At 43.0% G+C, this 67487-nt stretch overlaps 3 protein-coding genes across 3 annotated transcripts; 2 read left to right on the forward strand and 1 right to left on the reverse strand.

Annotated features, from left to right (window-relative positions):
• The first annotated feature begins 11550 nt into the window (after positions 1-11550).
• Positions 11551-34955, forward strand: tcf7l1a (transcription factor 7 like 1a). The gene is made up of 12 exons (XM_028973191.1): positions 11551-12341; positions 12428-12500; positions 12663-12790; positions 24489-24572; positions 29108-29243; positions 29537-29639; positions 29805-29888; positions 31162-31305; positions 31387-31546; positions 32105-32212; positions 32324-32375; positions 34030-34955. Exons 1-12 carry the CDS (start codon positions 12156-12158, stop codon positions 34518-34520), a joined length of 1749 nt encoding a protein of 582 aa, XP_028829024.1. The 5' UTR covers positions 11551-12155; the 3' UTR covers positions 34521-34955.
• Positions 34956-41385: 6430 nt separating this feature from the next.
• Positions 41386-44610, reverse strand: casp17 (caspase 17, apoptosis-related cysteine peptidase). The gene is made up of 4 exons (XM_028974392.1): positions 44365-44610; positions 42870-43033; positions 42539-42662; positions 41386-42014 (listed from the first exon to the last, which is right to left on the reverse strand). Exons 1-4 carry the CDS (start codon positions 44579-44581, stop codon positions 41698-41700), a joined length of 822 nt encoding a protein of 273 aa, XP_028830225.1. The 5' UTR covers positions 44582-44610; the 3' UTR covers positions 41386-41697.
• Positions 44611-45573: 963 nt separating this feature from the next.
• dusp11 (dual specificity phosphatase 11 (RNA/RNP complex 1-interacting)) lies at positions 45574-49945 on the forward strand. The gene is made up of 11 exons (XM_028974920.1): positions 45574-45618; positions 46092-46138; positions 46245-46320; positions 46619-46750; positions 48272-48395; positions 48488-48548; positions 48639-48685; positions 48773-48848; positions 48936-49058; positions 49730-49852; positions 49930-49945. The coding sequence occupies exons 2-11, from the start codon at positions 46104-46106 to the stop codon at positions 49943-49945; spliced, it is 813 nt and encodes a 270-aa protein (XP_028830753.1). The 5' UTR covers positions 45574-45618; positions 46092-46103.
• Positions 49946-67487: the final 17542 nt, after the last annotated feature.

Below are 67487 nucleotides of genomic sequence, written 5' to 3' on the forward strand. Positions count from 1 at the left end.
CCCCTTGCCCCCTGACACACAGCAGACAAATGAGTGCCGGGTTGTAACTGGTGCTTGGGCCCTGAGGGCCCTCTCAGAGGCAGGGCAGGACGTAGCTCCTATGTCACAACTCTGCTAGTGTCAAGGTTTGAGTTTACAAGTGTCCCCCTTTCAGCAACATATAATTGCTCTTTCCCTTTCATAATAACTCCTCCATGGAGCATGATTATCATGGCTTACTTATTTCAACCTGGAGTATATAGGATTGTACCCGGCTCTCGCCTGCTTAACACCATCCTGGATTTGTAAGAAAACTATATCATAATGTCAAATGTATTTGAAATTTAATTGGCATAATTTGCACACACGCACACACATATGTATTGCAAACATGATGTGATATTTACGTGCCTTGTTACATTCCATTTTGTCCTTGTTGTTTTTAATGGAATAATACCTGCTAATTTAGCTGCTGTAAAAAGTAAATGCTTGTATCGGTTTTCTTGATCAGACTAAATGATTGTGCCAGTCTGCTCCCTTTTGTCATTGGGTTGGAATCCACAGACCATTGCACAGCCCTATACATCTCTCTGGATTTCCTAATTTAAGGACAGGATTATCCTGTGTGCAAATATTATTTCGAGGCCCATTTCCTTCAGTCTGGGTTAAATCTGTGAGTCAATGTTAGCAGTGAACTGGTGGCTCTTTCAGCATGCACCTGTGAGAATACAAACTGTTCAAACACAGTGTAAAAATATTTGAACTTTGCGGCTCTGGAGCCGGTCACTAGGGAATAATTGAATTTGTCTGCTGCCTGAACATGCAAATGTTTTTTTGAGTAACTGCTTTGATCAAACGTGAAATTGCAAAAACACATTTAATGCTGAACCGATGTTGAGCGGCTTCTGTGTGGCTTCTTAATGGCTGTTTCCTTCAGAAATGTTTACAATTAAAGAATTGATCGCCTCCCCCATTACGCACACACACACACACACACACACACACACAAACCCCCTTTCCTACTGGCATCTGACTTACCATAAAAATGTTGTTTGTAAATGTGGCTAAACTGTGAAGGGCTTAGCCCCCACCCCTGACCCCGGCTGAGCTCGTCAATGCAATCCAACTCAAGTGCAAACACCTCCCGGGGGCTGGCCATTAGAGCCGCCCCGCCCCTCCCGCCCGCCGCCCCCCAGTATGTCTCTGCATATGACTGCCAGTCACTGCAGACTCACTTTATCACCTTATCAGCATCACCCTTAATTAGGGCTCATTAACATTCCTCCTCACACCTTCCATTGAGCCGGTCCCGCTCCGCGGGCGCTTGGCCCCTACTGCTCGGCTTGAATGGGCCATCCGCTCTGGCCCCCCCAGCCGTGGGAGGCCGGCCCCCTTGTTTGTACGCACGTGCAAGAGAGTGGAGAGAGAGAGATAGAGAGAGAGAGAGAGAGAGAGAGAGTCCCAGTAATGAGGCAGACAGGACAGCTGTTATCAGCTCCCCACATAATACAGCTGTTCTGGGCTAATTACCTCAGACCCCCTCATCCAGGAAAAATGCGGCCCTTCCACAATACGCTCTCACACCGCGCTTGCGGACGATTTTTGTACGAGCCACGCCATTTCTGCACAACGTCCCCGATGACCCCCTGCATCGCGGTACAGAGGAAAACAAATACTTTTTCAAACGGACATTTCATTTGTCTTTTTAAATGACGCTAATCTGTCTCAACGGTACGATCCCGGCATGCTTTGAGTTGTATGTGCCTGGACAGTGAAAGTATGAGAGATGCTGTTTTTTAATGTGGCCATTTTAAGGGCATCTGCCCACATTTCGTCAGTCTGCGTAATGGGCTGTGACCGTCTGACCACAATCAGTGCGCAGCTCCCTGGGTGTAGCTCTAGTTTTTGAGCAGTGACTTTTATGACTGCGTGGACTTGGTGGGTGAAAAGACATTGTTTGCCTTAACTGTGGTCAGTGCAATCCCCACAGCGTCTAATGGGCTATTTAGTGGGTCGAGAAAGGAGCTGTTTTGCTGGAGCTGCTGTTTCAGAGTTTGTGCTTAATAGTGCCTCGTTTCCTTTCCACACTGTGGTGCGTGTAAGAGTATAAAAGCTGCCAGCCAGCGGAAAATAAACTGCGCTCGAAAACACCCCTGTCATTCCCACCAAAACAGACATCGTTTAAATGGAACCAAACCGGTTTGTGATGCTGGTGGAAGATACACCAATGAAAACACAATGGCATGCGGCAAGGTCTGAGCCACGCTTTTAGCATTATTCATTAAATTAAGCTACTCTTATGAAGAATAGCTTAAGTGTTTTGCTAATAATAAAGCTTTGTGTATTAAATATTCCTAAGAGAACTTTGCTCCCCGGGCTAAATATTAGCTAGCTTGTGTTTACATCATCAACACATCAACAAAGCCAACCAGCACACACATCTATCAGGATCCCGGCAAAAGATTCAGAAGTATTTGTAAAAAAATACATCAGATAGTTGGATTAATTAGCTGTGGCGACCTGTAAACCTTTTGAAGAAGTCTAAAGTCTAGTCTAAAAAAAATTAAAGTGTGGTTCTCCGAGGATGCGCTCACATGGGGAGGCCAAATGAAACAGGTCCCAAATGACGCTGGTGGTCGGGCTGACGGTCAATTGTGAACAACAAGATTACGGCAGCAGGATTCCAGAGGAGCTTGACAAGGTGGCAATTAGACGGGCCTGCCCTCTTTCCCTCCCATAAGGGATAAGTCACGGCTGAGACGTTGACAATGGTTACGTATTCCAAATTACTAAATGCTTCATTACTAAACTACACATAGAATTACGTGTTATGTTACTTTTGGTTTTACTTAGAGGATTATGTCTGATAGCTGAAACACTACAATATTATAACTCTACAATAATATTCAATATGTCCAAATTCTGAAAATTATCCTCATTTATTCAATTCTAGTTTAGGGTTGAACTGAATTAAATGACAAAAAAGTACACTATTATACAAAAGTGCACTATTTGAAGTGCACTATAATACAAAAAAGAAAGAAATGTGGCATAATAGGCATTTTTAAACTTTTCCCAGTGTTGGTCGTGGTGCTTATGCTCTGTTTCTTTATTGTCATTCTGTGTTTTAAAAGAGGGCAAATATTTGACAGCAGCTCACATTGTGCAGTCAGGTTTATCACCGCAGCGCTGGCCGGTGCTCTCCAGCTGTTTGAAATACCACGACACATCCTATCGCCTCTTCCCTCCATTCGGTTTCCTTGAGAAACAAAACAGGGATTTCCTCCTCTCGTGATATATAGCACAGCGCTGCAGTGTCAACATGTGCAACATTAACTTTTTTTTCTGCTTTTGCTTCGACATTCCAAACAGGACAGTAAAGTTTAAGGTATGAGTGTTCAGCATTTGTCTGCTAGGCCTTATGGTGGAGTGATATAACAGACAAAGGGGCCTGAAAAATCCCCTCCCCCCCAGAAAAAAAAAACACGCTACCTTCTCCCCGACATTACGCATGCACGTTTAGTGCTAGTATACATAATCCTTTCTGCTCCCACTTCCTGCAGCCTCTGCTCCCAGTGAGTGCAGGATTATGGGGGTGGGGCCAGACTGGTGGTGTGTGATGGGTCCTGAACAGACATTGATAGATGTGCCCACCAGCTCAGCAAGGAGCACAGACAAGGATGAGGGGAGCTCTGTGTATGAACTGGCCGGGCTCCAACATACCTTATCCCTCCTTGAGACACAGTCAACATTTGTAACACGTACAGCTGGCAGCCGGCCTCCGCTGCGCTCGCCTTCAAATTGATTAGACAGCTGTAGTTCCTAAAAATCTGCTGAGAAAGTCTAAGTGCCCTTTTCTGTTTCATGGATGAAAAAGAGAACAGTTTTGTGCCTGAGAAAAGAACCTCGGCTGTGCAGGCTGCTTCTCCGCACAAATTGCTTGGCACGTTTCTGTAACGAGATGCTCTTTGTCTGTCTGCTGGTTCTGTGCATTTGTAGTGTAATGTGACAGAACATTAACACTGCAAAATGTTTGCTCTGCGTTTTAAAAAAGTTATACATTCAATATTTGATCCCCTATCAATCAGCAGGATTTCTGGCTCTCAGTTGTATTTTATACAGGTAAGGAGCTGACATTGGGAGCTTCTTAACTTTTTACCTGTATAAAAGACACCGGTTCATAGAAGCAATCAATCTATCCAGATTCCAAACTCTGCACCATGGACCACCAAGACCAAGGATGTCAGGCACATGATTGTGGACCTATATAATGCTGGAATGGGCTATAAGACCATAGCCAAGCAGCTGGGTGACAACAGTTGGAGTGATTATTTGCAAATGGAAGAAATACAAATAGCTGCCAATCTTCTTCAATCTGGAGCTCCATGCAAGATCTCACTGCGTAGAGTTTCACTGATAATGGGAACCATGTAAAAGCAGCCAAGAACTACTCAGGAGGAACTTGTCAATGATCACAAGGTAACTGGGACCATAGTCAACAAGAAAACAGCTGGTAACAACTGTTGCCCACAAGGTCCCCCTACTCAAGAAAGCACTTGTGCAGGTTTGCCACTGAACATATAAAGGATTCAGAGGAGGACTGGGTAAAAGTATTGTGGTCAGATGAGACCAGAATCGAGCTCTTTGGCATCAACTTGGCGTGTTTGGAGGAGGAGGAATGCTGCTTATGTCTCCAAGAACACCGTCCCCACTGTGAGACATGAAGGTGGAAACATTATGTTTTGGGGTTGTTTTTCTGCCAAGGGGACAGGACAACTGCACCGCTTCAACAGAGGATGGATGGGGCCATGTACTGTCAAATCCTGCTCCTTCCCTCGGCCAGGGCATTGAAAACAGGTCTAGGGTGGGTATTCCAGCATGACAATGATCCAAAATAAGCAAAGGCTTGGCTCAGGAAGAAGCAAATTAAGGTCATATTAAGGAGGCTAGTCAGTCTGCAGACCTTAATCCCATTAAAAAAATCTGTGGAGGGAACTGAAGGTTCGAGTTGTCAAACATCATGAACAAAACATTAATGAGTTAAAAAAAAAACATAAAGACAAAATGCCTCCTGAGATACCACATGCTTGGACCCTTGACACTCCATAAAGGTACTAACTTCTAGAATGTCCTCCAGCAACAAATATTTTACTTTCCCTATAACTTTATTCCTGAGACTATGGATTGGCTTCGCCAGAGTATGTGCTCTGTTGAAAACATTCATATGCCTATTCCCCAAATCCGCCCATCAATAAAATACACTGGTGTTTAGTCATGTCCTGAATTTTTATTAATTGACACAGTGGTAAAAAAAAACAAAAAAAAACCTTGGGCCATTACTGCGTGGGCTGGTTTTAAACATACTTGTCTGACTACAAAATTAATTTGAGAAGTCATAAATCAGACTGTGTCTTAAATGAATTGAAAAAAAGAGCCTAATTTACTTTAATAGCATGACGTCATATGATCTCAACATCATTTGGTCCACTGCATGTCCCAGAGTGGCTCTCATGCCCTCTTGATGTCGCCCATGTTTTCTAGCAGTTTATAACTACACCCACATTTGACTCTAAAACAGGTCTGTAATTGTACGCCCATCTGTAACATTTATTTCACTTCCTCTAGTGGCCGTTCCATTTCTACATTTTAGTACATCTCCAAACGGCGGGCCATCACACTTCAGCTGAGGGAAAAAATGCAGGATTAACATTCCCCCCTCACACAGCCGGTGACTGGCGGCGTAATCGCGTCTGCACTTGAGAGCCAGCTGCAGCTGTGGGAAGTTCTGCGCCGAGCTGAACTGGAGCTGGACGCATTCCACACGCTCCGTCCACTGAGCCCTCTGTGCAGGTGACTGTGGACGTTTGTTTGTCAGAGGTCCGCAGGTCCACAATGACGCTCGGGTTCTGCTCGCCCATTCTCCTGCAAGATCGGCTGGCGAATGTAATAAATCAGTGCGAATCCATTTCAGAAGGAATGAGCCTTAACTGAACCGTCCTTTGTTGTATGAAAAGACCACGGGACAATGGCATGTTAGAGGAGAGCAGTGTTTCATAATTGTCCCGATAGTGAAGTCATGAGTGAATGATCCTCTGACTTGTGACAGGGGCGATTTATTTTACTCAGACCTGAACACATGACTGTTCATACATTAGTGTCCTGAGGGCAGACGATCCATGGTGACCAACTGTGGCAAAGTGGAATCCTGAAAATGCCTCGGGAGCATTGTTCCATGTTGAAATCCTGCAGACACAAGACGCTAATGTCTATCAACTGGTTCTGCACATTTCTGCAATAGCACGGTTAAACTGTAAATTGTGCATGCACAATGCCTCATTTATATAAACATTTATCATTACATATAATGAAAATGAAAATAAATAATTATTCAAACTGACGCCGCTTTGTAGAAAAAGTTTTTCTTGCTTTTGAGGCCCTGAGAGAATAACATTAAATGACTTTAAGCAATGTTGCCAACCCCAAGGCACCCTTCGGTGCACAGAGGATATGGTGAGCTGCTTTATATAGCTGCTTGTTCAGATTCCGTGGCAATAAAAACAAACCAACAAAGAAAAAGTGAAGTAAAAAACAATCGCTTCTGTCAGCTCTGGGTCTTTCTGTGAAATTGTAGAAAATGCAGCTCTCTTCTGAATGTTCTTTACATTCGAATTAAACAAAAAAAAAACTATGAAGGAAGTAGGAACGCTGAGCCTGAAAAACGTGTCTCTGCTTTTGATGCTCACATTATGATAGGGAGAGGTTGTTGATGTTATGGCTAGACCCGGGCACCTGTACCAAACTCGGCCCTCTCATTTCCCAGGCAACCACCAATGCACATCTGCATACATGGGCGATAGTTACACAGCTGAACATCAGCACGGCATATTTTTATGGGCCCTTAATGAAGACGTCTTGTCTTGAAGACGGCGGATTCACACAGGGCCCACATGGGCCGAGACAAAGGGTGTATTCTTTCCCAGCAAGCCATGGCTAGAGGAAGTAGTGGAGATGCCAGGGTAGATAAGCCAGCATTGGGTCAGATTACCGCCAGCTGGCTGCGCATACTTTTTGCCATGGATGGAATTCATGCATAGTACCAAAATCCAGGATGGGTAATTAGGTAATAGCAGGGGTGCGCTGCAGCACTATCAGGATTCCTTCAGCGCGATATACTGAAGTCTGGGGTTACAGTCTGGCCAGAACTCAACAGGGTTGCACACGTTTTTAAGTGCTCTTAATAATGCTCATCTGCTATTATTAGTCATTTGGTCATTTGCAGTTATTATCTTTTGGACATAAAACAGGTTGCTTTTTCAATGTCTTCGATTTTGTCTTCTGAACACTTGTTCTTGAACCTGCAGTGTTCCATGAATATCTGCATGCAAGGCAAAAGTTTACAAGGCAGGTTTTTCAACTAAAGAAAGGTGCAACCTTGATAACATCCATTCCTTCCAATAAATCATGTCTGGTATCAGATAAAAATGCTTGAATCCTTTTGCAACTAAATAAAAGCAGCTGCATAATTTTATGCAATCTGTAAATACAAGTCTATTACACCGTTATTGGTGGTCTATTAATATTCATCGAATTCATGACAGAGTGAGGGTTTTTGGAAATTCCCCAACCTCCACTCTTGAGAAGTCACACATATTTTTCTTCATCTTATTTCAGGAATACATGTGATCCTGACTTCATTGCTGTTGTTATTGTTGCAGCAAGCATTGTGTTTTTTGGCAGACAAAAACCAATGGGGTACGTTTTAATAAAATCTTTTTTTGCATCATGTCTGTTTTTCATAAATTTTACAGCTTTGGATTTTTAATGTCCTGTTCAGGTGAAACCATGATCCATTATTTATGGCACTCTTATAAAATGCGTCGCTCCCATGTGCTGCTGAAAGTTTTATTGTGTTAATTATACATTGGACTTAGGCTGCAGGCCCGAGTCCTGACTCATGAAAGAAAAGGTAATTATGTCAATTGGGAGGCTGAGCAAGGGAACAAATCCTGTGCATGTGTTCTGAACAGACCAGCGCATCTCGCCGCTGCTGCGTGTACACGCTGTCCCGTTGGATTCATTTCACTCTCACCGTCTCGGTGTTAAATGATTCATGGACGATGTGGTTAGTTTTGACTGATGAACACTGTTCTGTAATTTTTTTGGGTCCATATCCTCAAATCTTACAGGACATGTGAGAGGCGTGGTCGCAGTGTGCCTGAGGTGCAAAAAAGAAAAAACGGCAGGAGAGACTGAGTAAAATCTAAAACTCTCAGAAGCAAGAAAAGGAAACTTGGAGACGTGGCCTGACAAAACAGAAGTGACTTTAAGTGAAGAGGATGAAGCGCATCCTTTGAGCATAGAGTTGTATGTCGAGCAAGAAAAGACAGACACTCATACATACACACACACACTGGTATTGAACTGGTGAGACTTTAATTAGGCCCACGGAGATGTCTGTGGAATGTCAGTCAATTTGTGTCTCACTGCCACTCTATCAACAATCAATAAGACACCAGGCTCCTTTTTTTAACACCCCTGCATTACATTACCTGCGATTTACAGCAGGAAAGGAAGGCGGGCAGATGAGTCCGGCTTTAATAGCGACTGTCAGGTATGTAGGAATTGAGTGAAAGTGCTGCAAAATGAGAAGCGCTGTGAGGGCTGTGGGCTGACCTTTCACACTTTAAGGAAGGAGAAACCCTTCTTTCAAAGTAACTTACAATAGTCTCTAGTTCCTCATTCAGAGTGGCACTGTGAATAGGAATTACGCGGTGTGAGAAAGCTGGCCTTCCTCCAAGCACTGACCCTACACAAAAATGGATTTGCCCAATAAATCCCCTGGAAATGCCACATATCCGACCAGGAATGTAGGTGTTGGACTTTGCATTTACATTTCTCCACCCCCCCCCCCAGCAATGAAAGTAGGGTACAGAAGAGCCAGAAATGGCAGGTGATGCAATATTCATGTGAGCTGTGGCAGATATATCCTCTTAGTTCCAATGATTAGAGGGAAGGCTGCTTTCTCAAGCCGTCCTTGGAACAGGACCAACATATTCGTGGCGAGTTGTTATGGTGTTTTCAGACAATCCCCTCTGAGAATTAACGAAGTGGATCTATTTAGCTTTCTGCCTGACTTTCCGAGACTAATGCACTGTCTCATAAAGGTTGTATTCTTTCCTTAAAGTGGAGATGCAGGTAGCTTTTAAAATTCCAAACCTCTAGAAACTAAATTGTACAAAGACGTTTAAAAAATATTTTTTTTTTACAAATGCCTACAGGTTACAGTTCTGAGCATAGACCTATAGTTTACAGATATTTCAACATTGCAGGTGGTCATTGGTGCTAAGTATATATCAGAACCTGTCACCTGCCCACGGTTCATCTATCTTTATTACAACTGTGCAGAGTGGGGCCGGTTTAACACGCACCTCTTTTATTTATGATCCTCTTTGCTCATGCATTAGTAATTTTGCGGGAAGAGCAGGGAACTGATGTGTGTGAGATATGTTATTTATCTCTGGCCAGCTGGGAAGGAAACTGTGAGTGAAACTCCCATGTTGCGAGTAACCACAAAGTCAACATGTCAATAATTTATCGCTGGTATGATTTAATATATCAACACATAAATAATGTATCCCCCCCTCTACACCTCTCTCTCTCGCTACAAACGTAAAATTTTCATGTTCGTTCGGCCTGTGGAGTGAATATAGCAGAGCTTGTCATGAGCTACATGTGAACCATGTGCCACCTTGTCAGGTACGACACGTTTCTACACAGTCGTGATTATTGCCTCTGCTCAGCAAGCAACCTTTGAACCATAAACGGTTATTCCCTACTGAGAAAGGTGTGCAGAGGAGATGGAAATGCATTGAACATTTCTGAAGATAGCTGTTAACTGTTCACAATATGCCAGAGGAGTGAAAATTATCATGTACAATAAAACTGAACGAGGCCGAACATTTATTTTTTGCATTCGTATTCAAGGTTATCATGACTGTGATGAAAGACCTTTGTACTTTTTTCTGACTTGTGATAAGTCTACGCGTGACAACAAACAATTATGGCAGCGTTAATGTGCTGACAATATTACTTCTTGGATAGTAGTGCATCCACGCCCTTGTTATCTCTTCTGATGAGTTATTTTTTGCTATAATAAACAATTAGCATCATTTCATTTAAACATTCAAGCTTTTTTCACCCGTTTGTTAGTTGCGGTGAGTGAAGGCAGTGAATGGAACTGTGGAGGAGAAGCTCCAGAGGAGGAGAAGACAGAGACAGAACAATTAATTCATGATGACATCTAACAATGGAACAGAGAATGCAAAATATGGGGGTAGGGTTCCAACACGCAAGACGCTCAGATCATTATTCCAACTCGAAGCACCACCACTCTTTCTTCCTTCAGTTAAAATCTTTAAGGTTACCATTTTCCTTTAGGTCTTTTATGATATTTTCAACAATTTCTGCTTCATGGTTTTAAGGTGGCATGGTGTTAAGTATAAATCACAGAACTTGTTACACACAAGGTTGAAAAGAAGGAATAGAACAATGATAGAAATGGCAGGATTTTATGCCCAGCACTACAGCCCCACTGGACTCTCTAATTTGAGTGGTGGGGTCTCTATGGATTTGAGTTTTTTCCCTCCAGCAAATCCTGCATTATGATGTTTGATCGGCTTGAGACCTGGAGAATTTGGAGGTCAAGTCAACACTTTGAACAAGTCCACCTTCATTTTTTTTTTGCCACAGTCTACATGTTGCTGGACAGGATGGTCCAGATTCAAGCACTGGGCACATCAACAAACCTAGACTATCCAAGAACCTGTTACCAGCTCACTCGTTATCTTTTGTCTGTCAACTTTTGCCTCAAACCGCTGCATGCTAAGAGATGCAGTTAAGATGCAGTGGAGATTAGGTCTTGTTCCTGCTTCTAACACGTCGTGGTGGTGTTAGCCAAGACAGTAATATCCTCGCCTATGAACCAAAATACCACATAGTCACAGGTTCAACCCCACTTACTACATAATGTCTCTGAGCAAGACACTTAAACCTGAGTGTCCACAGGGAGACTGTCCCTGTTACTACTGGCCAACTTCCCGGCCAATGCCAGTGATGGCCGCGTAATCAGAAGGTTGCCAATTCGAATCCCGATCCTCCAAGGTGCCACTGAGGTGCAACTGAGAAAAGCACCGTCCCCACACACTGCTCCCCGGGCACCTGTCATGGCTGCCCACTGCTCACCAAGGGTGATGGTTAAAAGCAGAGGACACATGTATCACAATCACTAAGGGTGTCTGATTAATGCTGTAATTATCAACTTCAAGAGCATCCAGGCCACACCCACCTCTTAAACAAATTCTCTGAAGCTCTGAAACAAATGACTGAGTTTTTTTCTTACAATTCACACGTCGATCGGGCAGTGCGTATGGGGCATTTTTTGATTGTTCGTTTTTATAATTCGTGTTGGAGCTCAGCGCGAAAGTGTGCGCTGTGCCTTTAAACCGCGCCGCGCGCGGTGTCGCGTTTCGGCGCAGGCCCCGCCCCCGCATGCTAATGAGGCGCGGTCCTTCCTTCCACCGCACTTCGTCCAACCAGGGCCCGAGTGGCGGAGCCGCGTTTCCCGCTGCGAGCGACACGGGAGCAGACGCGTAACCGGAGAGAATGGACGCGGAGCAGTAGGACGAATCCACAAGTGGTCGGTCGGAGAGCCCCGAAACTCCTGCTGCAGGACCAGCGAAACTTTTTTTTTTTCTTCCTTTCTTTTTCTTCTCACCACGTTTTGTTTTTTGTTTTTTTTTGCTTTGTTCGATAAATCTGCGGCTTGCTGGGGCGTCACGAAGAAGAAGAAGAAAAAAAGATGCACGCGTGGATTTTCACAGGATGAATCGTCTTTCTCCGTTCGCGCCTCCAGCAGAGCTGCTGTCCTGACAGCGCTCACCTAAACCCGAACAGTCTTTTCACCGCGGCCCCGCTGCCCACTCCGGCCATGGAACTGGGAGGGATGGCTGGTCTCTAATGTTCTCGGTGGGGATTTAACCCGGGAGGAGTGTACGCCGTCAGAAGACCGGAAGATATACATTCGCCTTTTAAAAATTGTAGATTTTAGAATAGATAAAGAAGAAAGAGTCGCTTTTTCTGGCGGGGGACCGGGCTGCGACTTGGAGAAGAAAAGAAAAATGCCGCAACTCAACGGTGGCGGAGGCGACGACCTGGGGGCGAACGACGAGCTCATCGCCTTCAAAGACGAAGGCGAGCAGGAGGAGAAAATCTCCGAAAACGTGTCGTCCGAGCGCGACCTGGACGACGTCAAGTCGTCGCTGGTGAACGAGTCCGAGAACAACAGCAGCTCCTCGGACTCCGAGGTAAACCCGCCCTCGTGGTGCCGATTTACCGCCTCGAAAAAAAAACATAATAAAAAAAAAAATTCTTGTTCTTCTCTACTTGTCAGCAAACAGACAGGCGCCCTCAGCCCAGGTCAGAAACGGAAAGTTACGAGAAGCACAGGGAGTACTTTGCCGAAGGTAAAAGCTCACTCTGCAACTTTTTTTTTTTTAAAAGTCCACTTGTTGCGCATTTCTTTTCATTGTTAATGTCGTCTCTCTTTTTTTTTTTTTGTCCTTGTCGTTTTGCTGCGTGCAACATTCTGCTCATTGTCCCCTCCCTCCCATCCCTTCAAAATAAAGCGCTGAGACGACAGCAAGATGGAGGATTTTTCAAGGGCCCCCCTTACCCCGGCTACCCGTTTCTGATGATCCCGGACCTCACCAGTCCCTACATCTCCAACGGCTCCTTATCGCCCAGCGCCAGGACGGTGAGTGTACTGAACGCACACTCGGCTCAGTCACTGACCTGTAACCCACGCTGAGATATTTACAGCCGCTGTCTCACACACACACACACATGCTTCAAGTTGTCAGCAGCGCGCCATGTCCCCTTCGAGTGGCCTCTTAAGGAGCCGCCGGCTTCCTTCTGTTCCTGTGCGGCTTGCGCGTGACACCCACCGGGCCGGCGTGGCGCGCGACACGTCAGCCGACCCTTGCGCTGGAGACGAGCCCGGGCGAACGTGACGCGCACCCGCGCAGCGTCGCGCCGCCCTGTACCTGCACCCGGCCTCTGACGTCCCGAGAGGACGTGGGCCATGTCGCAACCCTCTTCGTGCGCCGGTGGGCGTGAGATGATGTTCGCCCCCTCTTGCCCCCTTTCAGCACTTTGCAGCAATAATGGCCGATTTTTTTTTTTTTGTAGTAACACGGTAGTGACGTCCTTAAGACGGTTTACATGCCTGCAGACAGAGATTTGCGGTGGATAACGGCTCCTGCACAAGTGCACAATGCACCCGCTCTTCCTGGTCCCACAGTGGACGGGCTGTGTGCATTAAACACATTTAATACTTTTTTTGTTTTTTTCCTCGAAGCCTCGCTTAGCTTTTCGGGAAAAGAAACACACAGTGCAGGTGAGCCGTGACCAAAGAATGGAAAAAGTGTGGAAAAGGCGGATTTGGGGGGGTCCGTGTGCGTCCCAAGCGGACGAGATGAGCCGCGTTTGCCCATTAACCCGACAAACATTGCACGCGGCTCGACGCGGTGGAACAAATTGCTCGGGACGAGTGACGGCCGGAGGTGCGACGGCGTAGAAGGCGGCAGCTGGGCCCGAGCAGCCAAAAGAGTCTGTTGTCCCAACTGTGGGCCGAAGTGCGATGGTTTCTGTTGCCCTTTACCCCAGCTCGCGGGCTTCCTGTGGACAGCGGGCTTTTCTCACTTCTCATGCTGTGATAGACCAAACTGCTTCAGACGTTCCACTGCGCGTAAGATGACTGAAGGATCTTTATTCGCAGGCACGCCGGAGCTCGTCATATTCTCGTTAATATTTCAAAATGGCCTCTAAGCGAATAGCATACACGTGGCGTACAGTTCAAGCTGGCTGAGCTCATATTTTGTAAGTTTTTTTTAAAAAAGAATTTCAAACTAAATTCCTTCAATAATTTGCACGCATTCGTAAGCGACGCACCGTACTGCAGCAAGCCAGCCAGACCGTGGCTGTAGCAGGACTTTGTCAGGCTGTTGTTGCAGCATTGAAAAGCTAATGGGCTGTGCAGGTTTACCGAGTCCATTTACCCCAGCTGGCCAGGGAGCGTGGTAACCGTAACCTTAGGTCCGTAGCAATTACTGCTGAAGGAGTCTTTTCACTCCCACAGCCTCCTCATTTAGCTCATGCAAATGTGGCACTTCTTCACTGCTGCACTGCCAGCTTTCGCTCACTTTACTCTGCCGTGGTTTTGTTTTTATATATATATATATATATATATATATATATACACACACACACACACACACACACACACACACACACACACACACACACACTTTTTTGCGCATCTATAAATCGATGCATTGACTCAAGTCATAAATTATTGGTGCCGATGATCCCAGGGACCTGGCATCCTTGGGGTGTGGCCTGTCATATATTTAGCATCAGAAAACTTTATGAAATTTTTTTTTTTATCAACTAATATATTCAAAATGTAGCTGTTTGCTCTGTAGGCATGAGCAGATTAAGTATAAAATGTGTTGGAATGAACAATGCGACTCGCTCTCTCTCTCTCCACCTCTCCGTCTGTCCGTCTCGCCCCACTGCGATGGTATTTTAAGACCTCCGAGACAATATAAAGTAAACAGTGGAATTGTCCTGCGCACAGAGTGCCTCGTTTTACATAAACAAACAGTGCCGAGGAGAGCCGTCCTGTCAACAGGCCGGCCCTTTTCCACACACTCAGCACTCGGAGATAGGTGGGGGTCGGCCCCCCTCCGCCCGCCGCCGTCACCTCAGCCACAGAGGGGACATTGTCCAGGCGGGACGGCAGAGGAAGCCCCAGTGTTGCTGCGTGGATATTTGCACTAATGGCCGAGTCAACACGGCTTTTACATTTATATCCAGGTTTTATGTGTTATGGGAAGGGGAAACTAAACAGGGCTGCATTAGTTTACAGGTCTTTTTTTGGGGGGTCTGGAAGGGGGGGGGGGCAGTTCGCTGTGAATGTGCCGTCTTGTCTGGGGCCCCGGTTTTAAACTTTTGATTTGCACAGATAAAAAGATCTCCACGGTCATCTCCACCTCCTCTTTCGATTCAGTTTTTTTTTTTTTTACGCTGGGCACCCTTAGCCGAGTTTCCAGCTACGGCGTTGGTGTAATTGCAGTAAAGTGCAGGCCTCTCTCCTCCCCAAAAGGCAACAAATCAGACAGCGTTGATTATAGCGAACGTGGTGTTAAGAAGATTACACCCTCTAAAAAGGGGCAGTGGGACGCCTTTCGCGTGAGCCGGAGATTATATTTGCATACGAGATGGATCTTGGAGAGATGTAGAAATGCAACAGGAAGTACGGTAGGGAATGGAGGGGAGGGGTAAGCCTTATCTTGATTGTATGCGGGCCGCATATCAACAGTTTTTTTCATCCGTTTAACTGCTGGGATTAGCGTTCTCCGCAGAATCAGATGTCATGGCCGTAGCCAGAGGGATTTTATTTTATTTTTTTGTTCCTCTCCTGTGCGCGGTTAATACAGCGCTGCCGTTCGATGAATTGCACGCTGACCTCCGATTTGCCTCGGCGTGATTTGCGTCGCCGCATTAGCCTCCAGAGTGGCTTGGCTTGGTCCGGGGCAGTCAGCTGAAAGGGAAAAGTTCGGTGGCGAGAATGAAGTGGTTTTTGTGCCGCGGGTCTGCTGAGGTCTGTGTTTATTCAGGCCCGTGCGTGAATGAAGTCAGAGTCTTGGCCCTGACTCTCCATTGATAAGGCTCCGCTGTTGGCCGGTGATAGGGACGGTTTTTGTGCTCGTCTTTCTGCCAACCCCGAGTGTGGCTGTTTGTGTTGTGCCCCCCCCCCTCTCCAAACACACACACACACTTTCTAAAAGAAAGTGCAACACTTGCTTGCAGCCGCACACTGACTTCATGCATCGCTCCATGCCAATAAAACTTGATTGTGCGGGGGGATAAAGTGAAGGCTTGTGGTGGTTGTGTTTTTTTGGGGGGGGACTTCAGGCTTCATCAGTCTGGTATTTTTAACAGCTGTTTTTGGTTATAGCCTTGCAGTCAGAGCTTCCTGGGGCCTCGGAAGGGGGGTGGGGTGGTGGTGGGGGGAGTTCGGGCGGAGGAGTTGTGGGAAAAAGTGGGGGGAATATATTTGCGCGGTTGGGGGGTGGGGGGTGGGAGATAGCGCCAAGCGGGCATAAAACGGGCATTAGCTTCTAAGCAAACGACTTGTGCCGGTGGTCTTATCGCTGCTGCACCACCGTGCTCACACAAAGATGGGCTCTGTGCCCATGGCACATCAGACAGGAAAGCATGTGATATCGCTGGAATCAAGAGTTTTTCCTATTGTGAGATTTGGAGGTGACCCAAATGCAAATATTTGCTTGCTTGAAATAAAAAAATGGAGATTTTTTCGCAGTGCACTTATTTTTCTTTGTAGTGATTTGGCAGATTAGTACAGATCGTATCAAATCTATAAAAAAGGCCAACTAGACGTATTCATTCAGGCCAGGGTGGCACAACTTAAAATGTGTACCAATTTGTATTAATTGAGATTTTAATTATATTGACCTCACACCTATTTTGTTCAGAAATTTGGATAAATAGTAATGTCATGATGTCATGAAGTATGATCTAGAAGTCATCAATGCCAATATCTGATTGATTAACATTGCAATTGATTGTAAATTGCTAATTAGCCATAGCACTGCATTCAAATTTTATTAACATATGGAAATAATGGACTGATTGGCCAGTCGTACAATTAGTTGTTCACTCTTAAGTCTCTAATCCCTAATTACACTTTCTTTCCAGCAGACAGTGTTCATTTTGACCTGTTGTCCCTTTAATGAGGGTTTCAGTGGGGTAATTTTGCAGGAGATTATGGTTTGTGTGAGGATTTAAGGTACTTTATGACCGCGAAGCATCCAAAAAAACAAAATGTTGATAATGAATGTAAATATTTTTCCACATTGATGCATTTAATGTTCATTCATGCATCTGTGCAGTCATATTCCAAATGTTCCCTCTAATCATTAGAAATCCTGCGCCACATCCATGTCACCTTTTGTTAAATGACAGTAATAGGCTGTGTTTTGTATGGTAATAATGACGGTGTCTGTATTGTTACGATGCCTGTGTGGATCAGGCCCGGGTCCGGACATCAGCAAGCGGTGAGCCCCTTTGTGGGCAGGGTCTGGGGGTGGCCAGGGAGCCCTGGTTCTCGTGTGAAATGAGGGGTGTTCTATAGTGACTCTTGGCCGAGGCAACTGGGAGTGTATGGGAGTGTTTATGAATAGGAGCCTTTTAGGAGTTCAGTATAGCCTGAAAGGCTGAACAAAAGCCTGGAGGGTGGTGACTGAGCGCAACACGGCCAAGCCCGAGAATACTTTTCTTTGCACAGTCAATCTTATAATCCTTGGCCTTCGCCTTGCCTCATGCATTTATTGTAAAACGGCTGTAATGAGTCACACAAATCTTAAAGGAGAAGGAAAACAAAATCTCTGAAGATATTTAGACGAATTAAAATATTTCTGCAAGTTTCTGTCCTGCCGTGAGTAATTTGTAACTTTGGGGGTGGTGTGTGTGTGTGTGTGTGCGTGTGTGTGGTGGGAGGGGGGTGTCACCCATATCCCACTTCACTTGTTCTACAGTGAAGGGCATCTTGAAGCATTGTTTCAGTCGTCGGGGTGAAAGGTCAAGGTTCAGGGCCTGTCGACGTGACTTGCAGAGGAGTGGGCAGCGCGGTGCTCGAGAGGGGAGAGGAGAAGGGGGGTGGGGGTGGGGTGCAGCATCTCTTTCTAGGGCTGGAGGCCTTTCCCATCTCCCTTGTACAAATTCTCCTTAGGGGTTGATTTTAAGCTGTCAGACAGCGCTCACAAAACACTGCGGGGACGACCCCCCTCCCTCACACAGCCTCTGCACACACACACACACACACACACACACACAATCCTTTTCAGGATGGTGGTCTGTGGCGTGATGATTAATTAGAAAAGAAGAACAAAAAAGTGCTCCAGTTCTCTCCTCGCAGACATTCATTCACTGCCACAGTCTCGCACATTCAGATTGCTGAAGTGGAAGTGACATAACTGTTGGCACAAAGGGGCGGCCGAGCGATTGGCGGAGGAGCGTGCATTGTGTGTCATCGGGGGGCCTGCCACAGACGCGGCAGCGGGAGGAAAAACTTATTTTGACCGCCGCTGGTGCGCCCGTGGTCGCATGATGTGCAGCCTTTTCTCTCTTTTTATTTCCACCCCATTCTTGCTCCTCTGGTTAGTGCGAGTTTATTTCTTATCCAGCTGGACCTTGTCGGTCAAGGCATGAGATGCCCCTCCCCTCTCGCAGCTGCAGCTTGGACCCAGAGGCGCAGAGAAGGCCCAGAGAAAACCCCCAGAGCTTTTCTCCCCCATTTCTCCAGATGAGTACTTCATTGTGATGGAGGCAGCAGATTTTTCTCCCTCCTTTCCAAAGTTGAGAACCACGTTCTTCTGTTATATCTTGTATGAAGACACGCTGCAACACTGCTGCAAATGCTCTCGTCCATTATACACTAATGTTGGAAAGTTGAAATTAGTTTTTATTTCTGTAGGTCCAGATCGCCTTTGTGTTGAATGTTGACCCTCGATTCTCTCATGAAGGCCTCCTGAAGAACCAGCCGAAGAAGGGAAGAAAAAAACTTGTGAAAAGCTCACAAACGCAGCACGCGTTCTCCTCCCCGCTCTTAACTACGCGCATGTGCTGCGCCCCCGGGCTGCAGCTGCAAGCAGTCAAATCTGGACTGTGTTATCCCATACGCCGTGATTTATAAATTGTTTCTCAGACCATAAATTCCCCACTGTAATTGCACTCCAGGAACACCCCCCCCCGTCCCACTCCACCTACCCTCCCACCACTCTCTCTCTGTCTTGCACCACCCACCCCACCCCCCCATTACCCCTACCCTTCCCCCCATACGTCTTTCACTCCTCAAACTTCATTACTCACACACACACACACACACACACACACACACGATTCAGCAGTGCATGGCCTGACACTAATTGTTTGCAGGAGGGAACTGGTTTGACAAGGTAGTTTTTCCCCCCCCTTCTTAATCTACTGGGTGGAGGGATATCGGGTGCAGTTTGGTTTTTGCGAAAAATAGACTGTAACCAGGCATTGTTACGTATCGCATAACTCTGCCTGTCCCCGTTGGCTTCTTTTCCCTCTCTCTCTCTCTTTCTCTCTCTCTCGCTCTATGTTTTGTACGAGCAGGACGGGGTTGGTCTCCTATAAACGGGGCAGATTTATGGGAGGCTGATGACACTGCAGAGATTGCTGGGGGTATTTGGAAGACTTATCGGTAGCTTTTCCACTTTCGTTTGTTCGTTTTTTTAATCGTGAGTGCGGTCCCTCCCCTACTCCTTCGTCCTGGCTGCTCTCATGCTGCGCTGGGTTCAGTTTTTTTGTGTCTTAGACACACGCCATGACAGCCTCTTAAAACTACGTCCTGTGACACCTTGAAGTTCTGTCTTGGCATCCAACCATGTACACGTCAGATGCTAACACTATTACTCATTTTGGAAAGGTTAGCCGAAACAAGTTTATAGTCAATTGCTGCCTAGTCCCACCTCACGACATGCATTCGTTTGTTAACATGCACGATACTGTAATGCGGCTCAGTGTGGCTCGCTCGATTTTAAATGACCATCCGCCGTTGTACTAACAGTTCAACGCCATAAAATGAATCGCAATGAAATTTCCCTCAGGGTGCCGATAAGCCTGAAACTCTCTGTTTCAGGTGGAGGATGTGAGATATCTTCTTCTTCTGGCTCAGAAACCAGGGGGTGCGGGGCGTGGTGAGGTCTCTAGCTGTCCCTTTTCCTTTCCTCTTTCCTTTAGTGTGCTTTAAAGATGTATACAAAGTTGTTCAGTTGTTTTATTGATATAAATTGGATGTGGAGGGGGGGGGGTAACTTGAGCAGTGTGTGTGTGTGTGTGTGTGTGGATTGGGGGTGTCCACAGAGCACAATAAGATCTTTGTTGTCATTAGAGGATTCTAGACAAGGAAGGCCTTAAGCCCGTCTGTTTCGCTGGAGTCTTTATTTGTCTGTAAACCATTTTGTCTGTTTAATATTCATTAACGACCACATTAAAACCCACCCGTCGCAGAAAATTCTACCCCATGTTGACTGAAAGTGCAAGTTGTTCCTCGTATAGCCGGAAAGTAGTCGCTTTGTTTTGGCAGTCTGTGACTGGACAAAATGACCCGCAACTACAGCAGTCTCTTGCGTTTTTTTTTTTGATGGACGGTGAAGTTTGTCCTGTCGCTGGTGTAGCCTTTCATTTCAGTGCTGTAACCAGACACCAGAATACTGAAAAGTGCACAACTGACTTGTAATTGAGTGTAAGAGGGGCTGCTGCCCCTCGTGCTGCACAGCACAATTCTTTCCAGGCGTCTTATTACTTTCTTGTGGTCCTAATTATGTGTTCAGTTTTATTTGACCTACCGTTTTGTCTTGCAGCACAATAGCTGGCTTTTTCCTGTGTGTTTGTGAGTATTGTTCTGGACGTACGGATGGATTGTGCATTAAGTATTTTTGGATGGTATTTTGTTACAGTTTTGCATTTGTACTTTTTCCAGAAACTTCCTTATCATTATTTTGTGTCGATGCATCTATGAACAATGTTAAATATTCTATACAAATGTGCCTTAAAAGTGTATTACATTATTAAGTTAATGTGAGTTTTATTAAGCATTTAAATCTGTTCATGCAAAATACTGGGTTTATCAGGTTGTAACACAGCATGTTCTCCTTAATATCCTTCATACTTTTCTCCTCTGTGGTCATGAAATATGTATCAAATTGAACAATCACCATATATTAGGTATTCCACATCAATTTTAGAGCTAAACATATCCAGATTGTGGAGTGTTCAGCGTCGATTTGGGGTCGAACTGCGAATCTCAAAATCACTCTGCTGGTTTGGACGTCGGTGACCCTTGCTGCCGTTTTTTCTGCCTCTTTCTTTCCGATGCTCTTTACATACTTTGCTGGCTTACCAAGGGCCTCTGTGCTGGTCCTAAATGGACCACAATGCCATGGAAACCCTCCGTCTCTGGAGGGCTGACCTTTGAACCAGTTCTTTAAGTAGGCTGTGAATGAAGGAGTGGTGTTATCAGCGAGGGCTCAAAAGTATCCAAGGGAACTTGGGGGAAGCGCCTGTCAGTCATGAGTCTCTCCTTTTGATACTGAAACTGTGACGGCTGTTGGCCGCCTGAAAGTGGCACCGTCGTGCAAAAAAGGTCCCTATTGCACTGATCCGAGTGATACAGGAGTAAAAATCCGGAAAAACAACAGTTCACCTCTGGTCTGTTTAAGGCGATTGTTAGAATGATAATTTTCTATATTATATTCCATTGTCTTGTTATTGGCAGTGCTTGTTGCAACAAAGCCTCACTCAGTACTTGCGTAATATACTCTGCATCATGACATGAATTAAAGTATTAATCCCGCTGTTTTACCGCTTGGATCGCGGATTCTGCAACATTAGGCCTTTTGTCAAATTGGCAGACTATTTTTCTTCATTTTTACGGGCTAATATGATTATGTTTGTCAATAGGGTTGTGTGGAGCTGTTGTGAAAGCTTTTACTTGTTTCCTCATTAAGAACCTGCCCTCATTAATACTCATTGTTGCAAATGACGGGACTTTTCATTTAATTTTTTTTTGTGTGTCCTTCCCGTTGACTGGGTCATGTCACTGCAAACTATTTGGTGGATGTACCTCTTTTTTTTTTTTGGCTAAATAAATACTGCAGTCCACCTCAGGACAGCTCACCGCCCCTCTCCTCTGCCCCACTCCTATCATATTAATTTCTAATTAGCATAATGTGGGGTGTCGTTTGTGCTGGGATTGTTTACCTAATTATTGGGAACTCGCACATCACTAAACAAACAAATGGGCTGAATGGCGGCCTGGTGGGAGGGAGAGATGGCGGCTGTATGGGCCATTGTGTCTCCGCTGCCGCCTGAAAAAAGCAGAGCAGCAAGAGGCGTCACCCGCCTCAATAAACAGCCCAGGTGAGCTGGAACTTTCTGGCTGCTCTCCTGCATGGCCCATAGGCATACATGTAGGTAATCTGAGGCCTTTGTGTGGCTAAACTGCTCATATTGTGAGCAGGTAATGTATTCTTTTATGGCTGGGCCCAACTTGCTCAGACTGTTTTTTTTTTTTTTTTTGGGGAGGGGGGTGTATGGAGAAAGACCACTGCTGCTTGAAAAGGAACAGTGGGGAGTGATTTAGCCTTACAGTGAGTGATTGACGTGTCCTTGTTGGCTTCACCCCATGTCCCCCCCCCTTAGGATTGGCACTCTTTTAGAGGTCAAGTGTGTTACTAGCCAGCGTGCAATCTGCTGATAGGTTTAAATCCTCAGGTTTTTTTTCTTTTTAAGAAAACCTCAGTGTGTGTTTGTTAGGATGGTGGCACTAATAATTATCCCTTGTGTAATTTTATATTAACACATATTAACCTGCCGGGTCAACACGCCGGCTCATTTGTTAGTGTGTGTAAGCAACTGTTGTTGACTGCACCTGTAGCAATGCAGGACGACGCCCAAGTCAAGACGTATGAAGAGGGATTTGTATTTTCTAAAGAACTCTGTCAACTCTTGTGATTTACTGTGGCGAGCTGCACAGGAATGGGGTCAAGTTGTTGTGTGGAAATATTCTCTTCTAATGTCGAGTTTCTTCCCAAATTCCTTCTTCATTTGCAAAAGGGTCACATGGGAATGGAGGAACAGTGTCCCTGACCAGATTACGAGGTCAAGGTCTTTGGGTTTAAATCAACAACTTTAAGCCTGCCCTTTAGAGCTTCTTATTTCGAACTGTTTGATATTCCTTCATACATCGTTTTCCACATCAAATTTGTCGAACTGCACTGTGCTTGAAAGTGTATGTTTGTTTGTTCACCTTTCATCATTCATCACATGTAAGATATTTAATGGGCAAACGTGGGTACATTTTTTGTGACTCTCTTAACTGTCTCGCATTGCTGAAACCGAACTCTTAGAGATTCGGAGTTGGGTTGCAGCCCATTTTGCCAAATCCATGCAACGTCCGTGATCCGTTCCTACAGGCGTTGGAAGGTGTAGGGTTTTAGTGCAGTAAGCTATACAATGGCCAGCGTGTACACCATCCCTCCATTTGCGCTGTAACAATGCCAGGGTTTGCTAGAGAAACATTTCTACCCTCTCAACAGCCCCCCCACCCCCCACGTCTCCACAGTAATCCATGATGTCTTTTCCATTTTTAAACCTCGGGACCCAAGCTTCCTTCCTCGCTACCATCCCGCTCATGTTACATGCAGTCTCGGGGACGCAGGCCTCACTTTCAGGGATTTTGAATCCAATAAACAGTTTGGGGGACCTTCTTGTTTTCTTAAAGTGACGCTTGAGTTTAAAACATTAACATGCAGTTTGCCAATAAGTGCTTGCAACACGTTATTACAACATGTTATTACTGCTCTTATACTGCTGGTCTCTGTGTTATGATTTTTATTCTCAAATTGACCTAAAACTAATAATAAGTTTTTCTGCTGTTAGTTTTTGAGCTAATGTGATATTATAGTTTGTAGTAAGGCTCACTTTGCTCATTTTTACAAATTATGTTTTTTACGAAACTTGGACTCGCAAAGGATCTGGAGTGCCGAAAAACATCACACCCTGACAGATGTGTTGAGAACAATGAGCACTTAAGAATAAGTCGTCCACTCAGTCTCTCCCGCCCCGTCTAGCCACATTTCTCTCCCTCTCTTGTCAAACACTCTGTTATTTCGTGTGCAAGTGAAAACTCACAACTGACCCACAGGGGCCATGATTCGGCCCGTGGGTTCGACTGGCAATCCACCCACCCCCTGCTTTCCTGTTCTCGCAGTACCTTTACTACACTTCCTCCCAGCTGTTCCTATCCTGCCACTTCACGTTTTTCAGCCTTGTCACTGGCTCTAGTGAGCGTGATCTCTTTTTCCTGTATTTATCGGTGGGACTACAGAATCAAGGCCTTCACTAGAGCGAAGGATTAATAATTCCACGACCCCACAGCTAAATGGGGACACATACAGAATAGACTAAATAATAGGATTTAGGATAAAGGGGCCCAGCTTAATGTTCTTTCATGCCGTGGATTGCACAATTAACACCAGGACAGTCTTTTATTCATGGGTGCTAGAACAAACACTCAAGAAAAAAAGAACAAAAGTTTCGCTTGCAATTACAAATCAAGTCAATTCAAGTTCTTAAATTAAATATAAATTATATTGTATTAAAGGGTTTGTAACGGTGCTAATGCAACATGAATGTCCTATGCTCTTCTCCATTGGCCTGACTATCTAATGAAATGGAGAAAATAAAACATTTATTTTCGGAATTGGAACATTCAGTCAGTCGTCACTGAATCGTTACCACTCAAGTTCTCATAGCTTTTCTCTTTATTTTCTCCCCAGTACTTACATATGAAATGGCCTCTCCTCGACGTCCCTGGACCCGCATCGCTCAAAGACTCCAGATCACCCACCCCTGGGCATTTAGTAAGTCTCTTCTGCTATTGGTTCTCTATGTCAAGCTGTTGTGAAAGAACTTTTCTGCTCGTCCTTCACAGCGCGGTACAGACACCTTTTTTATCTTTCTAAACAGCATTTATTCAGAAATGTGAAATAAATTGTGCCTTGCTGGATTCCAGACGTTTCAGCTCGAACTGAGTCGGAGGAAATAGACGCCATCAAGGCTGTGAATCTGTGAAATCTGACAGAAAGAGGGCAAGAGAGAGAGAGATGCCACAGAATCTCTGTTTAATTTTGCCCAGTCAGGCATCGGGCTTTTAGCCGTAGCCCTGCTGAGGCAGAGGGCTTAGGCCTGTCGCTCAGATTGTCAACAAGCAGAAGACTTATTTTCACACCCCTCACCACAGCTTCCCCGCCCCTTCTTACAGCTCATGCGACCCAACTCTTGACCTACATCACCCCCTCCAGACACCATGGCGGAGAGCCTCAGGAATGCAAATGGCGACTAATCCATTCCGGAGACACTTTTTTCCCCCTCACTTTCCCTTAAAAAAAATGTGCCTGTGCCGTTGTGACAAAGTGATCATTGACTCTGTTCAGAGTGGGCAGATTACTGCGTTTGCTCAGGAGATTTCTAACTGGCACTGCGGGTCACCAGAGTCTGGATGGCAAATCCAATTTAGAGTTTTGATTACAACAAGAGCTGACCCTTGCAGTAACCCCCGCAACACACACTGGGATTGTGCCAGAACACAGCTCTCACTGTCACAGCTTTCACTTTCCTGCCCTAATATACTGCTGTTGTGAAATGCGCGCTTATTAAATTACGACACTGCGGCCAAACGCTGCGCCGTGGCCTGCGGACATGCCGCCAGGGCTGCAGTTCACAAAGCCGAGGAAGCGGGGACTTCTGCCATCGAGGAGGTTCCTTGCCTCTGGAGCGCCGTGAGCCACCAGGAAATTGAAAAACAAAGCCGCAAGAACGTTAATGCCTTGCGCGAGTGCCACTGCTGCACAAGGGGGCTTATAAGAAGACATGTTTCTAACGGGCGTCCACTCCAAATCACTCCAAAATGTCCAAATCAGACATTTTGGTTCTGCGTGTGCACAGATTGGGTCCAGAAGGCGCACATGCTAATGGGGTGAGCCGGAACGGTCCGAACGGCTCTATTATTCAGGAGACAGGTTTGTTTAGCATTCGGTTGGCATCCTCTGGGCAGCTTGCTTATGATGAGTGGGGAAGGGGGTAGGCGGCGATGGGATGCCCAGCATCCAGAGCGATGCCGGGGCCATGAATAATACATCAAAGAGCGTGCGGGGGCAGGTGATGCGCGGCATTGGGAAAACGCGGCCATGTCAGCGGTGTGATGGGTGCCGGACGTACACCACCTCCAGACTTCAGACGCTCTGCCGGGTCCGCTCAGTGCTGTTGGAAAGGGCTAATTGAGTCTGACGACTTGGGCCAAGGTCTGGTCGTGGCGTGATGTGCAGTCTCTGAATTTAATAGAGGGAATTTTGATGAGAAAGTGTGTTTTCATCCTGTGATGGACTGGTTCCCTGTCCCGGTTGATCCCTCCTTGTATCTGTAGGCTCAGGCACCCCAGTGATCTGGTGCATTACTAGAAAATTAGTTGGCGGATTGCTGGAATTCATTTCGAGATGAATTATCTATTAATGACCACATTAGCTTGGGAAGATGTTTTCTGGAGACATAACTTAAACATTTATTTAACATTTTTATAACTGTGATTAATTATCTGATTATTTTCCCTAGCCTTAAAACCAGACATATGTAGAAATATTTTTTTCTGTATGAGGCTTTGCATATCAGTTATGATATTGGCAGAGGATTTTAGGGACATTCAGATAATTTATTTGCTTTTTCAATGAGACAGTGTAGTTTTGCTAGTGCTTTATTATTCCTTTTACTTGTTAATCAGCTGCTGGCTTCTCTAAAAAGCCATAAATCACTATGAACATTCATCTGTATCTTTGTCAGTATCAGGCCTTCGCACCTCCTGTGTTCGATATTTGGTATTCAGATATCAATTTGAAGTAATGTTTCTTCTAACATGTCATGACTTTCTAATGGCAAAGGAGAGATCGCAGGAGTACAAATCACAATCACAAGGAACATTGTGACGGATTGGAGGTCCACCCAAACGAGCGTGAATGGCATGATTTACTCACTTGATTGTGGTTAAGCGGCGCTCTGAGAAACATAGTGTGCTCTTTGCGGGAAAAAGGGACTTCTCGTTACAGCCAAGCAGATCTTCAGCTCATTTTCAAGAATCTGATTTACAAACAGCCGATTCACTGTTTGTCTAAATTGACAATTGGGAGTTTGTCAGCATGGGAAAGAGAGATTGGAAAATGTGCCTTTTTAAAGTCATTACGTGATGGTTGTCATGTGCTTTTACTTCAACCAATCCTGAGCTTACCATTCAAAGTGGCATGTAGCAGTTTCATTTGTTGATGACACAGCAGTTGAAAACCCAAAGTCCTGTCAGATATCACAGTGATTGCTGATGTGCAGTTGTCCTTTACTGCCATCATGTGATATACTGATTAAATTGGGGTGGCGCTTTTTATCGATGGGAGTCGTGAGTAGTTTTGTTGTTGTACTTCCTGGTATTAATCCAGTGTTGCTCCAGTTTCATTGATGGTTCTGCATGCCCTTGGCGAAGAGAAAATGTCTGTTGAGTTTCTCAGAATGTTCTGGGACTATGTACATGTAGATGATTGAATAACTTCATCATTACCTTTTTATAGTGTTTTTTTTGCTAATATTGTGTAGATGACTCGTGTGCTAGCAGAACAGTCCTGACCTCTGATGGTGTCCTGTGGTATCTGGTGTTACACTTTTAAATATTTGTGATTAAATTGATCAAATTTATTTTATACTTGCCCCTGGCCTTGGCTTAGACGCTGAATTGCCAGGATTTGCTCTGCCCTCTGTAGGGGGTCATGTGTGATTCACACCTTAAACAATGGCCGCCATCAGGAAATGTTCACTAAATATTACTCTAGCACTGGTATGCAGTATTAACCTTAAAATGTGTCACGTGTTGTGTTCGCAAACCCTACATTTCAAAGTGGTGAAACACTTTTATTAGACTAGCCGGCAAATCCTGGCGCGGCTGTGGCCATACGTGGTGGAGCTGAGAGCGGTGGGGTTAAAAACAGCCTGCATGGTCCCGTGAGTGTTGAAACGGATCCTTGGGATTCCTCGAGTCTCCAGCCCCTGTCCAGTGCGTTTGGCATGGCAGCGAGCCTGGCTGGCGGGAGCCTGCTCTGTGGGTGTTGGTGTCGGCAGCGGAGGCTTACGAAACAGGCCGAGTGTTGACACAGCAGAGATTCTTGGCACCAGGGAAAGTAGGGGAGAGGGGGGAGGAAGCCGCTCGACTCGCCATTTGCCCCGGCTGGAGGACGCTGTCTCGGTCTCAGCACACTGTAAGTACACAGCTACGAGGCTTGGAGGAAAAGTGCGACTTTTCGCACTCCTTTTTTGAGCCACGCTGACCTTTTGGTTGGCTGTAGTGTCCTGTAGAATCATGAGATACGGTGGCGTGGCGGCAAGTGATACGGCAGCAGACGGTTCCGTTAGCGGACATGCGCAAACCGCCGAAGGTAGCCGGGAGAAGCGGGGCAGTGAGAGTTGAAGGAGGAGCCGTGGCATGCCAGAGATCTGGATCTCTGTTTGGACTGCTCGAGACGGGAGCCAGGGCAGCTCAATAAAGGCCTTGTTCCTGTTTGCAAGCTCAGTGGTTGGAGCAGAGGTCAAGCCCACAGCCTACGTAGAGGTGGGGGAAGGTTATAGTGGAGGAAACAAGACTGCATTCTCACTGTGCTCTCCCATGTGACATCCTGAGCTAACAAGCACCCCATTCAATAGGCTGCGCCTCTGAACAGGGCCTTGTGAATGGACCTGACCATTATTATTAATATTAACGTCTGCGGTCGCTGCGCCGTATTAGCTGGGTGGGGGGCAATAATAAATGGACGACAGAAGGTGGAAAAAGGCACTTGTGTGGCCTTTAGATTAAAAGCCTGTTTTGCAAGCACTTCACTCGGAGTTGACATTTGGATAAAGGACAATCCCACTAGCTCCGTCCTTCTCGGCCCGGTATCCAAACTCTTATCTTATTTACTCCATTACCTGACGCAGGCAGGCTGAACATGTGCCAAAGGAGGTGTCCCTACATGTACGCCCATCACACGGGGTCCTCTTGCGATCTGCTGGAAGCCAGTGGGTGCTTTTTCGGGGTCAGAAACTGCAGATGTGCAAATGGCCAGAGTCGTACGCAGGCTTTAGGTGAGATCCCACTCTGAGCCCTTCGTTTAGCCCGCTGCCCAATGAATGTTGGTTTTTCGAGGAGAAGAAAGGAGTAAAGTAAACAGACTGGGCGAGGGCTATTGTTGGTGAGATGCACAGGCGCCACTCGTTTAAACCGAATGAGATCGAGGTCAAATGGATGTCTCCATTACTCGCCAACCTTTTGTTTCAGCTCTGTGCCTTAATTCTCTCTTCTTTTTTTCTACTCCGTTATTTCCCTGTGCAGTCCAACAAAGTCCCGGTGGTGCAGCACCCCCACCACGTCCACCCCCTCACTCCCCTCATCACCTACAGCAATGAACACTTTTCCCCCGGGACCCCTCCCTCACACCTGTCCCCGGAGATCTTGGATCCCAAAACAGGTATGAAGTGTCCCTCGTTCTCAGGCTTGCACCAGTTGACATCACACTGGGACATTTTGGATACAACAGTATCACATAGTTGTCGAATATTTACACTGCACCGCAATAAATATGAGCATAACTCTTAAGTACCATTGCAAGTAGTGAATTTCATGTATAGCCTCTGATAAAACCGACCCCTCCCTACACTGTATATTTGTAGCGCCCACGAGGCTTCATGTAGAATAAGGCAGCAGTTGTGCTCTTTTATTTTCTCAGTTGCATTGATTTCATGTCTTATCTTGTGTGTCAAGGAATTCCAAGGACTCCCCACCCCTCTGAGCTCTCGCCCTATTACCCTCTTTCTCCCGGTGCCGTGGGGCAGATTGCTCACCCCCTGGGGTGGTTGGTTCCACAGTAAGTCTTTTTTGTTTTTGCCTACCCCCACCCTGGCTTCTGGTGGCATTTCGCTGTCGCCCTGTCAGCAATTTTGACAGATTTCCACATCAGCACTCTTACAGTGAGCAAAATAGCAGGTCTGTGTGCAGGATCTGAGCAGCACCCCTTCTTCTCCATTCATAGGCAGGGCCAACACATGTACTCCATACCTCCGGGCGGCTTCAGACACCCCTACCCAGCACTGGCCATGAATCCCTCCATGTCTAGGTAAGTAAGAAGAGCGCACAAGCCTTTTCCTTTGCACCCTCTTTAGTGCCTCAGTTCTCAACGGATAAAACCGAGCAGGGTGAAAAATAATCAAGTCAAACATTGTTTTGGTTTGTTTTTTTAGATGAAAGTTTTTTTGTCTCACTTATATTTACAAATTCTGTTTTTTTTTTTTTTTTTTAAAGAATTCCTGTCTGGAATTACTTTTGTTGCACCTTTTGTCTCTCATCATCATGGATAACAAAAAATTAAGCCTTTTGAAGTGATTTCTTTTCCTCTTCGGCCACCTTCCCTCCTGTGACTTTGAACCCGTTAGATTGTCATGTTCCGATTAAAGGTTCCTGTAATCAATAGGGGTTCAGTTCTCACATCAATAAAGCAAGAGGGAGAATAATTAGAATTTAACGCCAGAGTTTCAAAGTCAGAGAGATAGAAAGAGATTTTCTTTTTCAAAGGTTATTTAATAGATTTAATAGTGCCATTTGTGCAGGTGTTAAATTGGTTTAACGTAATATTCACAAAAATATGTCTGTAAATGCCTTGACTTGCATGAAACAATGCAAACTGACTTTTTTACTCACCTACAAATTGGGTTAATCCCCGAAGCGCCTGTGGTATGGACCGTCTCAAGAGTCCATGGCGGGTGTCCATTCCAAACACTCGACCCAGTTTAAACCGGCAGGACAAAAACTGCTGCTAAACACAGTTATTTTTGTGAGTACTAGATATAGAGGGCTATATGAGGGAACAGGTAATGAAGCATCTCCCAAATTACCATGTGTGTGTTTATGTGTATGTGTATGGCTCGACGTATGTGCAGCCAACATCACAGACCTATGTTTTTACCATAAATGGTCCATTTTTTTGCTCATACTTGGAATAATGTATTCCCGTTTTAACATTTTTGTGAAATGTCTAACCGCTGGAAAGAGGATTGTGAATTTTTTCCCCCTCTCAGGTTACAAAATGCAGGGTAGAGTTTATATTAAGTTTAAATTAAGCTCATTTTTGAGTTTATAAGAGTTTATATTAAGCTCATTTTTGAGTTTATAAGAGTTTATATTAAGCTCATTTTTGATAGTTGGCCCCTGAGGAGGACATTTACAACACAATTCGCAGCAACGCCTTAAATACGTAAATGCACAAATTTATCAATTAGTCTGTATTCAACTTTTCAATAAAGTTCATGCAAAGAGTCATTTTAAAGTAAAAATTTTATTTCCACAGCAGATTGCCACATTAAAGTTAATTTTGCACTTCTTCTTCTCAACAGCCTGGTATCCAGCCGTTTCTCACCCCACATGGTGCCCCACCCCACCCACAGCCTTCACCAGACGGGCATCCCTCACCCTGCCATTGTCTCACCCACCATCAAACAGGAGCCCAGCAGTGACACTGGCAGCCCTTCCGTGCATGGGTGAGTAGCCTGGCGATGGCACCCCTCCCCAGACCCTACTGCCCAGCTCCTTGTTAACATTACTACACTGTGTCTGCGCAGGAAACCCTCGGTCCCAGTCAAGAAGGACGAAGATAAGATACCACATATCAAGAAGCCCTTAAACGCCTTCATGCTCTACATGAAAGAGATGAGAGCCAAAGTGGTGGCTGAGTGCACTCTGAAAGAGAGCGCGGCCATCAACCAGATCCTCGGGAGACGGGTGAGCGCACAGCCTACTGCCTTTTTATTCCTGGCTGGAACGAGACAGAGATTGCGTTCTTCTGATAAGATGCAAATATTCATGCCAGTGGAGCTCCAGTACCAGGCGAGAAAATACTAGGTTTGTTTGAATTGTTATCTTAGAGAGGGAAAAAATGTCCTCCAAAATATTGGAAACTGTGGACATTTATTTTGCGTTTTGAAAAGGTAAATGTTTAATTAAATGAAACCCAAATGCAAAAGTTACTGGTCATAACCACACCTTTGGTTTAGGGAGTGTGGTTATGACCATCACCCCTGGTGTTCTCCAGAGGTCTTAACTATTTTAATACATTAATAAAATACATTTGCAGATCTGTTGTGGATATGTTGATATTTTAGGGCTTCTCAAGAAGTAACGCTTTTAGGAAGGCGGAAATTGCATTTACTGTAGGTCCTTACACAATAAATAGTAAACAATGTGTATGTTAATGTAGTGTGTAGTTTTGCATCATGTAAATGCTTTTCACTCACCTCTACATATGATAATGATGATGAAATGATTGAATTTGATTTGCAGTGGCATTCCCTGTCTCGTGAGGAACAGGCCAAGTATTATGAGTTGGCAAGGAAAGAGAGACAACTGCATTCTCAGCTCTATCCTGGCTGGTCGGCGCGGGACAACTATGTGAGTTCTGTTCTTTCTTCTCTGGCTTGACGAGACAGAGGCAGTCAAACATTTAGTACTTTTCTTCTTTTCCCAGTTTCAATTTGACTAAAGGTTATTTAACCTTTACAGGGAAAACGGAAAAAGAGGAAAAGAGAAAACAAGCCAGAGTCTGCACGTGAAGGTAGGTTGCATTCCTTCCTTTCGCTCAGTTTTTATCGGATCTCTAGACTAGGACTAGGGTTGCAATGATTAGAGATGGTAGTGGAACGATTATAGTCAGGGAAATAATCCCGGGTTTCACAATTATATTGATTTCTGATATTGATTTCACAACTGTATTAACATATATAAATCACACAAACACATTATATAAAGGTTTTGAACTTTAGAACCTAATTATTGCAGCTTTTCAGACAGTTAGGAAAATAAAATGTGTAATAAAAATAAAAGTAATCGCTGTACGCTTCTATAATTAGCACAGCTCATTTGTTGCTGACAAAATCCTTAAATTAAATGCAGTGACAACAAAAAAGAGAAAATCATTTTAAACCTATCTAGCTTTAACAATTCTAAAATTATTTCAAGTTGAAGTGCAAAAAAGCATGTTCACGTAGCAATCCAAAGAGGCTACAAAATTCGCACCTGTGTCTGGTCACCCCCCTTAATAAAATGAGACCCTATATTTCGTGGTCTGCAAACAAACGCTTTATGGGAGTTACTGTTTCAGGACCTATGCAAACATTTGAAATTCCTTTTTATGAGACTTCCAGAGACGAACACATAACACTTTTTATAGACAAATCAGTAGCCTACAACAGTACACGGCTAAATGTTTTACGGTTCTAAAAATAAAATTCTGGCAGTTTTAACTCTTGTCTTCGTTGTCCGTCATGATCCGTTTGGGATGTTTCGTGTGTGTTTCACTTTGTCCATGTGGGTCGCGCTATTCTTGATTCTGGTGGATTTTTTTTTTTTGCAATATTGGGGAATCTTAATCTCAACAAAGTCTGGTGGTGGTGGAAAAACCAAACTCTGAACTTTCCTGTGTTTTTCTTGTATAATTATTTCTGTCACCCAGAACATAATCTTTAATCAAGTTTAAAATGGGAGGAGCTGATGGGAGGAGCTTAACCACCCATGTGCATTAGTGGAGGCAATGTTTTGGATACCTGATTATTTCTGCCCATTATTTCTGTCATGCGAAAATGTCAAATCACAGACTATTTAATAAGTATTTATCTGCTGCTACTTCATATTTAAATATTGCACCTTGGCACCAATGTGGCAACACTGAACATAAGTTCCTGTCTCTGTTTACCCCCGATTCATGTCCTCATAATAAAACTTGTCTACGGCAGATTCAGGAGCTATTACGACTGCTTTGGAAATTCAATACCAAACAAACCAAACCAGATTATTAGTGCTTTCACCAGTGAATTTGGATTGACAAAGTAATGAATACAACATTTTATGACATTTAATTGTATAAATACGTGTTTTAGAAAACGTGCCTCTTAAGTGGCAAATTGTGGCAGATTTATAGCACTCTAAAACATTCACACCCTCCCCGTCGCCCACATAGAATTTGTAACCCCCCCCCTTCGGCCACAACTTTCTTCTGCAAGCTCTGCAAATGGCAAGGTGGTACAACATTCCTGAACAGCATCTTCTAAATATACTGCCTACATATTTATGGGGCTCTGGTGAGGTGTACAGATTTTCCGCTGTGTTTTCACCCATATATACGTGCCTGAGTCGTGTATGTATCAGTTAATGTAAATTTCAATGTTTGAACTAGGTTGAGTCTCTCAATGCTTTGTTTCCCTCTTTTGTAGATAAGTTCTCACCACAGAGCAAGAAGCAGTGTGGCTCGTATTTGTCATCAGAGAAAATGTGCGACAGTCCTACCTCCTCTCACAGCAGCATGCTGGACTCACCTGCCACGCCCTCAGCTGCCCTGGCGTCTCCAGCCGCTCCCGCCGCCACCCACTCGGAGCAGGCGCAGCCACTGTCCCTCACCACCAAACCCGAAGGCCGGGCTCACCACCATTTCCCCCTGCCGGGCAAGACTTCGGGCCACAGCTCTTCATCCTCAGCCTCTTCTTCCTCTTCCTCCTCCACCCCACCCTCCACCCACCCAAGCATCTCTCTCCACCTCGGCTCCACCAGTCAGCCCTCTGCCCTGCTGTCTCGGCCAATCCCCTTCACCACCTTGCCACCCTCCATGTTGTCTCCGCCCACCGCCTACCACCAGGCAGCTTTGCATTCCCATCATGCCCTGTTCCAGACACAGCCCCTCTCATTGGTAACCAAATCATCAGACTGAAGAATGAAAATATGGACTCTTTATATGTTTTACAGCTGTATATGCCTTTCATCTTTTTTAGATATTAGACCAAGTTTTTGAAACTGTATGAAAAGGAGTTATTATTGGTCAATATTTGACTACCGCTCTATTTTTGCTCTCTCTTTAAAACAAAGTGTATTTTTTGTAAATTTCTATACTTTTTCAACGGATTCCTTCAACGTACTACTTGTATAAAAATGTATAAAGTGTTTTTCTCTTTCTTTTTTTTCTTAAGAACAATACAATTTGTTTTAGTCCAGTTCTCTCTAATGGTAGTTAGGAGTTTAATTTTCATTCCAGATGTATGACTTTCATTACTTCTCATTATACTTTTGTGAATCTCACCCTTTCCCAAACTCTTGTGTGTGACTCTCCTAAGACTCCATAGATAATAAACCTCAAGTTATTTCTAAAGGCTCCATTGTGTTGTTTTGGTGAGGACGCTTCATGTGATTGTGACATGATTGCCGAATCGCTGCACTGCACTGACCTGGCATTACAGCGTCTGACTGCCCGCATTAATCAAATCAGCCGGCCCGATTCAGCCTTGTGGTTTTAATAAATCTACCATCCCAGGTTTTGTGGCTTTTACAGCATGGCAGTGTAGTGCAGCCATGGTTTACAAATAAACTTAACGTATAAAAAAAAAAAAAAGGAGGGGCGCTTAGCTTCTCTTCTGCCTGGAGGCCCCACGTTTACGGCTGTTACTTTCCCTCTCCGTTCCTGGGCTTTTCCCCTGCAATTTTACTGAAGGGTCGTGTGTAAATCACTGTCCGGGCCTGGAGTCCTGGGACTGTAGCAACAGCTCCACGTCTCCAGCAAACTGATAAGCCGAAATTCCCTCCAGGACCACCAAACAGTTGCTGCTGTACTTCAACAAAAGCTTGAAGTCATGTCACAGGGTCTTTTTTTTATATTTATGTATTGCATCTGAAGTGGCTAGTATCATTTCTCATGTTCTCTGTATAGACCATGTTAATTTTGAGAGTTCGCTAAATCTTTAATAAATCACACATTCGACCCGACACAAATTTATATTGCAGAAGGGGGCGAGAACATTCCTCCGGTTTTATTGCACCATTATTTGTAGCTGGATGTGCTGTCCCTGCTTTAAGGAAGAGATTTGGGGGGAGCCCTTGGAGACCTCATTAGCTATTTCAATTAGCAATGGGCATGGAAGGTAGGTTAGGAGTTTTTGTGGCCCCTGGGATGCTAATAGCTGCCAGGGAACGACCAATTAGGGCCGCGAGAGAGAGAGAGATGTAGGAGATGCTGTGACCTAGTAAAGCTAGGCTTGAACTCCCAACGTGGAAACAAGAATCAGGAGCAGGAGGGCTCGCTCGGATTTAGTTGACCATGTTAACTGTTGCTGGGTCTGTGTGTGTAAAAGTGTTCTACCTTTTGCTGCTAATCTCTGCAATCAATGCATGTTTATTCAGGCCTGAGAACAGGAAATGACATTTTGGATTTCGGAGGCTTTCCTCGGCCGTCCTGCTGGGAGATTAATTGATTGTTTTTCTCTCGCTCTCAGACATCTCCTGGACTCCAGTGGGTTTCCCGTTAAGTTTGGCTACTCAGCCTGTGAAACCTCAAACCGCTTAACAAATAGAATGCCCATCCCATAGCCTCCTCCTCATTAGGTAATGAACCACTCGAGTTGTCGGTGTTGAGTGTTCTTCTCGACACTGACAAGACCTTTGAGGAAGATGTATTCATGTTTTAAAACATTTTCATGTCACATAAATTACACATCTGATTGAAACAGGGTGGTAGTAGCCTAGTGGGTAACACACTCGCCTATGAACCAGAAGACCCAGGTTCAAATCCCACTTACTACCAATTGTGTCCCTGAGCAAGACACTTAACCCTAAGTTGCTCCGGGGGGACTGTCCCTGTAACTACTGATTGTAAGTCGCTCTGGATAAGGGCGTCTGATAAATGCTGTAAATGTAAATGTAAAACAGTATGTAATTGTTTTCGTCATAGCACCAGCACACTGTGAACACAACAAAATGTGTCCTCTGGGGAGTAGTGTGTGAGGACAGTAGCTTGCTCAAGGGTAAGGGTGCATCAGTGGCACCTTGATGACTCAGGATTTGAACCCTCAACCCTTATGAGTTCGCTTATGAAACCTTTAGGCCACCACTGCCCCACCATAGTGTTGCTCTTCAATAGCTTTGCTGCAATAGCACTGATTATAAGACTGGTTATAAGATAACTTCTTTAAAATATATAATAACTATAGTTTAAGTAGATTTCTCTGAAAAAAAAACTATGTAATATACATATAAATGTATTAAAAACTCCCAAGGTTACTGAAGAAAGTCTTGAAATCCCCAAATGGCTGGAGTGCAGAAACGTTGGTAAAATATGTCAGTTCCATCTGTCAGGTTTTTCCTAGCTGCTTCCCACCGAGTGAAGGCACTGAAATTTTAATGGCAGACATTTGAAGTCGGGACAACAAACGGACTAAGAGATGAAGCCTCCTCGTGTGGGCTCCCATTCAGCCCAACAGGACTCTGGACTCACAGAACCTGCATGGGACCTGAGTGTGAATTTCTTATTCAATTTACCCCCCCATGCTGTAGTGTAAATAGTAAGAACCACCAGTTCTCACCTAATAGCGTTATAGGTAAACGTTTCGGGGGCCATGCATTCAGTATTTTGGACAATTCCTTATCCCACAGCATTGAGAATCTTTTCTGCAAGAAAGATCTGGATGGTTTCCACTCTGGTCCTGCCGTAAACCATCGAGGAAACAGCAGGGCCGTAATTTCGACATCACCAGGGCAGTCAATTTAGGGAACTGTGGCTCACTGAAATGACATGTTTTCAACTCAAATGATAATTCAGCAGCCAGCGGTCAAGGTGTTTAAGAATGGCTCCAAATTGTACCCAGACAGTTGCTTTTCTGCCCGTTCATGATGTATGGCAGTTTTACATTCAGCAGGATACACATGAGTAAGTGCTAATCTTGGAATAAATTACACAGTACAGTCACATGCAACTTGGAACACAGTCAGATGAATTTTTTTTGGACGCAAGACACTCTCAGTGTGCTTTTGCTGACACAGGCACATGACTATTGGCCTGAATTTCTTTGACCCTTTCCACGATATACCTCAGTGTTTTGCTTAATATTTGATCTTGTAATTAAACTCTGGTGAAGTTCTGTTAGAGTTCTTCTAGATTTCTTTCTTTTATTTGCTTTTGTAAACGGAACGATAGAACACACATTGTTCCCGTGTTTGTGACACTGCGTTGAAAGGTAGTGGTAGCCAAGTGGGTAACACACTCGCATATGAACCAGAAGGCCCAGGTTCAAATCCCACTTACTACCATTGCGTCCCTGAGCAAGACACTTGACCCTAAGCTGCTCCAGGGGGGACTGTCCCTGTAACTACTGATTGTAAGTCGCTCTGGATAAGGGCGTCTGATAAATGCTGCTAATGTAATGTAAGTCATGTGGTTGAAATCAGAGCTGCACGTGCGCCGCGGCGCCTGCTTTGTGCGACAGTGACACCTAGTGTTCGTGGGGAGCGTAATCCATCTCTCTGGTGGCTTTTTATTCGCCTTTCACTGCCAAGCGTCCGAATCTCCGCTAGTAGTTGTGTAGAATTCATTTGGGCTGTTTGCATGAGAGATATTACTGGGAAATGCTGCTAGTATTTCCGTTGCGCTTGGCCCAGCCCCTGGGGACGTATGTGATCCGGCGTGAAACTTTGACCGAATCGATTATGCGAAGAACCAGGCCGGTTGGTCCGCTGTGGCGACCCCTAATGGGTTAACAATGCATTACATTACTTACTTTTAATTAACTTTTTCGATTTAATGAACTTTTAAGCAAGAGGCATGCCGTTATTTCTGAAAAGTAGAGTATGTTAATTAGAGTTAGGTATTGTCGTTAGGTATAAGAACAGAAAACGTCCCAGCAGTTTTGGTTAGCTCCTATTCTCTGAATAGCTGTACGAAAAATATTTGTGTGCATATTTATAGCGCACTTTTAGGTCTCGGAACGACGAATACCTGGCAACAAACTATAACGTGCAACGTCATAAGAGGCTGTATAAAACCGAGACAAGCAACTGCATGTAAAGATAAAACCAAGACTACAAAATATACTAAAGAGAACCGACTCTATACCAAACCACGCACTGGCAGATCTATCCAGCAGGGGGCACCAAGATCCGAAAGATGAGTGAAGCTAAATCATAAAACCACATCCGAAGACGTGCACGTGATAAAAACTACTACTACACCAACCACGACCGCTACTACTACTTATTTACTAAAAATATCATATCAAGAATAATGAATTCAATAACTGAATAATTGAAATAATAAAAAAAAGCTTTGTAGAGCAAAATAATGTGCAGTAAAGCCATTTTTTAAGACACATGTAGAGATTTTTTTTTGTATTAAATATTTGTGTTTTTGCCATTTATTTATTATTTACACAACGACCCATTAAATACAATGAAATGACAGGTCTTATCATAGCTTTCTTATGGTTAATGACTATTAAACTGAAAATATTTTATTTTAGTAGTACAAACATCACTGTGTTTTATATGTCTGGTCTTCTTGCCATGTAATAATCAATACACCCGCTGGGAAAAGGGTCACCTGATGGATTGCACCAGGATACAGTTCAAGATTAAATGCCCTGTTCCAGGAACAGCAGCAGGCAAACACAGGAAGGGAACGGCTCACCTTTAACACCCTTGAGTCATAATGTGAGGTGGTTGGCTGTTCTCATTTCAGTTTTGTTTTATGTTGGAGAAATAGTTCAACTAAAACACAAAAATATCTACCGTTTACTTGCATGTACTGTATATACAGAAAAAAATCTATTATCACCAGTGTAAAGTAAATTATTAATTATTACTAGCTAGAAGAGCAACTGACTTACTATGTACAGTACAGGCCAAAAATTTGGACAAATTCAATGTGTTTTCTTTATTTTCATGACCATTTACATGAAGGCATCACTGAAGGCATCAAAACTTTACTTTACTTTATTTTGCAGACGCTTTTATCCAAAGCGACTTACAGGAGGAAGACACCAGCAATCGAACCCAATCAAAACTATGAATGAACACACAAACACATTTTTATTTTACCAAAAAATAACTGAAAACATGTTTTATATTCTAGTTTCTTCAAAATAGCCACCCTTTGCTCTGATTACTGCTTTGTACACTCTTGCCATTCTCTCGATGAGCTTCAAGAAGTCGTCACCTGAAATGGTTTTCCAACAGTCTTGAAGGAGTTCCCAGAGGTGTTTAGCACTTGTTGGCCCCTTTGCCTTCACTCTGCGGTCCAGCTCACCCTAAACCATCTAGATTGGGTTCAGATCCAGTGATTGTGGAGGTCAGGTCTCCACTTTTTGTTAAGTACATAACTCCACATGTGTTCATTCATAGTTTTGATGCCTTCAGTGAGATTCAACCAACGCAAATGGTCATAAAAATAAAGAAAACACATTGAATGAGAAGGTGTGTCCAAACCTTTGGCCTTTGAGTGTTTGCCTCAACTGTCTCATTCTTTTTCAGTTACAGTAATTGATAGATTTATTTTGATCTATTGTGCCGCTGTAAAGATGGGCTATGCTAGTCCCATTGCTGGAGTGTGTGTGTGTGTGTGCGTGTGGGTGTGAGTAAAAAAATTCCAGTCAGTGCAACAAGAAAAAGTACACAAAATGCCCCTGCACACACTGTGCATCAAACTGCTTTCAATTTAACCAAACACATACAGTGCATATGGAGAGTACTCACAGCATGTCACTTTTCCCACATTTTGTTATGTTTCAGCCTTATTCCAAAACTGATTACATTTTTTCCCCTAGAATCCTACACTAACACCCTATAATGACAATGTGAAAAAAAAAATTATTCAAGGTTTTGGCAAGTTTACTGAAAACTGAAAACCCACAGGTATTCACAGCCTTTGCACAATTTGCAATTCAGTGATTTGTTATTATATTAATTATTTTAAAAAATACATAAATAAAGGATTGCATCAGCACTTTGGACATTGAATTGCCATTTGCTAAATTAATTGCCATTTAAATATATGTGCAGAAAACCCATGTCAAAATGGAATTCAATTCAGTGAATTGTTTCTCTATTTTTTAATTCAAAATACTTTTCAAAATGAACTAAGGATTACATCAGCACTTTGCACATTGAGTTTTCCAATTGCAAAATGTAATATCAAATTACATGCTCAGATTGAATATTCCCAATTGCCAAATGAATTGCAATTTGAATATTTGTGCTTAAAATCTTACATAGTTATTATGCACATCTGTTTTCTAAACAAGTTTGGACTCAGATGCTTCTTCAGCACCATCAAATTCAGACACAAAGGAAGAATGTGCACTCCACCCTCATCATCTTCTGCATTACTGGAAATGAATATAGGTGAACACCAGTGTGCTTATGGTTAATTAGTTTCCATTTCTTACCCACCCAGCTACAGCTTGCTTTTGTTCTTGAAAACATTTTTGAACATACTGACTTTGATGGCATTGTAAATAGAATTTGTGCATTTGCATTTTTCAGACACCCTTATCTAGAACACAAACAAAAGGGAAGCTCAGTGGTACATAGGTGGTTCAGGATTTGAACCCGCAACCTTCTGATTATGAGTCCTTTATGCCACTGACCCTGTTGTCTTGTTCATTGACACAATGTTAGTAAGTGGGGTTTGAACCTGTGACTCATAGGTGAGTGTGTTACCCACTAGACATTTACATATAAATGATATAGATAAAGTCTGCTTTATTGAGAAAAGTGTAGAATAAAACCACAAGTTCAATGGACTGAATGATAGATATGGGTACCCAAAACATTGAAAACCAGACCACGGGATTATCAAACAGCAAAAACAATGAACAGACAAGGATGGGATACGATGGGGATGCATTAATACACAAGGTTAACAAGGATGACTTACAAAATGTTTTTAATTATTTAATCGCCATATCTGAACCCGTACCAGAACATAACTAAAACAACAATATAAAAATAAGATACTGAAAATAATGTAAAAATAGATTATAAATGAAAAACCAAATTATAAATTAAAAACCAAACACACACTCACTCACACACGCATTGACTATTGCAGAAGGCAAGACTCATCATTCTTCTCAGCTGATGGAACGTTTGCGTTGCCTGTGGGAAACGTCCAGACTTGCCATGCTAGAAAGCTTCTGACTCACGTCCTCAACTGTCTGCATGCAGTCTCTGAAAGGGAACACCTCTTTGGTGAGACTGGTTACAAAACACGGCATCTCCTTCTTGCCTGCCAGCGTCTTTCCTCTAGCCTGGAAGTTGTAGGCCACTTGGTAGTTCAGTCGAGTCATCAGACGATTTAGTTCCAGGTTTGAACCCCCCTCTTCTTCCAGAAGATCACACAGGGTTTGGAGGAAGACTGAACCCAGGGGATGCATGAAGGCACTGTAACCTTCAGGACAACAGAAAATTAGATTATTTATCAATGCATAATTGTTTACTACTAAATTTATGGAATAAACTTTATGCAGTAAGTTAAAAAGTAGCATGAAGCATGTCTGCCATTGGTTTAACTAGACACAAGCCATGTCGTTTAATGAAAATGACAGAATTACAACTGTACTGCAAATGAGTACAATGCAATGGGAACTTATTAAAAAGAAAAACTTCTGCATGCATAATTCCTCTGTATAGAAAAGGCATGGAAGGACAAATTCATCCTGAATAGTGACTGGATGAGTCTTATGCACTTGCATGTGTGTGTGTGTGTGTGTGTGTGTATGTGGGGGGGCTTGCACAATGGGCCATTTCTGTTTGCCATGCTGGGACCAATACATAAACTAAGAAAAGCAGATAAGGTGCTGTGTGACAGTTTTTTTTTCTTCAAAGAGGCAAATTGTGGGTTCAATGAGCATTCTTATATTTTGATTAAAATGAATTGGTGTATCCATTAATTGTGGCCCAAGTTACAGTTACCTGGAGCTGTCGCATACATGACAGCGGTGTCAATGGGGATGGAGAGGTAATCCCACAGTCCATCTTCCTCCACAGAGACAGAGTCTGTCTCGACGCCGTTGTCCAGTTCATGCCCTCGACATGCCTTCATGGAGAATCACACACAGGATGTGTGATGAAAATGCATTAATTCATCAGGATGTTTATCTATAATGTTTTTAAAGCTAAAGAGAGCTTTGTATGCTATGTATAGACTAAATAAATTTTCTTTTAGCAAACACTGCCATCTGATTATATCATGGAACATTATTTAACATTAATAAGTGTTGGAATCTTTATCAAAAGTGTTTACCTGCACAAAAAAGAGCTTTGTCACATCTGCCATCGTGGGACTTCCAAACAACCTGAAGATTTGTGACAGTCTAACAAGTTTGCCGTCAGTCCCAGACACGACTCCCTCCTCACCGTGACTGGATATGATGCCAATGAAACAGTTCTTCACAGGAGTCTCGCTCTCTGTAAAGAGAAATACGACAGAAAAATATGATATGGACTGACAACAGTCAACAGTCTAAACCTGCTGATTAATTTCGGGTGTTGCTGTCATGAAACAAGGTTATTTGGCAAGAAAAGATCCCAGAGTTAAAAAAGGAGGCTACACAGGAGACTAGAGGGGTTACCATTACACCTTGCCTAACCTCTGAAAGATTCGACTTGGAAGAACACATCATTCCAAGGAAGCATCCTTGACTTGAACCTGGCACCACAGCCGCCAGGCAAAAACTTGCTCCAGACAAGAACAGGAAATGTCAGTATAGCAGAACAAGTTTGCCATTAGCAACACACACGAGACTAGAGACTTCACAGCCGGACCGAAGAACAGCCTAGTCATTAGACGTTCATAGAGTCTTACAAACTAGATGTACAGCTAGAACAAACTGACTGGGGCAGGACAGAGAGCAGCGAATATTATTGTCTTTCTCCTAATTTATAGCTTGCTTCTCTTGCAGACGCTGTCTGAGTGCTGTTCTCATACAGATTTTGTACATCAATTCAGCTCTGATTGGCAGCAATGCATTTTTGGCTCTGCACACATTATGCATTGGGCACTTGCTCATGATTCATCAAACTGATTCATCAAGCTTTAATTTATAAAACAGCTCAACACAAGTCGCCAATGCACAAATCTCCAGCTACTATTAGTCACCTTTTGTTGTTGATGCTGCTGTTGCATGCTTTTTTTCAGGATTTGCAAAGGCCTTGTTGAACTGGTCATTATTTACACATATTTTCATTAACTGAACCAGGGGAGTGTTTAATTACCGCTGTAAAAGGCAATGGCGATCAACGGCATGATTAGTCTTGTCAAGTGCCACCAATATCAGCCACCTGACAAGTTATAAATCACAGTATGTCTACAGAAGGACTTAAGTCCACAGTTTGGGTCTACAGTTTGTTTTTTTTGTTTGTCCTGGCTCTCCCTCCTCAAGAATATTTCTGAGAAGGCCACAGTAGAGCTGCATTGTGTTTGTTTTGTGCACAAAAGTACTAAAATGTTCTTTTTGACACTTGAAGCAAATTAAGAGGTTATCTCTTCATTCCGAAATGAAAAATGCAGATGTAATAGCAAAGCTCCACGGGTACAGCAACAGCAATCCACCTTTTTTAAAAGTGTATATTTTATCAGATCCCTGGATGTTTACAACAATAAACCACATATTAGTTTTGCTGATTCCTTTGATTCATACTTAGCATGAACCTAAGAGTATTTCAGAGACAGCATTGCACACTTTTAAACTGCTAACTGAGCATTAACAATCCTCATGTCAGCAAACAGCCTCACGTACCTTTTTTGAACAAATCACACATGTCGTCCGCTGTGGGGTCTGAGTAGATCTTCACCAAAAAGCCCAGTCTGGTCAGGACTTTATGGAGTCTTTTGGTGTCCTTACTGACACCTTTCCTTTTGCTTAAATCAACTCCGGGATGAAAATCTTCCACAGACACAATCACTGCCCTGTTGCAGATGTCACCGCGTTGCTTGTGCTTGGTCCAGTGTGTCATGATCAGTTGCGATTCAGAAGTAGTGGAAACGGAGTGGATGTCTTTTATCATCAATGGGCTGTTTTAAAGTAGGGGCGGCTATTAAGCCAAGAACAGTGCACGCAGCACCACGTCATGCAGCAGCGCTGTCAAGAAACTGGGTGTGCCTCATTCATAATTAACTAGTACTTCAATAAAGAACCTTCCTGTCTCAGGATATGTCAGCACAGCATACCTGTGTTGCATAACCGTGTGCTTTCCACCTTCTGAACACCGCTTTACAGGAAACACCCCAGAAATGCCAGCGGACTGTCTCCACAATTACCCCTTCCAGTAACACTTATTACTGAGTCCAGAGTCACTAGCATTCAGGTCAGCAAAAGCAGTTTGTTCGTTTGTTCGAACAAGAAGGTGAAGTGAGATCAGTGCATTTTAAGATCCATCTCTTACACAAAGTTGCAGAGAAACAAGAAAACGTACACAGCATTTAAACCTCATTGGTATAACCACTTGAACCATTAATCTGGTAAAACAGATTATACATTATAAGATCTTATCCTATTTAATCCAATATATCCTACAAAGTGCTGAGTGTGTACATTGGTACGTTTGGGGGGGGGGGGGGGGGGGGTGCGTGTACTGCAGGGATGTTCATGGATGAAGCTGAAAACGTCAAGGTTGGGCACGTTGGTCCAGGAAGAAGATGGTTCTGTGGTTGACCGCTTCGCCCCGGCGCCGTAGGGGGCAGTAGCGGCATGTAGCCACTTTCGATCAGCCGGGCGGCGGTGGCGCTTTTAGATGGTTGCCAGAGCTGCGTAATGTGAGCTTCTTTAAGCTACTTTCCTTTAAGCTTCTGTATTCGGCGTTCTTTGGAGGGAAGGAGTTCCTAAGAATACGTGGTTGTTAATTCATGAATAATATGACACACAACGCGCGTGAGTGTTTGTTCAATTTGGACCGTTGAAAATTCACTTCAAATGATTTTTTTAAAATATCCACGCAGCGCACCTGGCAACATTGTCCTGTTCTTGCCGAACCGGAAACGCGTTGTCCTCACAGTAAGTTAGTAGGTAGGTTTTTAGCTAACTGGGTAGTTGCGTTCGGGAGTGTTTTTAACTAGAATTATTTGAACGTTGTAAGTCAACTTTGCGTATTCCGTAGCTGGTGTTTAAGTAAGGATACCCTGTCTGTCATGCCGCCACCGGCGTCGCGCTAATGAGCGTAATCGAAAGTGCAGCATGGCATCGCGTGTATTCTGGAGATTAAATCTCGTTATACCGTAGATCTGTCGTGACTGACACGCAGACTGATGCTTAATATTTTCTTTCCGTCTCATATTTTGGTTACGTAACATACTCGTAGCGAATCTCAGTAGTTGTAAGATATAAAACTGCGCGATCTTTACACAAAAGAGTTGACCCCCCCAAGACTGAGGGGGTGGGCTGGCTTGATATTAATAACCCTGATTTCCAAGTCGACTTAAAACCCACTGTGTTTACATCGTACCCCCCGTGTTACTTTTCTAATATAGATTCCTGAACAAATGGCTTCCAAGAAAAAGAAGGGCATTCCTGATAGGCAAGTTGACAAGCTGAATGAATTGGCCATTTTGACTGGCCTAAAGTGGTCTCTGGTTCTGCCCTGAATGAGTGTATTGTGCTGACTCCAAGCTTGCCGTTTTCAGATGGATGGACTATGAGGCGTTGGGGAAGAGGATCCCAGGAACACGATTTATAGCTTTCAAGGTTCCGTTGATTAAGGTAAATGGTTGTTTTATTAATTAGGGCAGTGGTGGCGTAGCTGGGAAGGAAGCAGACCCGTAATCGGAAGGCTGCCGGTTCGAATCCCGATCCGCCAAGGTACCGCTGAGGTGCCACTGAGCAAAGTACCGTCCCCACACACTGCTCGCCTGCACAGCACACATTTCATTGTGTGCTGTGCTGCAGTGTTTCACAATGACAATCACTTCGCGATTGTCTAACCCACTAGGCTACTACCACCCTAAAATGTGTGAATGTAGAAGTGTTACTTGTACTCATTGTGAAGGTTTTCTTACAGTCCCTCAGCTGTTGTTTGTCTCCGTCTGAGGCATTTGGTCCTTTTGACCTTGTGCGTCGTCTAGAGAAGGAGAAGCAAGTGCTCGGCCTCATCATCGATCTGACCTTTACAACACGTTACTATAAACCAATGGTAAGGTCAGTCTTTTGTTTTTGGTATTAAAAGTGCTCGCTTGTCCGCATACATTGCATCCAGAAGGTATTCACAGTGCATCATTGTTTTCACTTTTGATTAATTCTGTGAATACATGTGATGTACATGTACTTTCTCAGTTTTTGCATGAAAAGTTAACTTTTTCATGTGGTCATCATGGGGTGTTGTGTCCAATTCTAGGGAGAAAAAATATTTTTGTCCATTTTAGAATAAAGCTGCAACATAACAAAATGTGGAAAAAAATGATGCGCTGTGAATGCTTTGCGGATGCACTGTATATATGTGTAGATATTAGGGGTGTTGAAATTAACCGTATAATCGATGCATCGTGATGCAGACATGGTCGATATTGCGTTGATGCAGAGCAGAACATAATCGATTATATTATAATGACGTTGCTTGACGATTTTCTGGCGGAGGTATAAAAAGTAGTGCCGGTTCCAGGTGCACAGCGCGGCACCCGGTGGCCTTGTTCTCGCACCGCAGTCATTTGTTGTACTTTGAATGATGTGATGATGATGATGACCACTGCGCCGTGATGTATTTTCGCTCAACCTATAGAATCCAAGCAGGCAAGTGTTCTTTCTGCCACTTCAAAATACACACGAGGCGGGAATGGAGGAAAAGCTGATATTTCTCTTGAGTGTCCAGAGATCTACAACACGACATTATCTTAACAGAGTTTAGAAAACCACACTTTTTTTTTTTTGCGCTGAGCACCACAACTTCCCATCACAACTCTGAACCTCATCACTGTGAGATGCGCCCACACAGCAATAACAGCCATTTGCAATCATATATGGAATGAGATTTGTGCCCATGATCAACTGCATGATTAACCAATTGTAAGTATTGATTAAACACGCTGATTATGATGTGATTGGCTAATAGCTGATGCTGCTCTATTCTTGAAGCCCACCTATCTTGCAGTGATAGAGTTCCTGGGGAACAGAGCTGTCACTCAAATACCTGCTGGCCAATAAAACCCCACCCACATGACAGAATTGTGGCACAAGTCCAACCGAATCCTCTGGCAGCTTAATCATAAAATGGGCTCAAAAAAAGTGACTAAAAAGCCAGCAGTGAAACTGTAAAAACGACCAACTTAAATGAAAGTCTAACAAGCGAAAATGAAACAGATTGAGATGGAAGCAAAAAGTATGTTGACAAAATTACAGACTCCTGTTTTACATTTCAATGTTGTATTTTTGTCTGATATTACGAAAATTTTGTTTCAAAAGTTTAGCACAAATCTGATTCCATATTTTTCTTCCGTTTGTGGGAGTGCAGACTGAACACAGACCGTTTTGAAAATCAAAGTGACCACACAGGTCTATGAGACCTTAACTCTTGTATTTGAAAACTTAATGGGCTGCATCGTGATTCATCGATATCGAGGCAGTAATCGACTCGTGAGACCAGTCTAGTAGATATGCATGTTCTGTCTCACTTGAATTGTTCCCCTGAACACTTTTCCCCCTTCTTTTCTTGTAATGGAAGGACTTACCAGACACTGTGCATTATGTGAAAATTTTCACTGCTGGGCATGAAGTGCCAAGTAACCAAACCATATTGAGCTTCAAACGAGCAGTAAGGAAATTTCTGCGAGATAATGGAGATAATGGTGAGAATTAATATTTTGCATACTAAAATACAAATTAACACTAGTTTTAGAATATTTCAGTTGATAAATGTTATTTTATGGTTGTCCATTAGACAAGCTGATTGGTGTCCATTGTACCCATGGTTTAAACCGAACAGGTTATCTTGTGTGCAGGTATGGAAATCCTATATATAATCACTGATGTCAAAGTATCCCTAGTATTTAAAACTTATAATGTATGCGTATTATGTTTACATGCATCAGATACCTGATTGACGTTAATGGAATGGACCCTAAAGAAGCTATTGAATGTAAGAATTAAGATTCAAAAATGTCTTGTAAATGTAATCTTCATTGCTTTTACAAAATGAAGTCACTGTTTTTTTTTTTACTTGTAGTATTCAATGCATCAAGAGGACACTGTATAGAGAGGCAGAACTACCTAGATGACCTGCAATTTGGGCCTAAGAGGAGGTTAATGCTCTTTAATGGTTTCCAGTCTGTACAATTATGTGTTTCAGCTTGATTCTTTTTTGTTTATACGTTTCAAACTTGATGTAGTAATGATGGAATCGAGGAACCTGACCAAGAGCTTGTTCGAGGCAGTGCAACCTGGAGAGGTGGTGACCACACCCAAGCTGGTCGAGCAGCACCTCAGAGGCAGTGGAAAACCCATAGAGCAAGGTATGAAAATGATTGTGGCCTTTTTTCATAAAATGAACTTTGAATTTTTCAAGCACAAACTAAAACCTCCCTGTTTAGAAAATATTTGGACTAAAAGAGCTCTTCGGTACAATTCCTGTAATGTATATGTAGAAAAAACAATTGGGTTCTGAGTTGTTTTGGCGAAGGGTAGCTACAGACTGGGTCCTAGTCAGCCAAACGAGGGATTTCAATGATGGATATTTAAAGCACTTATGTAATTCACTCTGGATAAGAGCATCTGCCAAATGCAGTAAATGTAAATCTAGGCTGCAAGCAGTTTTGTTAGCGTAAAAAACCCCCTTTTTCAGACATTTATTTAAATATTAATTTGCAGATTCACATTAAACAAAGCTCTTCAATAATGCGGTTGATTGTTTGTTCGAATCCCGATCCGCCAAGGTGCCACTGAAGTGCCACTGAGCAAAGCACCGTCCCCACACACTGCTCCCCGGGCGCCTGTCATGGCTGCTCACTGCTCACTTAGGATGATGGGCTAAATGCAGAGGGCAAATTTCACTGTGTGCATCGTGTGCTGTGCTGCTGTGTATCACATGTGACAATCACTTCACTTTAATTTTTTTAATTAATTATTTATGCTTATGTGTGTCAACTAATTTTTTTTTTGCTTTTACTTTTCTAACTTGATGTAGTAATGATGGAACCAAGGAACCTGACCAAGAGCTTGTTCGAGGCAGTGCAACCTGGAGAGGGGGTGACCACACCCAAGCTGGTCGAGCAGCACCTCAGAGGCAGTGGAAAACCCATAGAGCAAGGTATGAAAATGATTGTGGCCTTTTTTCAAAAATGAACTTTGAATTTTTCAAGCACAAACTAAAACCTCCCTGTTTAGAAAATATTTGGACTAAAAGAGCTCTTCGGTACAATTCCTGTAATGTATATGTAGAAAAAACAATTGGGTTCTGAGTTGTTTTGGCGAAGGGTAGCTACAGACTGGGTCCTAGTCAGCCAAACGAGGGATTTCAATGATGGATATTTAAAGCACTTATGTAATTCACTCTGGATAAGAGCATCTGCCAAATGCAGTAAATGTAAATCTAGGCTGCAAGCAGTTTTGTTAGCGTAAAAAACCCCCCTTTTCAGACATTTATTTAAATATTAATTTGCAGATTCACATTAAACAAAGCTCTTCAATAATGCGGTTGATTGTTTGTTCGAATCCCGATCCGCCAAGGTGCCACTGAAGTGCCACTGAGCAAAGCACCGTCCCCACACACTGCTCCCGGGCGCCTGTCATGGCTGCTCACTGCTCACTTAGGATGATGGGCTAAATGCAGAGGGCAAATTTCACTGTGTGCATCGTGTGCTGTGCTGCTGTGTATCACATGTGACAATCACTTCACTTTAATTTTTTTAATTAATTATTTATGCTTATGTGTGTCAACTAATTTTTTTTTTGCTTTTACTTTTCTAACTTGATGTAGTAATGATGGAACCAAGGAACCTGACCAAGAGCTTGTTCGAGGCAGTGCAACCTGGAGAGGGGGTGACCACACCCAAGCTGGTCGAGCAGCACCTCAGAGGCAGTGGAAAACCCATAGAGCAAGGTATGAAAATCATTGTGCTCTTCCTCATGTGCCTTTCTCTATAAAATGAACTTTGAATTGTTCAAGCACAAACTAAAAACCTCCCTGTTTAGAAAATATTTGGACTAAAAGAGCTCTTCAGTACAATTCCTGTAATGTATATATAGAAAAAAACGGTTGGGTTCTGAGTTGTTTTGCGAAGGGTAGCCACAGACTGGGTCCTAGTCAACCAAACGAGGGATTTCAATGATGGATATTTAAAGCACTTATGTAATTCGCTCTGGATAAGAGCGTCTGCAGTAAATGTAAATCTAGGCTGCAAGCAGTTTTGTTACCATAAAAAAGCCCCTTTTTCAGACATTTATTTAAATATTGATTTGCAGAATTTGCACATTTTCATTAAACAAAGCTCTTCAATAATGCGGTTGATTGTCCAGTCTGTATATTTATGCTTATGTATGTCAACAATTTTTTTTTTGCTTTTACTTTTCTAACTTGATGTAGTAATGATGGAACCAAGGAACCTGACCAAGAGCTTTTTCGAGGCAGTGCAACCTGGAGAGGGGGTGACCACACCCAAGCTGGTCGAGCAGCACCTCAGAGGCAATGGGAATCCCATAGAGCAACGTATGAAAATTCATGTGATTTACTTTTTGTAAAGGATTATATTGAATTCATGTAATCATAAAGGCTTATTTTAGGAATAATACCCTACTGTGCAAAAGTACAAACCAGTAAAATCAAAACGACTGTTTATCTAGGCTGCAAGCAATTTGATTAGTGTAACAAAAGCCCCTTTGTCAGACATCGATCAAAATTGATTTACCTAAACATTTTATAGCATAATTTGCTAATTTTCAGTAAACAATGATATTATATGTATAGAGAAAGAGACAAAAGATCTACACTGCTATGTTAACTTAATTGTATTCTGAGCAGTGATACAATATTCCTTCCCATCTGTAGACTTTTGTTTGTATATCATTTAATTTGTTTGGAGACACCCACCCAAGATATTGCAAAAGATCTGTCAGTATTAAGGCTATCCCAGCGTGTCGACGTCATCAATTACGTTGATGCAAAATATGCATACCAATGGGTCAGAACCAAAACAAAAAACGGTGGTGTTGGCGAGCAGAAGTAATTTGAGTGACTCCGAGTGTAAGAAACACGCTTGTCTTTCAAAGGGTTGGGACGTCTTGGTAACTTTAAAACCCACAGCTCTAGTAAAAAAAAAAAAAGAAAAATACATTGTCAGCGTTCAGCACGTGCAATCTCAATATTTGTGAACCCTGCCCCTAACCCCACCTGCAACTAAGTAAGATTTCACAAGCAACACACTAGCCTAGTGTTTTTTATATGTGGCATGAAAGTAAAAATAATATCTGCAGTCTTATCTTCATTTAGAAAGAATTAGTGGCTTCCAGTGCTTTTTCTTTTGTGGAAACCGGATTAAAATGGCCCTGTTATATTGCAGCCATTTTCTAAAATCATTTAAGTTAATTTTTTCCTCATTAATGTAAACACAGCACCACATATTGTCCACAGAATTGTTGACATTTTAGCAGATTTATTAACAAAGAAAAACTGAAATATCACATGGTCCTTAGTATTCAGACCCTTTCAGATCCTGGTATTTAGATCTACTACAGCAAGTCATTTTGGGAAAGATTTAACATGTTTTTAACAAGTTTTTCACACCTTGATTTTGGGATCCTCTGCCATTCCTCCATGCAGATCCTCTCCAGTTCAGGCAGGTTGGATAGTGAACGTTGCTGGAAGGCCATTTTTAGGTCTCTCTAGATATGCTTAAATAGGTTTAAGTCAGGGCTCTGGCTGGGCCTTTCAAGAACAGTCACTGAGTTGTTGTGTAGCCACTACTTCATTATTTTAGCTATGTGCTTAGGGTCATTGTCTTGTTGAAAGGTAAACCTTCGACCCAGCCTGAGGTTCTGAGCACTCTGGAGAAGGTTTTAGTGCAGGATATCCATGTACTTGGCCACAGTCATCTTTCCCTCGATTGCAACTAGTCGTCCTGCTACAGCCATGATTCACTGTTGGACAGGTGATGAGCACTGCCTGGTTTTCCCCTCACATGCCACTCATAATTAAGGCCAAAAAGGTCTATGTTGGTCTCATCAGAACAGAGAATCTTATTTCTCAACATCTTGGAGTCCTTCAGTTGTTTCTACAACTTTCTCCTGACTGCGTCTCTGGAGCTCAGCCACAGTGATCTATGGGATCTTTTTTTTTTGTAACCTTGACCAGATCTGTGCCTTGGCACAATTCTGTCTCTGAGATCTTTAGGCAGTTCCTTTGACTTCATGATTCTCAGTTGCTCTGACATGCATTGTGAGCTGTAAGGTCTTATATAGACAGGGGTGTGGCTTTCCTAAACAAGTCCAATCAGTATAATCAAACACAGCTGGACTCCATCTCAAGGATGATCAGAAGAAGAAGGGTCTGAATGCTTAGGACCATGTAATATTTCAGTTTTTCATTGTTAATAAGTGCAAAAATGTCAACAATTCGGTTTTGTTCTGTTGATGCAGGTGCTGTGTGTACATTAGTGACAGATAAAATAGCTTTAATGATTGCAGTATAACAAAGAGTACATTTAAGCGAATGTATATATGCTTATTAATGCACATATTTCACTCTTGGTTGAATTTTGTTTTGTAATTTTGAGTTTAAGAGCAATAAACATGTATTGGAATGCTAAGAAACTAATGTTTTTGCATTCTGATATGTAAAATCAGAATGTATAAATTGATGTGTTAAGTCAGCAGGTTAAAAAAATTGTTTAAAAAAATAATTGTTTGGGACAGTTGTAGACAGTATGAAGCTTTTATGAAATTTGCCAGTTACTGCTGGGAAGATTGCATAGTACCTTCTTTTGTGTGTGTGTGTGTGTATATTTATTTATTTATTCTTGTCTAGGACGCCTTATCAGTGGCATAGGAACATGAATCAGAGATATAACAATGAAGGACCTGCTCTCATGAGGTCCCAAAGACCACCTCCTGTTGACTGGAAAAGAGGGCCGCCAATCCCTTGTCACCCACCTTACCCTATGCATCTTCCTCGCTATACTTTTGGAGCACCGCCGGCTGCACCCAATGGACACATGCCACCATTAGCACATTCTCCCGGTTTTCAAAAGGGAGAACACAATTGTAGACCACCTAGCAAGTCTTACAAGGGTAAACAAAGTGGAAAAATCCATTATTAGATTCTGTTCTACTCATTTGACTCTACATGCAGATATACCTGAGTGGAATTAGAAAAGACGATGTCTCCTGAAGCCTTATGTCCATGAAATATGTTGCCCACTGAGAATAACATCTGTTTATTTCTCTTCATACTCTGTTACAAAGATAGTTTTCCATTATTAGCAGGGTAAAGCACTGCCCTCATCTATTATTCATTAAATTATTCAATGTTTTTCAGGGTGTCAAATTAGATCTGTTTTGCATTAAATCCCATGCAACATGAACCCAACACTAATCTCAGTTTTTTAGCAGTTTTTTTTTTTACATATTTGGGGGATTTGAATGTTGCTTTAAGGCATTGAAATCTCACATGGCTAATTGTATTTGCCATGTATTTATCCTGCTTGTTGTACCACTTGTAATAGATATACACACACACACCTTTTATTCAAACAACAAACTTTTGAGGCTGTTGACCAATAAAAAATTTGTGATTTTGCAGTTGTTCTTAACTATTGCTGGTCAATCATTAACCAAAATTAAGCAAAATTAAATGTGCATTTTTCAATGCAGGAGCTTGTGGTTTAGATGTTCAAAGAAACCACCCTTTAATTGGGCTTTAGGTTTAGGTAATATCCTTCATTAAATTAGATTTCAAAGTGCAATTTCAGTGCAAAGTCCAAATAAATGATGGGATCTCTGTCAGTTCTAAGTTGAAGTATGATTCATGCAAGTGTTTAATCCATAGATTTAATTGCACTACTCACAATAAGTGCCAATATCAAAAGGCAACCTTTCTCAATGTGGCATCAATTTCTTTCTTTCTTTCTTTATTGACATCCTGTATCAATTGTTATATGTACATCCATCTTAAGTATTAATCACAAAGTATCAACATGAATGTCTGTTTTCCAGAAATAAAGAACATAAAAAAAACTAAAAAAACAAAAAAAAAACTTGAACACTTACGGAGTGAAGTATGGTTACTGCTACATATATAACATATTATTGTCTCAGGTTAAGCAAATCAAAGTCTGGCCTGTGTGGTGTTATATAGTCTACCTTGAGCGATCTTACCAAGTGACTTGGAAAGGATCCACCTCTACCTCACGTAGACTCTCCACTGGTGTCCCTCAAGGCTCAGTGCTAGGTCCTCTCCTTTTCTCCCTCTACACGAGATCACTTGGTGAGGTCATTTCCTCACATGGATTATCCTACCACTGCTATGCTGACGACACACAACTCCTCTTCTCCTTTCCTCCCTCTGATCTTCATGCTGCTTCTAAAATCTCTGCATGTCTAACAGACATCTCGTCTTGGATGGCAGCCCATCACCTCCAACTCAATCCCACCAAAACTGAACTAATATTCATTCCAGCAGATTCTTCACCACATCAGGATCTTGCTATTTAGACAACTCGCAGCTCTCTCCTTCTGCAACAGCCCGCAACCTTGGCGTAACAATAGACAACCAACTCTCCTTCTCGACTCACATCAGCAATCTTTCCCGCTCATGTAGATTCCTTCTCTACAATATCAGACGAATCCGCCCTTACCTGTCAACCCAGGCCACCCAACTACTGGTTCAGTCCCTAGTAATCTCACGACTGGACTACTGTAACTCCCTTCTAGCTGGTCTACCACTATGTACCATCCGACCTCTACAACTCATACAAAATGCAGCAGCACGACTGATCTTCAACCGTCCCAAATTCTCCCACACCACCCCTCTGCTACGTTCCCTCCACTGGCTCCCAGTAGCTGCACGCATCAGGTTCAAAATACTGGTGCTGGCCTACAAAGCCAAACATGGAGCAGCACCATCCTACCTCACAGCCCTCATTACACCCCGCACTGCACCTCGTTTACTCCGAGCCTCCAGTACTGCTCGCCTGGTCCCTCCATCTCTGAAGGTAAAAGGAAAACATTCATCTAGACTCTTCTCCGTCTTGGTCCCTCGGTGGTGGAATGAACTTCCCCTCGAGGTCAAAACAGCTCAGTCACTGAGCACCTTCAAACGACAGCTCAAGACCTTCCTCTTTAAAGAATATTTAGATTAAATTGTAATTTTCTTGTTGTCGAACTTTGTGTACAGAATCTACAACAGAGTGAATTAAATAGATGTATTCATAGTTGGGGTCCTAGTGAACCGGAATTGATCTCTTCATCGATGGTAACTTGAAAGCACGTTGTAAGTCGCTCTGGATAAGGGCATCTGCCAAATGCCATAAATGTAAATGTAAATGTCTATCCATTTCTTCCAACGTAAAACAAACAAGTCCTTCTTATAGTTCAAATCTGCAGTTAATTTCTCCATCCTGCATATATCCATCGTGATATCAACCCCAAAAAACATGATTATGATTTGCATGTATATTTCCACAATTTTGCCAACAGGCTTAACTCTGTGAGCTGCTACATTTCCATTGATATTCCCAGATTTTTTCCCATTCATCCTCTGACAGCTCAATTTCTCCTTCCCTTTCCCACTTTGCTTTAATGTACAGGGTTGAATGTGCTTTTTTGTTTATAAGCCCTTTATATAAACCTGAAATAATACCCCTATCTTTGTTTGCGCCATAAGCCCTTTTAAACAGATCTAACAGCCGATTACTTGATTCATATACATACTTTAACTTGTCGCTGATAAAGTGTCTCAGCTGCATCTGGCGATGAAAATCCAGTGACTCTAGGGCATATCTCTCTTTAATCTGTTCAAAACTAAGGAGTGTATTATCTTTTATTATCTTGCATAGAGCTGTTACTCCTTTATTCCTTAAATCTCGTATCTAATTTATTTGGGACAAACTGTGTCAGTAGTGATTAAAATATACTTTATGTCAAAAATGATTGATGACATATCTGTATGAGGAAAAAGCGCGTTATTTATGACCATCTACCCTTCTACCTTCTCCCCTTCTCCCCTTCTCCACTGGACACTGGACACTGTGCGCGTAATTTATGACCTCCTAGCCTTCTCCCCTTCTGCCTTCTCCACCGGACACCCTGCGCGTAATTTATGACCTCCTTCCCTTCTCCCTGACCCTTCTCTAACCCAACCCATACATATGGCTAAGGTGTTGTGTGTGTGTGTGTGTGTGTGTGTGTGTGTTTACCACGGTGGCATAGGGTAATAAAAGAGGCGTAGGATGTCTCTGAACAGAGTACAACAGATTCTGTTACAATGGGGAGCCCGCTTGGTGCAGCTATGAAGAGACGTATTACGCCTACGCCTGTTACAAACAGGATAGTTTGTGATACACCATTTGCGCCAAAAAGGAGAAGGCCACGATCCTTGGTGAATTTTCTTCAGAACCCTGGTGGCTGTGAAGAATATGAATGGATGTTATCCGATGGACGTGTCGGCGGTTATATTTTTGACAAGAAGGAACGTCATGTGAGACTGTACTCGGTGGACACAGACCAGGAGTTTACACCGGACGATCAATTGTGTGTGTCGTTTTATGCTGAAGACTGGTGTTTGTTCAAGAATAACGGGTGGACAAAGATTGAAGATGTAAATACGGGGCCTTTCTACATATCGTGGACCGGTGCTACGGATCAAAATCACTACTACATGTGTGGTGGATGTCAAGAGCGGAAATCAGAGTCTTACATTTACGTGTGTAGTGGTGAGAATGTCAGTCGTGTGGTGCCAGACGGTGAACGCCGTGTGTATGGATCGCCAAAGGATGTGAAAGTGATCTACCCGTGGTGTGATGTGGCCATACTCCACAACGTCTTCAAGAAGATTGACAGATTGTTTAAATGGAGCGAGATTTTGGCCGGATACAACGAAATCAGGGTGTGTCTTTTTCATGGGGAGGCGGAGTGTGACAATGCCACGTCACACCCTGAACCACCCCCCACACCGGCTAACCATTAAAAAGCAGAACAGGACCCCAGACCCCTAACACAATCTGAGTGATCACAGGTTCTGTTAAGTCATGGCTGTTAGACTGAATGGTGCAGCTGATGCTGCTGAAGACTGTTGTTGGATCGACAAACTGGGTGACAGTCTGGGGTTGCAGAATTTGACATACATGCCTGGACCATTGGTAGACATCCCGTCGTTGCAAACCTCTGATGAGAAGCCACCACCGGCGGCGACACATGTGGGCGATGTCTCAAACCCGTGGGATGGCGACGAATTGACTTGTTCCACACTAAAAGCTTTTAAAACCATAAAGTTTTGCGTGTGCAGAATCCTCCAAAACATCGTCAGACGACTGCTACGGGAAACCTGTTATGGCTGCATGGTGGACCATCCGAGTCAGACCCAACACCCGTGTCTCTATGAGCCGGAGGGATATTTCTACATTACCAACATGGACAAGATAAAGCAGAGACTTTTCCAGCCTGAGACACACCACCTCATCACAAACGTTCTAACAGCGTGCGGCCTCTATGTACATCCTCAGAAAATCAATGGTGCTGTGGGGGCGCTGGCCTACGAATTAGAAGATGAACCTTTCTTTTTCCAGAGGCTGGATCAGATGACTGAGAGGCTTGCTGACTCACAAAGTGCTGATGTAATTTATGAAGCGCTAAAGAGCTGGGGTGAGAAGACTGTTCTGTAAACATTGGTTTCAGTCTGTCAAAAGATTTTGTTAAATCTGAACTAACATCATTGTTGTGTAATGTTTTTGCGGATGAAGTGTTTGATTTTAACAGTATTTATGTGACATCTAGCATACGTTTGGACAATCTCAAAAAACACATGACGTTAGCCAGAAGAAATTCTATAGTATGGTGTAATCTTGTACACATGTGTGTAAATGGTGACGGATGTTGTCATGCGTCTATATGTAGGATCATAGAAAGCATGTTGTGTAATCATAGTTTTAAAATAGGCCACATCATAACGTTGTGTGCTTACGTAACCGATGTTTGTATTGTTAAACTGCGTGAAAATGTCATGATGAATGTTTATACCATCGTCGAGACGCTGGTTTCATACCTTATTGAGAGAGATTTAGATATATGTGTGAAATTTTTACAATACCTCGACAACGCATAATTTGAAAATAAAAAATGTGTAACCAAAATAGAATGTGTCATTATTTCACGAAGCAACCCATCATGACTGACCTTTTAAAAACATACTACTATACGCCAGACAGCGAGGGCTCCTTCGGTGGTAAAACAAGGTTAAAAGATGCCGTGTTTAAAAATACAGGGGTCAGGTTGTCTAATAAGACGGTTTCTGACTGGTTATCAGGGGAGGATGCATACACGTTACACAAACCAGCGCGTTTAAAATACAAGCGGAATAGAGTCGTGGTGTATGGTATAGACAAACAATTCCAAGCAAATCTTGTTGACATGTCTATGTATTCAAAGGAAAACGATGGTTATAAATTCATGTTAACGTGTATAGATGTTTTTAGTAAACATGCGTGGGCTCGTATTTTAAAAAACAAGACCGGAGCTGAGGTGACTAGAGCATTTGAAACTATTCTAAAGGAAGGACGAGTACCTCAAAAATTACAGACCGATCGAGGAAAGGAGTTTTTCAACAAAGGATTTCAAAATCTAATGAGAAAACACAGCATCACCCATTTTGCCACAGGTAGCGAATTAAAGGCAAGCGTTATCGAACGTTTTAACAGGACTATTAAGGGTAGAATGTGGCGATATCTGACATCGGTCAATTCTAAAAGGTATATAGACGTACTTCCTGATTTAATAAAATCATCAGCCCCGTCCTATGAAGAGCGATCCTAGCGTGGTAGCGTCAAATTGTGATCTTACAAAATTTTGTAAGAATTGTAACAGGCGTTACCACGTTAGTGTTAAAAAACCCAAACCACACACGTGTCCGACACCACACTGTGTTCATTGTCGTGAAGAACTGATTCCAGACGCTAAGCATGAATGCTTCATACAACCCATTAGATTGAAGGAGACAAATAACCGCTATATTTTTTTTGATTTTGAAACACGTTTCGAGAACGGCAAACATCATGCAAATTTTGTTTGCGCAATTACATTTACAGGTGTGGAGTTCACGGCTGAGGGTGACGGGTGTGTGCGTGAATTTGTGAATTGGCTCCGTCGACCAAGGTTCAATGGTTTCACATTTTTAGCACACAACGCTGCAGGGTTTGACAATTTCATACTTTTGGAATATTACTCCAAAAACGGGATCAAACTAGATGTGACAATGACTGGATGCCGTCTGATATTCATGTTTGATGCATGTTTTAAACAGCGTTTTATCGACAGCTATTCTTTTCTACCAATGAGTCTGGCAAAAACAACAGCTGCGTTAAATCTCACCACCACAGAAAAGGGTTATTTCCCACACAAGTTTAACACACGCTCAAACAACCATTACATAGGCCCATACCCGGATAAGACCTTTTATGGATATGACAACATGTCCAATGCTGGCAGACGTGAATTTGATGACTGGTACAACGAATCAGCGTGCGGTGTTTTTGATTTTCAGAAGGAACTCCGTTTCTACGGTCGAAACGACGTCGTGCTGTTAAGAGAGGCGTGTCTGAAATACCGTGATGAGTTCATAGAATGCACGGGTCTAGACCCTTTTGGTCAAACCACGTTGGCATCGTGCTGCATGGCTGTATACAAAACACACTACCTACCGCGTGATACACTCGCTCTTACACATAACAACGCGTACACAAGCCAAAACAAGGCATTTTCAGACATTAGCATCGAATGGCTGGAATATGTCAAAACAACCAGGCATGTGAACATCCAACACGCTCTGACAGAGGGTGAGGTTGTGGTTGGGAAATACTGTCTTGACGGCTATTATGAAAAAAATGGTCGTAAATACGGTTTAGAATTTAATGGGTGTATGCATCATGGACATGATTGTAAATACACACCCACCCAGACTCATCCTTTGTCAAGGCTCCCGTACAGTGTTTTAAGAAGGCGTTTTGATGATAAGATTGAAACCCTCACCAAGGTGTACGGCTTAAAAGTCGAAGTTATGTGGGAGTGCCAGTGGCGTCGTTTAAAACAGGTCGATCCATCAGTCATAGAGTTCATGTCAACATATACACACCCCAGTCGTCTAAAGCCGAGAGACAGCCTCTTTGGCGGTCGAACTAATGCGTACCAACTCTATCACAAAACATCGGACGGTGAAAAAATTCGTTACTTTGATTTCACCAGTCTCTACCCGTTTTGTCAATCATCAAAGGAATATCCGATCGGCCACCCACAGATCATTTTGAAAGACTTTGATAGTCTCGAAAATTACTATGGGTTGATTAAAGCAACGGTGTACCCGCCACGTGGTCTCTTACACCCTGTGTTGCCTTACCGATGCGGCGGCAAACTAATGTTCCCGCTTTGTAGAACATGTTGTCATCTTGAGAATCAAGCATCACCATGTACTCATACTGACGGCGAGAGATCTCTTTCGGGTTGTTGGGTTAGCATTGAATTGTTGAAAGCTGTACAGATGGGTTATGTTTTGGCTGAGATTCATGAAGTGTGGCATTTTGAACAAAGATCAGAAACGTTGTTTGCAGATTATGTGAAAACGTTTCTACAATACAAGCAGGAAGCCAGTGGGTACCCGCCGGGGGTTGTGACGGATGCTGAAAAGCATGCCTACATCGAAGATTATTTTCAAAAACAGGGTATCCGTCTGAATCCTGAAAAAATCTGTTCAAACCCTGCAAGGAGAAATATTAACAAACTCCTATTGAATTCACTTTGGGGCCGATTTTCAATGCGGGAAAACCTTCCATTCACAGAGTTGTTGAAAGATCCTGATGACTTTGCGCGATACATTTTTGGGGGCGGTCGTGAAATCACACATTTTGCATTTGTCTCGGACGAAGTGGCATTGGTTCAGTGGCGTTATGCAGACGGTTATGGCGCTCAAATGCGTGACATTAATGTGTTTCTTGGAGCGTTTACAACTGCTCATGCACGCCTAGAATTATATTCTGTGATGGAGAAATTGGGTGATCGGCTGCTGTACAGCGACACAGACAGTCTAATCTTTGTCTCAAAAGATGGTGACTGGGAGCCACCCCTAGGTCCATATCTGGGCGATCTTACTGACGAGGTAGGCCCCGGGGATTACATTACAGAATTTTGTTCAGGCGGTCCGAAAACATATGGTTACATCACTGCTAACGGTAAGACATCCATGAAGGCCAAGGGTATCACTCTCAATGCTGAAAATTCAAAAGCTGTAAATCTACGCTCTCTGGTTGATTTGGTTAACAGCTATGTAATAGATAGAGACCGGTCGCAACATGTTTTAACATGCACAGACACAATTACCAGGAATAAAAGACACCTCACATTACATAACAAATCAGATGTCAAAAGGTTCAAAGTTGTGTACAACAAACGAGTCCTGCTCCCAGACTTTACGACGCTCCCCTATGGGTATTGACACAAGATGACTTTGAGAGATGTCACAGGTAAATATGTAAATAAAACATTTTTCTTTTTTTATCATTATGTCTGTAACATCTGTATATATGTACAGTTTTCTATTATTTGTATCTGTGTGATTTTCAACATGTTTGTAACATATTGTATATATGGATGTTTGTATTATTTGCATATGTGTGATTTTTTCAATATGTCTGTAAGGCTAAGCCGATACAGAGACGTCTCATTTTACAAGAATCTTCAAATGAGTTGATTCTAACCTTATGCGAAGTGGCTTTGAATGTGCTCAGCGGTACAATACCATTGACAAAGTCACAATATAAAAAGTTGGAAAAAAAGAAAAAAGCTATAAAATTCATAGCCGATAAAAAAATTGGTGTGTTAAGAAAGAAATATGTGATCAATCAAGAGGGCGGGTTCCTTTTACCTCTGTTAAGCGTCGCAGTTCCCTTTATAAGTAGTCTAATCGCATCAAGACAGGGGGGCTAATGGAACACGCTGAAAGGATGTATTTGGTACCCCAGCGACAGCTGGACAGGTTAAAAAACGATGGTGCACCTATACCTCTGAGACAGCGCGCGGAAAATGATTTGGATGCATCGATAAAAAGTGTTTTGGACAGAACTGATTTGGGGGATTATGAAAAAGCCAAATTATACTCGACACTCTTGCAGAGGTATATATCGGTGGTTAAGCAGGGTGATCATGAGACTAAATCGATAACGCTTAACCTACCACAGGCATCTGAAAATGTACAGACATCACCCACAGAAGCAGCGACCGTTGATGACGATGCTACGGTTAAAGAGGTTTTACAAAATGTACCGCAGAGAAGTAAAAGGAATGTCCGGTATATATTAGAAAAAATGATGAAATCACAGGGGGTTGCTGCATGGGGTAGAGAGGGCGAATTTGTTTTCAACGGTACGATCATTCCAGGATCTCACATTTTCGATTTGGTTAAGAACGTTACCACCCCTCAAACTATGAATCCTCATAGGAGACCCAAGGGGTGGCGTGAATTCCTGAGTGCTATAGCAATGTTGAACATACCTCTTTCTACGGTTCCAAACAGACGTGTTAAAGATGAGGTCAATTCATTTAAAAACATTAACAAGACTTTTACCACCCGTGATGATGATGGTGATTCAGAACCACCTGCGTTTTCATCGCCACGTTTAGATACAAGCGCATGGTTACATTTTTAAAAAGTGTATACAGTCTTGTTTAAAATGTGTTTGAACATGTGATGACAATAAACAAACTTGATGATACATATATTTGTTTTTCGACTCATTTATTTAGAATAAGATTTTTTCATAAACACCTCACCAGATTGTATACATTGAGAGTTTTTAAACATATCACAATTATAGACATGCGGGTGTAGTTTTTTCACAAATAGCGAGACCTTTTTATCATTTTTAGTCAAGTCGTTGGAATATTTAGATAAAACATCTTCATAGCTCAAACCCTTTGACATGTGGTAGAGAAAGAATACACAGTGTTCGCCGCACGTAATCGATGATAAATCCTGAACCTGTTTATTTGAAAATTGTACATTGTAACATGTAGTTTTTAGAAATTTATAAACGGTTGACGGAAACATCTTGCTGTCTGGCCTGTTTCCAAAACTGTCAAAAAAACAACCGACACGGTCTTCAGTTATGTACACAGCTAACCAGTGTTCACCCGGTTGGTCCGAACTGTGTGTGTTAATTATCACAGATGCTGGTAATGTTGTCACAGATCTTTTGGGTAATTGGTCGGCCGGCAGTACGCCTAAAAAACACGTGTTTGTGGAGGTTTTGTCCATAATATTTAATAGTTGTACGGTGTTCATTAATTCAGTAGTGGTCCACAAGAATCTGCCTGCGATTGGACACTTCAATTATGCTATCAAATATAGCGTAAACTATTAAATTGATAGTGTTTCGAAGCGGTTGTCTAAAACGCATTTCCAATCTGATGTTCCCTGATCTAATTAATGACATGTGTTGGCTGCATTCTTCGTCCGGCGTGAGGTTAAAAGCGTAGAGTGTGTAACCGTTCAAGAAATCCTCTCTGTCGATAGACAATGCCCGATTTTTTAGATGTCTGCCGGTTGATAACGCCAACTGATAAAACTCTCTTATAGCAGAACCTTCTATGTACTGTGGTTGAAACGGCTTGGCAGGGAATTGCTGTCCGTCCACATACACTGCTAGGAATTCTAAATCATAATGTTTGAATGCAAAAGGGTTTTTAGCATAAGATCCTGAAAATGAGTCATTATCAACCATCCCAATCACAATGGCTTTTGGTAGTGTCCCCAAAAACAGGTTTTCCTGATTAGCGACGCGTGTTCCGGTGGGCACGGAGAAATTTTTTAAGTATACCCTGTCGATAGGATATTTAGCTGTTGCTGTGAGTAATGCCTGTGCGTGTCCCAACCTGACAGCTGGTGACACTGAAACCTTTTTAACAAACATGGACGCTGCCAGTATGTTTATTTTATAACCCAAATTGTCACTGCGCATTAAGCAAAATTCATCTTTAGCACGTGTTAATCGAATTTTTATATCAACGCCGTTCAACATGAGTTTTTCTTGAAAAAAGATATCGCTGTGTATGGGAGATAATAATTCAACAACGCTACTAGCATTAGTGAATGCGGCCCTCTTGTTCAACCCCCGGTTTGCTCCAGCCGGATCCGCAGTATCCATATGACCCGCAGTATCCTTGTAAAATAGGCCCGCTGAGAAAAGCGTTTCGAGCGCATGACGGTCATAATTTATCAAACACTCAAGAAGACTTCTGTACGGGTATGTATTTGAACTCTGTGAGATCAGCCGATCCCCCAGGGATACGTCGACCTGTGAAAATATTGTAGCTCCGGGGTAATTAACCAAGCCGACTGGTGCACCCTCATCTATATCGGTGCCATCCGGTTTAGTGATCTTGAGTCTTGTGTATAAAAGTGTATTGTTTAAATCAATATAGTCTTCACCGTTTCCAGCTATGAAAAACTCCAGGGGTGCCGAGTCAGTCAGTGCCGAGATAGGCGGCACTTCGATGTATGTACTTTTTTCTATAGACAACTGCGTCATGGGGACTGTAAACAAATCCAACTCTGACTTTACGCATTCATCGGACATCCCGTGTATTAACGCCATGACTAAAAGATGTTTTTTAAATTTCTTTTAGTCCGATACTCATGCATGCGTTGTTTACCCCTCGAGTTTCTTTTAGACACTGAGTTTTGTTTCTTCTTTACTTTGCTTTTCTTTCCATGTGTGATTCGTTTTACACCCGGTGGTTTGTGTTCATATCGCCTGTTCATTACCATCATACCTGAACCATCTTGTCCAACATCATTTTGTCTAGGTCTCATGACATTCGTTACTACATCGGTAACAATGTTCTTTGCCGCCGATTTTAGATGGGGTTTTGCTATAGCGAAACCTTTTTTCAATAGCGGTAGTGCCATTCGGAAAAGACCTCGGAAAATACCGCCAAGCCCTGCACCGTACATGGAAGGGGCGCCATAAAAACCTGGAATCCCACCCCCAGCTTGGTTTTGATAATACGTCACATAACGATGAGGGTCTATCGTGTACGGATTAAAAGCCTTCATAGTTTCTCAAATTCTTTGAGATTGTTTCGTGGGTCTGAAGTGTAGTTTTGTAACCACCTTGCCGTACTTAAATGGTATGACACAATTCTGATCTGATTTCACTTCTACAGCTATATCGCTGATGTGTGATTTCGAAACACGTACGTAGTGCGCTCTGTCATACTTGACTGTGACAAACTCTTTGTTTTTCCCGGTTATATGTACACATTGTAGAAGGGGTACAAAATAGTCACCCACCGCCTGATATTCTATAAAGTCTGTATAGACAAAAAGGCTATATTCGCCACCATACAGGTCGGCCGGATATGATGCATATGATCGACTCAACGGATCCACAGTAATGCTTGCGTCAAAAAATTCGTTATTCTTAAATCCTAAAATAATCCTAAGCTTGCCTGATATCGCTATGGTGACAGGTTTGTTCGAATAGACATAAACCTTATTAATAAGGTCATCATAACCAAATGTAACGCCGTGTACCCTGGTATAGCCGCTTATCTCTTTGACTATGTCTGTAATGCTTGTGTAATAACCTACGCGTATTGTAACATCCAATCTCTCCCCTGTTATATTATTGGTCAAAAAGATGATTTTGTCATCCTCTCCAAAAGTCGGCCATGATCGCGGGTACTGGAATTCAATCAGCGCTACTTCCCAATCGCCCTTTAAAATAATAGGTTTCGCGAGTTTGGTCCTATACTTTGATATGGTATTATCAGGATATACGCTCTGTGAGGCATTACACGGCAGGGTTACATAAAAGCCTTCGTCCCCCATGGTGTTGTTTTATCGTGAATGAAAGACTGATTCTGGAACAAACTATTTAAACATCTACTACGTCTTTTTCATCAACCCAAGAGTTAAATTTTTCAGGCCACCCCAACCACTTCACAAAGACCATACGTCTTTTCCCCATGTTCTTCCTTTCCAAAATTTTCTCAACTTTAAACGGTTTATTACTGATTAGTTTGATCTTTTGCAATTCTTCTTCATAAAAGGTACCGTCTACTATATCGCCGTCATAATCTACCAATTTGTAGACCGGTGGATTACGCGGGATACATGCTGATATAGTAAAGAATTCATCTGTGAAGTTTTGTTCATATCCTTTTGTGAATGCACCTCTTGCTTTAGAAATTCTTACAATGTCGCCTGTTTTGTAATTGAACGTAACATTTTTCTGCTTCGCATCGTTCACATCGTACAATGACTGAAACACTCGTGCTTCATTTGTAGAGCAGACCTGTGCAGGTTTCATTTTAATGCTACGATGGTAGCTGGCATTGTATGATTTTATTAAATCAGGAAGTACGTCTATATACCTTTTAGAATTGACCGATGTCAGATATCGCCACATTCTACCCTTAATAGTCCTGTTAAAACGTTCGATAACGCTTGCCTTTAATTCGCTACCTGTGGCAAAATGGGTGATGCTGTGTTTTCTCATTAGATTTTGAAATCCTTTGTTGAAAAACTCCTTTCCTCGATCGGTCTGTAATTTTTGAGGTACTCGTCCTTCCTTTAGAATAGTTTCAAATGCTCTAGTCACCTCAGCTCCGGTCTTGTTTTTTAAAATACGAGCCCACGCATGTTTACTAAAAACATCTATACACGTTAACATGAATTTATAACCATCGTT

This window comes from Denticeps clupeoides, chromosome 3 (assembly GCF_900700375.1).
Source record: "Denticeps clupeoides chromosome 3, fDenClu1.1, whole genome shotgun sequence".
Lineage (NCBI taxonomy): Eukaryota > Metazoa > Chordata > Actinopteri > Clupeiformes > Denticipitidae > Denticeps > Denticeps clupeoides.

Coding starts and splice junctions, on each gene's coding strand:
- casp17 (XM_028974392.1), bottom strand. CDS start 44,581: ATGACACACTGGACCAAGCACAAGCAACGCGGTGACATCTGCAACAGG. Junction 42,663..42,869: donor CAAAGCTCTTTTTTGTGCAG/GTAAACACTTTT, acceptor TTCTCCATGAAG/GCATGTCGAGGGCATGAACT. Junction 42,015..42,538: donor CATGTATGCGACAGCTCCAG/GTAACTGTAACT, acceptor GTTGTCCTGAAG/GTTACAGTGCCTTCATGCAT.
- dusp11 (XM_028974920.1), top strand. CDS start 46,104: ATGGCTTCCAAGAAAAAGAAGGGCATTCCTGATAG. Junction 48,396..48,487: donor GCGAGATAATGGAGATAATG/GTGAGAATTAAT, acceptor GTTGTCCATTAG/ACAAGCTGATTGGTGTCCAT. Junction 48,549..48,638: donor ACAGGTTATCTTGTGTGCAG/GTATGGAAATCC, acceptor TACATGCATCAG/ATACCTGATTGACGTTAATG.
- tcf7l1a (XM_028973191.1), top strand. CDS start 12,156: ATGCCGCAACTCAACGGTGGCGGAGGCGACGACCTGGGGGCGAACGAC. Junction 12,791..24,488: donor TATCGCCCAGCGCCAGGACG/GTGAGTGTACTG, acceptor TTTTCTCCCCAG/TACTTACATATGAAATGGCC. Junction 32,376..34,029: donor GCCAGAGTCTGCACGTGAAG/GTAGGTTGCATT, acceptor CCTCTTTTGTAG/ATAAGTTCTCACCACAGAGC.